This window comes from Melanostigma gelatinosum, assembly GCF_949748355.1.
Source record: "Melanostigma gelatinosum genome assembly, chromosome: 12".
In the NCBI taxonomy this organism is placed as follows: domain Eukaryota; kingdom Metazoa; phylum Chordata; class Actinopteri; order Perciformes; family Zoarcidae; genus Melanostigma; species Melanostigma gelatinosum.
Window position 1 is genome coordinate 22,357,015 of NC_136645.1, and position 72,089 is coordinate 22,429,103.

At 45.0% G+C, this 72,089-nt stretch overlaps 3 protein-coding genes across 3 annotated transcripts in view; 2 read left to right on the forward strand and 1 right to left on the reverse strand.

The window, feature by feature from the left end:
- The first annotated feature begins 37,058 nt into the window (after positions 1–37,058).
- On the forward strand, positions 37,059–40,838 carry calm2a (calmodulin 2a (phosphorylase kinase, delta)). The gene is made up of 6 exons (XM_079279633.1): positions 37,059–37,182; positions 38,110–38,140; positions 39,545–39,688; positions 39,792–39,898; positions 39,982–40,117; positions 40,212–40,838. Exons 1-6 carry the CDS (start codon positions 37,180–37,182, stop codon positions 40,238–40,240), a joined length of 450 nt encoding a protein of 149 aa, XP_079135759.1. The 5' UTR covers positions 37,059–37,179; the 3' UTR covers positions 40,241–40,838.
- Positions 40,839–45,731: 4,893 nt separating this feature from the next.
- Positions 45,732–53,064, forward strand: stpg4 (sperm-tail PG-rich repeat containing 4; the record flags this gene model as incomplete). Its single annotated transcript, XM_079280655.1, is given in 8 exon segments — positions 45,732–45,821; positions 45,979–46,035; positions 47,008–47,178; positions 47,182–47,232; positions 48,793–48,857; positions 49,194–49,239; positions 52,339–52,443; positions 52,957–53,064. Coding segments are annotated over 8 exon segments (693 nt in total).
- Positions 53,065–59,497: 6,433 nt separating this feature from the next.
- ttc7a (tetratricopeptide repeat domain 7A) overlaps positions 59,498–72,089 on the reverse strand; it is a gene marked incomplete at its 5' end in the record, with an annotated part of 48,896 nt that continues 36,304 nt past the window's right edge. Inside the window, one exon of the mRNA XM_079279978.1 lies at positions 59,498–60,729. Within this exon, the coding sequence (XP_079136104.1) occupies positions 60,511–60,729 (219 nt within the window). The 3' untranslated portion in view covers positions 59,498–60,510. The remainder of the gene's footprint in view (positions 60,730–72,089) is intronic.

A 72,089-nucleotide genomic window follows, 5' to 3' on the forward strand; every position in this document is an offset into this window, starting at 1 on the left:
AAGGTAAGAAACTACAGATATTGACATTGATAATAGATATTGTCACAGCCAGGCTCTTAAACTGTGACTAAAATGGGAGACACACTGGTATACCTCAATACACTGGTATACTTCAACAGATAAGATGATTTATTCACCAAAAGTAAATCGATATAAGTCAAATAAATGGGGAGGTGAAAATGTGCTGCACGAGTGTTGTGCTGTAAAGACAATGAGAATAAATCAAAAGCCACAACAAGCATATGGGGTGAGTGGAGATCTGACAACAAAAGACTTCTGCTGCTCAAGCTGACCCAGGTGTGTCCAATGCCACTGATTAATACCCAATCAGGTCCAATCAGAACCCAACATAAAGGCTGTGACAGTAGGCTCGTTAGAGATGAGCCAGTTGCTCTGACGTCATGAACACGTGGGCAACGATGGGCAACGACGCGCAAGGTGGCCGCAGTTTTTAGAGCCAGGCGTCGCAGTTGCTCTCCATCGACTGCTTGACCCAGGACGTGATAGGAAACGCCTGGCTGGCGCCTGATGAAAGAGCTGATTGGCTCTTTGATTTAACAACAAACACCAAGTTTTGTATAAAATCACATTTTTCTGTCTAATTGAAGTATTGAATGCTAGATTGTTGGCGATTCGTGTCATGTTATGCAATGTAGGTTTAATCTAAAAACATATCTTGTGTGGTTGATAATAATAAAGCTTATTTATACAACACGTATCAAAACCAGCAGCAAAGTGTTTCACAGGCAGACATAAAAAGAACAAAAGATAGAATACAATGCAGATACACGCACATTTCCACATCAATCTATATTTAACACACATGCATAAATCCGAACGAGGTCTGAAAACTACAAGTAGCCTACAGATCAGATCTAACAGGATGTCACTGTTTCTGTGACTTCCTGTTTATTCTTTGAAGGCGGCTGAAAACTGTCCGACTTGACCACAGTTGTCTGTCACCGCCCCCTGCTGCTCCCGCCTGCTCTCTGCTTACCCGGCGAGGCGCAGTTCATCTCGAACGAGCCTAATGTCGGCAAGAAACTTCCTCAGTGAAATATTAAGACAATTATCTTTGGTAGTACATGAAGCATTACCGAATGCTAACGTTTGGTGAATTTAGAAGAAATCTGCTGACTCAAATAGACAAATTGTAAAAACACCTAAAAGTGTGTTGGATGGATGTAAAGTGGATGTTTTCTTTACACTAGTCTGAATGAAGACATGTTATTGAAGCAAAATAGCACCAAAATTTCAACATTTACCAATGCATGAAAAACGCTGTTCTATTTCATCCTTACTGACCGCCAGAGGCAGTGCTTAACACTGAATGTATTCCGTCTCGCGCATGCGCAGGTCGAATATTTATATCAACAAAGTCACGTGTGACCTCGGATGACCACCGTCATCTATAAGTTCCGGTGTCATCCTGAGCTCAGTCCTTTTTTTCTTCTCGCGTCGCAGGTTAGCTACCATGGTAGCTTAAACAAGGATGTGTCTACGATCAAGACATATTAGAGCTCGTCGCTGTAGCCTTGTGACTACAGGTCGGAGTTGCGGTTCTCTCGCCCTCCAAAGGCTGCGACGAGCTGTCCCTCTTCGGAGGGAACGGTGTGTTCGCCGTTCGGACATCGAGCCCCGGACTGGTGGACGCCCCTATCATCGGTCGTCACCAGTCTGATAAGGGTCAGCTAAGTCGTGATGACAGCAATCGGTAAGATCGATTAACATTGTTTTCTATAACAGTTGTTTGTTCCACGGTTGGCAGAGCGCTTCCGCTCTAGTAATCGAGTGGCGCGCTAACGAGAGCGTAGAATTACGCTGTCGGCCCGCCCTTCACAGTGTTACGGCTATCACAGTTAGCAGAGTGTTCCTGCTCAGGCAAACTTTGTGAGACACTAGTCCGCATTGGCGTTGTGTACATGGAGATTTAATCTTTACATCTGACGTAATTCGCAGTTAGCAGTGTCTTCACTCAGGCTAACTTGGATGCTAGCTGGGACTGCGTCCATCAACTTTGTAAACCTTACGGCTGTCACAGTTAACAGAGCGTCCCCGCTCAGGTTAACTCAGTGGGAAACTAGCTAAACAAAGCTGATACTGGGACTGCGTCCATCAACTTTGTATCCTTACGGCTGTCACAGTTAACAGAGCTGTCACAGTTAACAGAGCGTCCCCGCTCAGGTTAACTCAGTGGGAAACTAGCTAAACAATGTTGATACTGGGGCTGTAGCCATCAACTTTGTATCCTTACGGCTGTCACAGTTAACAGAGCGTCCCCGCTCAGGTTAACTCAGTGGGAAACTAGCTAAACAAAGCTGATACTGGGACTGCGTCCATCAACTTTGTATCCTTACGGCTGTCACAGTTAACAGAGCTGTCACAGTTAACAGAGCGTCCTCGCTCAGGTTAACTCAGTGGGAAACTAGCTAAACAAAGCTGATACTGGGGCTGTAGCCATCAACTTTGTATCCTTACAGCTGTCACAGTTAACAGAGCGTCCCCGCTCAGGTTAACTCAGTGGGAAACTAGCTAAACAATATTGATACTGGGGCTGTAGCCATCAACTTTGTATCCTTACGGCTGTCACAGTTAACAGAGCGTCCCCGCTCAGGTTAACTCAGTGGGAAACTAGCTAAACAAAGCTGATACTGGGACTGCGTCCATCAACTTTGTATCCTTACGGCTGTCACAGTTAACAGAGCTGTCACAGTTAACAGAGCGTCCTCGCTCAGGTTAACTCAGTGGGAAACTAGCTAAACAAAGCTGATACTGGGGCTGTAGCCATCAACTTTGTATCCTTACAGCTGTCACAGTTAACAGAGCGTCCCCGCTCAGGTTACCTCAGTGGAAAACTAGCTAAACAAAGCTGATACTGGGGCTGTAGCCATCAACTTTGTATCCTTACAGCTGTCACAGTTAACAGAGCGTCCTCGCTCAGGTTAACTCAGTGGGAAACTAGCTAAACAAAAGCTGATACTGGGACTGCGTCCATCAACTTTGTATTGGCCATCAACTTTGTAGCATTACAACGATCACAGTTAGCGGAATGTGCTCGCTCAGGCTAACTCGGTGAATGCGAGTTATACTAAATCAACATTGAGGTTGTGCCCATTGATGGTTTTTACGCATTACGGCTGTCGAGTTCGCTCCGGCTAACTAGACTAAGCTAATACTCGGTGGGTCCATTGATTGTTGTAAACATTATGGACATATCGGTAGCAGATATCAGTTAGCAGAGTGCCCTCGCTCAGGCTAACTGGTAGCACACCAAGAGTTACAGCACCTGTCCAAGTGGAGAGTGTCCTCGCACTGTAAGGACTGTGGGGTTTTTTTGTCCGTTTTCACAGTAGCAGAGTGCTCTCGCTCAAGCTAACTGGTGGGGCACCAATATCTGCAGCAACTATCCGAGTGAAGAGTGTCCTCGCTCCCCTCTCACTATGAGGACTGTTTTCCTGACCTGTTCCACAGTGGCAGAGTGCTCTCGCTCAAGCTAACTGGTGGGACACCAATATCTGCAGCAGCTGTCTTAGTGAAGAGTGTCCTCGCTCCCCTCTCACTGTACGGACTGTGTTCTTTTTGTCAGTTTTTCACAGTAGCAGAGTGCTCTCGCTCAAGCTAACTGGTGGGACACCAATATCTGCAGCAACTAGCTTAGTGAAGAGTGTCCTCGCTCCCCTCTCACTATAAGGACTTGCCTGGCCTGTTTCCACAGTGGCAGAGTGCTCTCGCTCAAGCTAACTGGTGGGACACCAATATCTGCAGCAATTAGTTTAGTGAAGAGTGTCCTCGCCCCTCTCACTATAAGGACTTTGCCTGACCTGTTTCCACAGTGGCAGAGTGCTCTCGCTCAAGCTAACTGGTGGGACACCAATATCGGCAGCAACTATCTTAGTGAAGAGTGGCCTCGCTCCCCTCTCACTGTACGGACTGTGTTCTGTTTTGTCCGTTTTTTACGGTAACAGAGTGCTCTCGCTCGAGCTAACTGGGGGGACACTAATATCTGCAGCAACTATCTTAGTGAAGAGAGTGGGCTTAGAGAGTGCCCTCGCCCCTCTCACTATAAGGACTTTGCCTGACCTGTTTCCACAGTTGCAGAGTGCTCTCGCTCAGGCTAACTGGTGGGTCACCAATATTCGCAGCGGCTGGCTAAGGGAAGAGTGTCCGAAGGATCACTCGCCACTGACTGCCCCCTGCCTGTTCTCTTAACATTCAGCAGAGCGCTCCCGCTCGGACTGATTTGGAATTCCGCATAAACTAGTGGGACAAGGGTTCCACCAGAATCGCGGCCATGTTAAACTCTCCCGGCTGTAGGACCTATATAGCTCCTCTTCAGCCGGAGGACGGCCCTGACCTCTTGCCCTGGCAGGGAGAACCCAGGCAGGACCTGCGGCACCACGCCTTGAGCAGTAAGGTCTGCTAGGCTGGCCGAAGTGGAACACCTGATGCGGGAGGGCTACCTCCCCCTGTCAGGGCAGCTGAATCCGGACCAACCTACCCTGGTCATTTGTATGGCGCTTGCACGCCGGGCATACACAGCAGCTGGAACATCCACCTGTGAGTGCCTTCTTCAGGCACCTTCCCGCCCTCACCACCTTTTCTTCCTCCCTCCGAGGAATATCTGAGGGAGTTGCGTGCATGGTGGAGACACCAGGGCTCTCTCCCGCCTTACATCAGACCATGCAGGAGGTGGCAAATCTGGCCTTGCACGTATGCCAGCCAGTTAGACGACTATGGCGTCCATCAGTTTCCCCTGAGGAGACTCTGAGGCCCGATGCCAGGTGCCCTCGACCCAATGTCGGGTCAAAGATGACCTGCTATCCAGGGCTTAGGACACAGCAGCGCTGTGCACCGTATCGACAACTCCCTCTCCCACCTCATGCTTTCCCTCGCAGATTCTCTGCAGCGGGCTACTTCGACGCTTCTGCTCAGTGATGCTTCATTGCAGGCGTTTGCGCTCATATCGAGGGAACGTGGATGTATGATGTCCACCCTGGTTCAGACTCGCCGCCAGGTTTGGCTGGCGCAGTCACCCCTATCTGAGACATGTAGGAGGACCCTCCATACTGTCCCAGTGGAGCCTGGTGAGCTGTTCGAGTCAGCTGCTGTACAGGCGCTTCAGCGGACTGTTAGAGCTAGCCAGACCTGGCAGCAGTTCTCTGGTCTTTGCAGGGACATGCCTGCACCCCCAGACCTAGGGGTCCCATTTTTGGCCCACAAGGCCATTTCTCAGCCTCCAGCTTACCCTAGTAGCGCAACAGGCCTCGGCGTCCTGCTGAAAGGCCGGACCGCTACCTATACAACCCTACTTACGTCCCCGTCCCCCCCGGCAGGGGTGCCAGGAGATGTCTCCAGGCCGGCTGTCAGGGTTCTTTCTCCCATCAGCGGATTTCCAAGGGAGAGTGGTTCACGTCTATCGACGCCTGTTCCCATGGTGCGTCACCACAACTTTCAGTCCTGGGTGCTTCCATTCGGACTCTCCCATCTCCCCATGGGTGTCCACAGTGTGTTACTGCTGTCCTTTCCCCCTGCAATCGCAGGGCGTGAACATACTGCCGTACTTAGACGACTGGCTGACCTAGGCGCCGTCCCGGCTTCAGGCGCCACAGGACACTGCTCGCCTTCTCTCACGTGGCCCGGTAGGCCTCAAGGTGAACATGGAGAGGAGCTACCTGAGCCCTTCTCAGAGCATAACCTTCATTAGGGTGGCCCTATGAGGGCCTGTCTGTCGCCCCAGTGCGGATGGCTGAACAGCCTTCACTTGGATGCCAAGTGGCACAGATACAGGGCAATAATATTATCGAAACAGTGTCTATTCATCTATTCACTATCCCCATGGAGGGAGTGCATATCTGGCGAACAGTGTCCCAGGAACCGAGCCCCAGGGGCTCGGTTCCATTCCACCAGGAGATTGTCACAACAGTTACCTGCCTCTCAAGGCGGGTGCAGGGTGACAGAACGGGACAGCCTGGGGGCAGTTGTCTGCTGAAAGACCGCAGGTCCAGGTTCTAGAGCTAGCGCTCGAGCACTTCCTTCCATGTTGAAGGGAAAGCATGTGCTTGTCCGGTGGACAGCACCTCTGCTGTGATTTCCCATGAACTATCGATGGGGCACCCGATCTGCAGAAGTTGCTACGGGGATCACCGTGGCCTTCTGACTTGGGAGGCCCCTCGCCTGACCAGCCTGTGGGCAATGTACCCACCAGGAGAATGGAACAAGGTTGTGGTTTTCCTGTTCCGTTACAAGCCTCCACCGGGAGAGTGGCGGCTGCATCCAGACGTGTCGACCCACTGCCCCCACTGGGTCTCCCTGACGGAGAGGACCAGCCCTCTGGGTCCAGATGCCCTGGCTCACACGTGGCCAGAGGATCTTCTTTATGCCTTTCCACCAGTCCCTCTGCTTTTGCTATAAGCTTGTCAGAGTTCTTCCCCGACAGGAGGGATCTCCTGTCGCAACTAGAGGGTCGGATTTGGCATTCCAATCCCTGCCGCCTTCAATTAGGGGTCACGGGAGGGCCCGACCGGATGCTGAGTGGCTGCATAGAACCAGTCTGACGGACTATTCTGAATGCCAGTGCGCGGTCTACCTGCCTGCAGTACAAGAAACAGGTGGAAGCTGTTCTCCGACTAGTGTGCGGCTCAGAACAAGGTCCCAGTACAGCGCCCCGTGCCTGCTGTACTGAGTTTCTACAGTCTCTCCTGGATAAGGGCCGGTCTCCCCTGCATGGGACCTACCCTTGGTACTGGACAGCTTATGCTTGTCCTTTTGAACCCCTGGCACAGGCGGAGCCTAGATGGCTATCAGCAAGACGGTTTTCTCCTTGCTGTCAATTCAGCTCAATGTGGGGGCGAGCTGCATGCCCTATCAGTGGAAGAATCATGTCTGAGGTGGAACTCAGATGGCTTGGGTGTCACTTTCTGGCCTAAGGCAGTGTTTCTCCCAAGGGGGTGGATACGTTCACATATAAACCGGCCTATCCAGCTGGCAAAGTTGACCCCCCCCCCTCCCCCATCGAGAGAGGAGAGGTCAAGGCTGCTGTGCCCAGTGTGGGCCCTCAGAGCTTATATGGAAGCCACCGCCTGCATAGTCAGTTATGGTGAGCCTAAGAAGGGCTGTGCTCCTTTTTAAGGGAAAAAAGGAAAAACGGCACCTGTCCCACTGGATAGTGGAGGCCATTGCCGATACATACAAGGCGAGCGGCTGCGCTCGGCCATCCGGGGTGAAGGGTCACTACCAAGAGTGTCTCCACACCGAGGGCAAGCCTGAGTGGTGTGCCTGTGGGGGATACATGTGCGGCGGCCTCATGGGCATCACCGAGCACATTCACCAAACACTACAGAGTTAACGTTGCCGGCCCTCACCCACTGGGGAGGGTTCTTGGCCAATTTTCTCTGCCGGAGCTATAAGGGGTAGTTACTGTGCTTCCTCGTGACTCTTTTGGTATAAGTCATCCAGTGTTAAGCACTGCCTCTGGCGGTCAGTAAGGATGAAATAGAACGAAAGTTACGAACGTAACTACGGTTCTATGAATCCTGGATGACCGCCAGAGTTCTTGGTCACTCGGAATCCCGTGAACTCGCGAGAAGATTCCATAGGACTGAGCTCAGGATGACACCGGAACTTATAGATGACGGTGGTCATCCGAGGTCACACGTGACTTTGTTGATATAAATATTCGACCTGCGCATGCGCGAGACGGAATACATTCAGTGTTAAGCACTGCCTCTGGCGGTCATCCAGGATTCATAGAACCGTAGTTACGTTCGTAACTTTCGTTTTTACCTGTCGTGTCTTCCCTTAGAAATAAAACTTTTTAGGGAATTAAAGAAAATATGCAGGTTTTACAGACTGTATTCATTGAGCCTCTATCATATTGAATGACAATGAATAACAGGTATTTAATGAATTACAAAACAATTTTAATCTCAAAACATTTTAAATATATTTTACATCAGCAAACTTCGTCTGGTACGAACAGCTTGCGATGTTGGATGAATCAGAGCAGATTGACAGTAAATGTTTCATATTTGTGAAAATTAAAGATGGTTTCGAATTTTTCAAAAACACCTTCACAGAGGTGCTGTGGCTTAGTTGGTCAAAGTGCCTGTCTAGTAAACAGGAGATCCTGGGTTCAAATCCCAGCAGTGCCTTTCCTGGGTAGTGTTGACTTCAACTTTTTGCTCACATATTTGAGAAAATTAACGACCACATAAAATTAGTTAAAAATGTTCAAATTTTTACATCAGCAAACTTCGTCTGGTACGAATAGCTTGCGATGTTGGATAAATCAGAGCAGATTGACAGTGAATGACCTCTTTGGGTGGTGAGTGAAGATCAGGGTAGGTTTATCTGTGTTACATCAACCGTGACAATCGACACCATTGTTCAGTGGGATGAAAGTAGGCTGTGCAGTAAGACAGCTGTCCTATAATTTGCATTGAGGTTGAATCAAGACTTTGCTTCCTCTTTCGGGAACAGAGCTGGATGATATTTCAGACTTCATGTGTTTAGAATTACATGCTGAGTTTTTTATTTAAAAGTGAGCGTCTTCTCTGTTCTTCACTCATATCTCTCTTGTATTTAGGAGGATCAGATAAAAATAGACCAAGTATATGGCCACTACATTTCTGAAAAACAGATAAAACATTCTCATGATTCTTCCCTTTGCCCACACAGGATTCCACTCCTGTGGCTGATAAGTCTACTTGCAGGGCTGGAATACTGCGGTGCAGGTATCTTACCGTCACTGGAACCATCTTTGCTTTCTTTACCAAACATACAGACAGCAGACATCAAATCACCTGTGCACCTGAGACATATTTGTAAAATTGAGTTGACACATAATCACATTCAGTGTTTCTCAAGCTACTATCTCTCCCTCTTGTTCTTTTCAGTTGTCGACCCGAAGGAATGTGCGGCGGCGGGCAGCAAGTGTGACCCTCAGGCTGAGTGTCTGAAGGTCAGAAACAACTTCACCTGTGTGTGCCGCAATGGCTACCAGGGCGACGGTCTGCTGTGCAACGACATCGACGAATGCCTCAGTGGCCTGCACGGCTGTGACTCGCAGGCCCGCTGCAAAAACACCCTGGGCAGCTACAGCTGTGTCTGCCTCAGTGGATATGTCGGAGACGGAATCAACTGCCAGGACATCAACGAGTGCCAAAAAGACAATGGGGGATGCCATGCCAATGCCCTCTGCACGAACTCCGAGGGTGGGCGACAGTGCCGGTGTAAAGCCGGCTTCACCGGCAACGGCTTCGAGTGTAATGATGTTAACGAATGCACCAACCTAAAGATCTGCCACTGGAACGCCACCTGCACCAACAACCCTGGGTCCTACGTGTGTACCTGTAATGCAGGCTACAAGGGCAACGGGAACTACCTGTGTCTTGACATAGATGAATGTTCAGAGACTGCTGGAGTGTGTTCTTCTTCACTTGGCTACAGAGGCTGTAAAAACCTGCCCGGCACCTACAGCTGCACGTGCAACAATGGCTTCAAAGGTAACGGGCAGAGGTGTGTGGACATCGACGAGTGTGCGATCAACCTCTGCAGTATATACGCGGACTGTATCAACACCATGGGGTCATACCGGTGTACCTGCAACAGCGGTTTTGACGGAAACGGACTGATGTGCGCAGATGTAAATGAATGCAGCCGAAACAACCAATGTGATCCCAGCGCTGCTTGTATCAACAGGCTTGGGACCTACGAGTGCTCCTGTTTGGGAGGTTTTATAGGAGACGGTCGACTGTGTGAAGACATCGATGAGTGTGCAAATCCCAACATCTGCCCTTCAACCACTATCTGCGTCAACACTGCGGGGTCGTATCACTGCGACTGTGGCACCGGCTTCATTTTCAACAACTCCAGGTGCTATGACCAGGATGAATGCATGGAGGGCCGCTGCAGCCCGTACGCAACCTGCACAAACTCACCTGGCTCTTTCTCTTGTCAGTGCACAGCCGGGTACAGGGGAGATGGCTTCACCTGCGCGGATGTGGATGAGTGCTCTCGAACTAACCAGTGCCACTCCAACGCCCTTTGCATCAACCTCCCTGGCTCCTACAACTGCACCTGTCAGGTGGGTTATTCTGGAGATGGGGTCATCCAGTGTAAAGATGTGGACGAGTGTCTGGTGGATAATGGAGGGTGCAGAAACAAAGCTTTGTGTGTGAACAACGAGGGATCCTTCTCTTGCCAGTGCCAGTCCGGCTTCATCTTGGTCAACCGGACTCTTTGTCAGGATATAAATGAATGTAAGGAGCAGAACAACCCATGTCGAGTGAATGAAGAGTGCAAGAATATCGACGGGTCATATGCGTGCCCCTGCCAGGTCGGTTACTACCGCCCAGCCAGCAACATGGACTGTGTTGATATGGACGAGTGTAAAGACAACCCGTGCCATGTCAACGCCGCATGCCTCAACACCATCGGGTCCCACACTTGCACCTGTAAGCGAGGTTTTTCAGCATTCGGCACCCAGTGTGAAGATATAAATGAGTGTTCTGTGGAAGGCACATGCCACCCTCGGGCGCTATGCACCAACTTCATTGGGGACTTCTTCTGCTCCTGTCAGCAGGGTTTCAAAGGTGATGGCTTCTCCTGTCAGGATGTAGACGAGTGCGGCCTCTCCGATACCATTTGCCCGGCCTTCTCAAAGTGTATCAACTCGCCTGGTGCTCATGTTTGTTCATGCTTGAATGGCACAGTGGCCTTCAATGGCACCTGTGTGTCACCCAGTCTGTTGTGTGACCCTGCCTGCCACAATCACGGCCTGTGCCACCGATCGCCTGCCGGATACCAGTGTGTGTGTGATCTGGGTTACGTGGGCGATGGGCTGGCTTGCTCTGACATAGATGAGTGCCAGAGGGAAAACATTTGTCCTCAAAATGCAACGGAGTGTGTGAATATCCCGGGATCGTTTTCCTGTGTCTGCAGAAAAGGCTACACTCTCAATGGAGCACTGTGTCTTGGTAAGACAGTTTTATTGTTGTTTTTTTTAAATGGTGAGTGTAAGCTTGGTTCCAGACCTCCAAATTGCTGTCCACATCTCTGATATGTTCAGCGATTAAGTCAATCATAACACGGCTATATTAAGTGAAACAAAAACGGCAATGCAGTCTGGTTCTTAGGCTATGATTAACTGTACCTATTTAAAAGAATAGTTCATAAGCTGCACTGAATGTACGAAATACGACTGATCTTTTCTCTAAAAACATTATCTTGTCTTTTATTGTTTTCACTTTTCTAATCCATATCAATCAAATAGCAGACAATGAAGATAAACAGAAGACAGATTAAGGAATTTGTTGGCTCAATTAAGATGAGGTTTGTCCCAAAACCACATTTTCCGACTACAGTACATCTTTCTGTAGTATCAGGACGTTATCCCTAATCCTTGTAACATTTAGTGGGAATACTCATTCTAGTTTTGAACAAAAAGCAAGTTTAGGGCTTGCAAAGAAAACAATTGAAAATGCTGCATTAAAAGTTACATAATTCATGAAGCAATGAATGGTCCTCACCATTAAATTAAATCCAATATTGTAATAGCACATTTTGGTATTGTTAAAAAAAATTCTTCACACCACAACTCGAATAAAATGGGACATCGTGTTTACATCTGTTGCAAATAATCATAATAATGAACAATAGTCACCTCAGTTTCCACACATTTCAATTTGACATGACAGAATCTGAATAATGAGTTGTAACTCTTTTTCTTAAACTATGATATATTTTACTTTTGGTATGTAGCCGCCGAACTAAGCCATTTTTTTGTACCTCACTTCTAATTAAAAGTGCGTGTGTAAACAACACACAAACATCCATCACTCTAATAATGGATTGTCCTCTAAAGGGATGCTGTTAAGCTAAATGGTCCCCCTCTTGTTCTCCCTACTCCCCTTCCCCAGATGTGAACGAGTGTGAGACCGGGCAGCAGGAGTGCAGTGAGTTTGCACGGTGTGTCAACACAATGGGCAACCATTTGTGCTTCTGTCTCAGCGGCTTCACAGGTGACGGGAAGAACTGCTCTGGTAAGAATCAATTCTTTATTAATTAATATTGATTGCACCAGATGTTTCTTTTGCCCCCATAAGTGGAATCCCTCTTAGCACCATTTGGGCCTGTTTCCCTGACACTGTCCCATTTTGGATAAATTATAGACTTTGATGAGTGCCAAGTCCAAAATGGAGGATGCCATCCAGTTGCCGGCTGCAATAACACACCTGGATCTTTCTACTGTGCCTGCCCACCTGGCATGGCGGGCAATGGCTTTGACTGCCAGGACGTGAATGAATGCGAGCAGAACTCCACCCTGCCACACAACTGCAGCGCCCAGGCTTTGTGCCGCAACACAAACGGGTCCTACATCTGCCAGTGCCTGGATGGATACCAGGGTGACGGCTTTGTTTGTGAGGATGCGGACGAATGTCAGCAGGCCACGGCTTGTAGAGGGAACATGACCTGCAACAATGCTCCTGGTTCCTACACATGTCAGTGTACCTTGGGCTTGGTGTACGACGAGGGCACATGCGTGAGTGAAGACACCTGCCTGAATGCTAGTAGCGTCTGTCACCCGCTCGCAGAGTGTCACCAACACCAGGGGTCCTTATACTGCCAGTGCAAAGATGGTTTTAAAGGAAATGGCACCGAATGCTGGGATGTGGACGAATGCGACGAATCGCAAGATCAAGTCTGCCCTTCCTCCTCCTACTGCCTCAACACTTTTGGCTCCTACATCTGTGACTGCTGGGAAGGCTTTCAGGACAATGGGACACATTGTAAGGACATGAATGAATGTGTGACGAGGAACTTCACCTGTCCTGACAACAGCACTTGTACTAACATAGAGGGGAGCTACAAATGTACCTGTGACCCAGGCTTCTCAGGCAACGACTCCCTGTGTTTGGACATAGATGAGTGCTCCCTTGGCTTCATCCAGTGCCCTAAATTCTCCAACTGCCTAAACACAGCTGGATCTTTGGTCTGTGAGTGCTGGGAAGGTTACCAAGGCAATAACACTGGGTGCGAGGATATAGATGAGTGCCGAGACAACTCTACCTGCCCTGAGCATAGCACATGCATCAACACCAACGGAAGCCACCTGTGTCGTTGTGAGGCCGGATTTTCCCACGTGGATGACTTGTGTGTGGACATCGATGAATGTAATGACACGGAGCTGGTGGAGCTTTGCACCAATGGCACGTCTATGAATGCTAGCGGCTCATATTACTGTGAATGCATCAAAGAATTCTGCAGTAATGGGACGGAGTGCGTGGATGTGGATGAATGCTCAGATTCCCGCAACTCTTTGGTGTGTCGGCATCATTCAACATGCGTCAACATCCCTGGGTCTTACCGTTGCCCCTGTAATCAGGGATTTGTTCTGAATGGCACGGAGTGTCAGGATGTGGATGAGTGTAACGCCACTGATGGCAGCCCTTGCCCGGAGCACTCATTATGCAACAACACAGAAGGGTCCTTCTTCTGCCTGTGTTCTCCTGGGTACAAACCTATCAGAGCGGGCTGTGAGGATATTGACGAATGCAAGGACAACACCACCTGCCGCTTTGACCAGGTGTGCACCAATGTCCCCGGTGCGTACAACTGCTCTTGTCTGTTGGGGTATCAAGAGGAGAAACAGGCATGTGTTGACACCAACGAATGTGAGAATTCACCGTGCCACCCCTTGGCGCGATGCTGGAACACCCTTGGCTCCTTTTCATGCCACTGCTCTCTAGGCTTTGCTGGAAATGGCTCCTGGTGCAAAGACGTGGATGAGTGCGTCGCCCTGACCAAACCGTGCCACCCCCTGGCTCGCTGTCACAACACCCCAGGGTCATTTGTATGTGTGTGTAGGCCCGGCTTTGTGAGTATCGGGCCACTGTGTGTCGACTTTGAAGAGTGCCAACAGACTAATGGGCAGTGCCACCCTGCGGCAACCTGCTCCAACCATGCAGGAGGGTTCAAATGCTCTTGCAGTCAGGGCTGGAATGCTACCAAAGACAACGGTCAAGGAAAAAATGGATGTGTGGACTTCGATGAGTGTGTGTCACCCATGGCATGTCCTGGGCAAATGACTTGCACCAACCTGCCAGGGTCTTACAGCTGTTCCTGTCCAAAAAACAACATAGTTTGCAGAATGATGACTCAGAAGGGTTGGTTATGCCTTTGTTTCATACTTTTTTTAAATTCATCAGATGTTTTATTTATTACTTTTCTTTGACTGTCAACATTTTTGGGCATTCTTGACATGTCACATCATTAAGTGAAAACCTTGTATCTCAAAAATGTCAGTGTCTAATGGCCTACAAATGGCCTTGGATTTAAGTAGAAAAGCCATTTGGGGGGTTTATCCCATTTGTAGTTCATGTAAAATATTTACATTTCATCAAAACATAAAAACTATAATTATAACAGCAACAATTAGCAACTCCCATTTATCCAACACCTATGTAGTTTGAAGCTAGCAACTAGCATTTGAACTCTCGCTTTTTTTCAAAACATAAACTTGGAGTGAACATGTAATTAGATTAAATTCATTTAAAAGACAACCAACGTAATCAAACTACATTTAAGAGTTGATGTTCCGTTCACTCACGGTTTCTCTGCTGCCTCACTGAGTGACAACAACATTACTCTAAGAGAGTTTACAATGCTAACAACTTGACCTCCATCCATAATATTTCCATTTATGGTGTAAAAACCCAAATTCTTCCACACGTTACTTCTCAGGTTATTGGTGTCATTGCTATCCAGCCTTCAGCACAGCTTGCTGGTTTTCTCCATGTTGCATTAGCGAAGAGGAGAGCAATAGCCTATAGCACAAACAGCTACAAGGCATGCCTATAGTTCGAGTGACAGGGCTTTACTTTGCTTCAAACGACCCACACTGAATTTCAAGGCGTGGCCTATTGAGCCTCATTCATTTTTAATTCAAACTAATTACTACAGATCAAATATGAAAAAAAGGTCAAAAGTTTAAAGTTTTTTCCATACTTTTCAAATAAGAAGTGACAGCTTCAACATTGAGGTCAAATGCTGGTAATAAGTGAGCTGATGAGTTTGGTTGATGACAATATAATGTAGCTATAGTTTAACTGTCTGTTTCTCCCCAATAGAGAGCGGCCTGTACCCCTTTGGAGCAGAGGTTGGAGATGAAGGATTAAGAATGGACACTGAAGATGGAAATTCCCCATACATCACTCCACCAATGGGTTTCCCATTCATGGGACAATTGTATGACAGGGTTTATGTGAGTTTCTAAGTGCATCTATCTACAACCAGTGGCAGCGCCAGACCATTTCAAATGGAGGGGGTCAGGCTTGGGCTACATTCAATTTTAGGTACCAAATATGATAACGAAGCAGTGGGGGATCTATTGGCCGAAATGGGTATATAATGTTCTCAACTATGTTTTCATTGCTGTATAATCACCTGAAACTAGGAATCAAAGTGTTTTCGCTAGCTTAGAATTCGTTCTTCATATCTATATGGGGAGCCGCGGCTCATGTTACCACAGTCTTGGAAAGGGAAAGAATACTCATTCAGTGCTGACATACATTTTATTCATCACTGGCCATGAATAAATTACAACTTTGACAAAGTGAGGGGGTCCAGGCATAATATATTGTGGGGGCACTGCCGCCGCCCCCTCCCGCCCCTTCTTAGAACCACCATTTTCCACAACACAAGAAAATTGCACATCTCTGTCAAAATGTGTATAATCCTCTAAAACTGTTGAGAAACTATTTGACAAAATTGTATTCTAACTTTCCAACAAAACAGTCTTTCAAATATTACAACGTAGGTAACAGTAATGCTCAGTGAAATATAACAGCATAACCTTCATGAGTGGGATATTTGATAGCAGAACATTTACTGTATATCACATGGCTGATTACCTTTTACAGTGTGTAGATGGCAGCATAACATCACCCACACTAAATGTGATCCCTGTGGGGCCTACATGTTTTGCTTCTGAGTTTCTCGTGAAATAGTGCGGCAATAATTCACACAGCTCTCATGATGAATTCAGGACAGAATAAATGACAAAATGAAATGAAAACTAGAGCAAAGGGACATGTTGTTAGGTTTTTTCAATATCTGTCTGATATCATGTCTGTGTCTTCCTCTCCTTTCTCAGTGTTCTGACAACGGCCTTGTCCAGTTTCAATCTGCCAGTAAGAATGAGCAGTACCTGCTCCCGGCCCCTTTCGCCACCGGTTTCCCCGACAACATGAATGTGTCTCTGTTGGCGGCGTTTTGGGATGATGCTGACCTCACCCATGGGGACGGACGGCTGCTCTATCAGGTTCGATGTCATCCGGTGTCACGGTCCGGCCGGAGTTTGCTTTTATTCTTTTGTTCAGTTGTAAGAATTAAGTAAAGAAAGTCTAAGAACGGCTTAGTCTTTGTTTGATAGAGATGCAGATTACAAAACAAGCTTTATTTTGCAACATGTGTTTTATATTACTCCTTCTTATCTTTTTTTTTGATCTCCCAGGAATACCATGAGCTGGATATGTCGGATGTCTACTCCCAGATAGTGTTCAACCGTACGGCAGACGAGGTGTCAAAGTTTGAGGAGGGGAGAAATAATCCCGCCTTCACCCCTGCCTGGATCCTCAAGATCACCTGGGACCATGTGATCCCCGTCTCCTTCCAGATGATCAACTACTCAGAGGTTCAAATCTTTCTTCTTCTTTTTACCTCCGAGCCGCATTTAAATACCAAAAATGATGCAACATATGTTCATCAATGTGATGCCTAACAGGCATGCTTATTGCACTGGTTTGGTTTTCTGACTACAGTGTGAGATTTACTGTATCACCAACTGTTTTATTTGTGCAATCCTGGTACATATTGAGGATGAATTGGTGAGAACAAAGTAGTTTACTAAATATCATACATGGAATAACTCATATTTCCAGTCTCAATAGGATAAACCCATGGACTGTATATAAGAAGGATAAAACACACCATTAAGAACATCATCATTTCTATCAAACTCTGACTGACTGAAGCTCTACCTATCCCTTAAATCTCTACGTAGCAGCCTCAGTGGAAGGTGTGATAGGGCCGGGAGTGTTGCTGTGTGCTTGCATGCTTGTCCTACTTTATGTGCTTTTTGTTATGTGCAATGTGAACCCTTGACCCGCTAGCTCACAAAGAGCAGAATTCATAATTCCTGGAGCAGTGGTGCTTTTCTGTTTATCTCTGGTGCCACCTTGGGGCTGTTTCACCTCCAGGGTTTGAGTGTATCTGCAGCCACATGTCTATTGTATGTCCTCTTGCAATGTCAGTTGTATTGCATTGTATGTGAGGTCCTGTTATACACTGAGGATTAATTATATCCAATTATGACTCTTATTAAACCCTTTCAAAAGTTGTTTGAATTCATGAAAGAATAATGTAAAGATTTATTTAAAGAGAGGTTATGTGGGCTTTCACAGTACTTGATCATTTTCAGACCAACACTTTCCAGTGTATCCTGACCACGGATGGAGCACGCGCCTTTGCCCTCCTGCTATACGGGGAGATGCTCTGGGGTCCAGGCCAGAGGCCACACCACGACGCTCTCATCGGCTACACAGACGGGAAGTCCTCCCACAGGGAGCCCACGGTGCCCCCAGGAAACCTTTTCGGGCCTGGGGGCAGATACAGACCCCAGCAGGTGAAAGGGGCCATGGGGAAGCCAGGTCAGCTGGTGTACGACTTGACGGGACGGGCGGGGACGGATGTGGATCCGCGCATCAGGTGCCAGGCGTGGGCAACCAAGGAGCCGGACCCCGCTGAGTGGACAAAGGAGCTGTCTCCGTGTCCCTGCACCCGCATCCAGGCTGAGAAGGACCTGTCGTTCCTGCAGGACACTACCGATCCGGGTTCCAGGGTGAGGACGCTGAGGGGTCAGCGGTGGGGGGGCGCGGGGGGACACGTCGTCCGGTCCATCCTGTCCAGCAGACGTGGTTCAGGGAAGAGGTGCGTGTACGAACCGGATGGTCCCTTGCTGGCGGGGTACAGCGAACGCTACTTCTCTGGAAACAGCATGCAGAAGCATATCGGTAATACACGTGGTTTTCTACTTTTGGTCAAATCCAACATGAAAAAAAAGTCTAAACACAAATGTATCGAATAGAGCTTTGTACTGTACCCGTCATCATATTAGTGATTGATGCATGGGAAGTCAGTAATACGGCCACACAACTACGAGAAGAAGTTCCTATTAATTGTTTTAAATATTTTCAACACACCAATAGGCCGAAAAAAGTTTGCGCCTTGCTCAAGGACAAAGTAAGACACACGTCAAAGCAACCTTTGCTCACAGGGCAGTGTCTGACTACTAATCCGTGCCTTCCAGTGTCAATATTTAATCAAAGCTCTCTCCCCAGATGAAGATCTCCTGCCATTCCAGTGGTGTTGTGTTGAGTCTCCTCTCTGCCACCTTTACCTCAACAAGAGACCACTGGACCGCTGCCAGGGTTACAGCTGGGACCGTCCTTACGGCTACAGTCAGGGCATGAAGGCGACGCAGGGTGTCGGTGAGGGGACGCACAGCAAGTTGAAACCAGCAGAAACTCACAGACTGTACAGTAATCAGTGGAAACTGGTGTTATACTGGTGTCTGCCCATTCCCAGAAAACCTTTAATCAAAGGACTACACTAGGATGAATTTACCAGAAAGCCTCTCTTATCCACGTTTCCTTTGCAGGGATGGTGTACGGCAGCCTCCATTTCATCACCTTCGACGGCACCGAGTACTCCTTCAAGGCCCTGGGAGAGTTTGTGATAGTGCGCCTGTCCTCCGCCACCGGCTCTAATATCTTCACCCTGCAAGGACAGACCGACAAGCTCCACGCAGACGCAAAGGGGATCATTGAGGTCCCAGTGGTGGTGCGCATGGCCGCCTTCCACCAGGGCATTGGCAAGGTCAGGTTGTGTGTGTGTGTGTGTGTGTGCAGAGGGGAGACAGTGTAACTGTGTGTATTTCACAGAGAGAGAGAGAGAGAGAGAGAGAGAGAGAGAGAGAGCACTGTAAAACATTTCAAGTCAGTTAAACTTGCAAATGAAAGTTCACCTGCTGCCTTGAAAATGCATGTTAACTCAACTTGAACACTGCCTTTGATTCTTTGAATTCTTAAATTCTTAAATTCTTTGAAATTAAAGTTCATTAAGTTGATTTGACTGCAATGTTCTAGTTGTCTCAACATTACTGTTTAAGTTGTCAGAGTTGATTGAACTTGTTTTCACTTGTTTGTACTTGGTACGGCGGGTTAAAACAAAGCATTTCTTTAATTATCAGGTCAATAAAACGTTCCTTACCGAGTCAAACCATTTTGGAAAATTAGCCTATTCCCTTTCTTCTTGAGAGGTAAAGGAGGAGATCGTGGAAGCCCTGAAAGGCAAGTGAGAAAAACAAATTAGGTGATCCTTTCCTAAGTCGAGGCACATCAAGGTAACTTGATGAAAAGGTGAAAGAACGCTTTGCTCCGTAAACATTTTGTTTTGCCAGGTGGATTTTTTTAAGTTACTTTTTTTCCCATTTGTGAAAACAGGTGGGGAAAATATTGTTGTCTCGATTATTTACCTAACTTACTAACACACAATATACTTGTGTTTAGAGTGCATGAAGAAATCAGATAATTAATTCAGCCTCTTGTGGCCGAAGTTAGAAGTACAATAACAAAGTGTTCCTGAAACCCCCAAAATAAAAATGTTCCCCCTTCCAAGTGTTTTCACAGATGGAAACACCTTAGAAAATGGATCACCAGAATTTCTAACCTTCCTAACGTGCCTCCCAGGGCTTCCGTGGTAGATTAATGGCACTCTCATGTTTGTAAATTAAGTCTAAGCCTAGCTTAGCATAAAGAAGCAGGGGGAAACAGCGAGGCTGATTCTGTCCAAAGACACACAACAATCTTGTTTTATACATAAACAAACAGAAATAAAAGCAGCTACTTGTGGTTTTAGGGGGAGTTTATGCTAAGCTAAGCTAAGCTCATCGCCTCCCACTTTAAATCAATCTTCCCACCTAACTCTGGGAAAGAGATTAGGTTAATTAGAGATTAAGAGATTAATTAGTGCATCAATAATCGTATGTATTTTTGTGACGGGGGAATAAGAGAGCTGTAAGGAAAATTGACCATTGACTCATCTGACCTCAAATCATTTCCCAAATATTTTGGACGATTACTTTCAACCTTTTTTTGAGTACACAATGTGTTGGCAGTGACACAGGTACAGAAACTTAAAGACAATCACAGATCTCCATCCAGTTGTTAAAAACAGGCTGAATAGAATATATAAATATAAATATCAGATAATATGTATAAATCCTTCTTTAACCGAACTCTAATATTCATGTTTTATTTTCAGATTGAATGGAGATGTGTGGAGAACGGAGACGGACTGCAGGTCTTTGTGGACAATGTGGAGGTCCCAGTCACAGTTGGTAATGATCACCGCACACATTTGACAATCAATTAAAAAAGAACTGTATGAGACTACATAGTGCACAGATTAAACAAAAGCATGTATTTCAGATCTAAAAGCTGTAGGAGACAAAAGCATCGCTGTCCTTTCAGGTGTCGTGCACATGGGGAAGGACTTTGCAGTGCACTGTATGTCAGTGAATCGCTGCACGGGGGTGTACGCCGGTGGTCTCCATGTGGTGGCGTGGCGGGTCGGCCACAATCAGCTGGCGGCCATGGTGGAGGTTCCGCAGGCCTTCTACAACCGCACTGTGGGCCTCATGGGTCTCTGGAGCTCCAAGCGCTCCGACGATTTCCTCATGTCCGACGGCAGGCTCCTCCGCTCAGCGGACCTCAACCCCCCCTCAGAGGAGACACTGCACACCTTTGGCCTGTCCTGTGAGTGGACTTTAGTCCGTTAGTTAGCTGGAGAGGTTCTGGAGTCTTCTCGCCACGCTTTCGGTCAGCTTTTTAGGATGCTATAATCAATATTTCTTTTGTTGACAGTGGATCAACAGACTTTGTTTAAAAGTGTGAGTTTCATTGGCCATGACAGGACAATGTTTAACATTTAGTTGTCAACTTAAAGATGCAGTATATAGGATTTAGCGACATCTAGCGGCAGGGTTGCAGATTGCAACCAACTGAAACTCCCAGGTGCCAAGAACATAGATGAGATACAATGGCTGGCGCGAAAACACAAAAACAGGAATGTCCCTATCTAGAACCAGAGTTTAGTTTGTCCTTTCTGGGCTTCTGTAGAACCATAGCGGCCGGCTACGTGAGTAGGACCCGCTCCGTATGCAGATATAAACCATCAAAAACACAACAACTCTTATTTTCAGGTGATTATACACCAAATACTTAATAATTCTATATTCCATTTCTGCCAATAGATTATCTTAAATGCCACACACTGTACCTTTAATACCAAACAATTTGTGAGTCAGGCCTTCCTGAGTCCAGTCCAAGTCTTGGTGATTTTGAGGTGTTTTGCACAGCTGCACCTGTCCCTATCCTCATCTCTGTACCTGTGTCTGTATGTTTCTAGGGGCAGTTCCCGTCCCAGAGAGCCTGTTGTTCTCTCCACCTCCACTGGTTCCACTGGAGCTGGTCCCCGTTGAGCGCCTGTTGGGCCGCGTCAGTCCTGCTGAGTTGGAGGATCTGAGGAGAACCTGTAAAGGCAGCATGCAGTGCGTCCACGACACCGTAGCCAGCGGCAGCTCCGACCTGGGCCTGCAGACTCTGGAGGCCAAGAAGCAATATCAGAATCTGACTCGGATCTATGGTAAGATGGCTATTTTGTCGTTGGAAAGTTTTTGTGTTGCATGTTTTCACCATTGACTTGTATTGATTTGATGTGGTCTACTAGGTAACACGCCTCCCATAGTGACAGAGCCCACAGTGATCCGCTGCAAGGTCAACTCGACTGTCAAAATCCAGATTGTCACTCAGGACCCAAATGGAGACCCCGTCACCTACTCACTGCTCCACCCCAGGCCTGCACGGACCTCCATAGGCAGTGGTGAGACACTTGTACACTTTTCTCTAAAATCTCTTTGGTCTGAAGAGTTGTTTTTTAAAATGTAACTTAAACCAAAGGAAGACGGTACGGCCTCTTAAGCATCCGTCACCGTACTGAGATTTGACCCTTTCTGTCCCAGGTGACGGTTTTCTGACGTGGACGCCCCTGACCACGCAGCCTGTCCAGCTGACCATCAGGGTCAGGGACGAGCTCTCCAGCTCCCTGTTCACCCCCATCCTGCGCGTCTGCAACTGCCTCAACGGAGGCTCCTGCCAGTACGACAGCATCACCGAAAACCACCAGCAGGGAAGGTTCCAGGTGCGTTTTGTTGTTGTTGTCGCCCCTAATCACTGCAACAATTTCCCTCTCTATTCATCACTGGAGTGGATGAAGCAGACAAAAGTTGTTTTTTTATTTTTTTATTTGTTTTATCTTGTCCCTCTTCCATTCTGTTCATCATCTGTAACTCGCAGGTGGTGGCGTGCCTGTGCCAGAAAGGATTCAGTGGAAAGTTCTGTGGCGACACCGCAGACGTGTGTCGAGGCAACCCCTGTTTCCGGGGGGTGCGCTGCCAGTCGGAGTCCGAGCCCGGCCGCTTCACCTGTGGGGAGTGTCCCGATAACGCCGCCTCTGGCTCTGGGGGAAAGCGGGGATACAAGTGCTTTGAGCACGGTCCGTAGCGCTTTGTGCGGTCCTGTTATCAGGTATGGATTGAAAAAAAAATCCACCACCACGCAATCTAATTGATCTCCTTCTTCTCTCAGACATGTGCATCCCTCCTTTCCCCTTCCCCTGCCACAAAGACGCAGACTGCCTCAGCACGAGACAAAACTTCACCTGCACGTGTAAAACAGGCTACATGGGGGACGGACGCAACTGCACAGGTGCTGAACACACAAGACTTCAATGGGAATGACGGCACGTTTCATTCGCAATGTTTGAAAGGTCCTTGTCTGTATTGTAGATATAGACGAGTGTGCAGAGCTCACAACCTGCCCCAATGCCAAGTTTGAGTGTAAGAACAGGCCCGGCTCCGTCGACTGCTTCTGCAGATACAAGAAGACCAAGGACACGGACGGATGTGGTATGTGCACAATCATACGTGTTCACTATCATACATATTCTATCAGTTACACTCACAGAAGTCCAAGTGACACAGAATATATTCCAAAGATATTGAGATTTTTTGTTCAATTGATTTACTTTAGACGCTAGAATCTACCCATCTAAAGCTCTGTGGGTCTAAAATGTACTGGACGAAGCGCATTCACGTACAGTGTCAGACTCCATGTCATTGGGGAACTTAAAATGATTGCATGAATTGGTCTTTTTTTTTCTTTTTGAAACTGGGAAGTTTAACCTCAGATCAGGACTGATGTTGGTTAAAAGATTTGTGGAAAACAACATTTATATGTAGTATTTTTGTAGCAGTTGGTAGTTTTCACAAAAAAATGTAAATGCTTAAAAATAAATGTTGCTCATCATTGACGTATCCCAGACTGTGAATCCCTGGAAGCATTAAGTGTCATGAAAGTCATTCATTCTTTCTGCTTTCCTTTACATTGCACCAGTTTAAAGGGTCAAAATTCTAACATTATATTTCATAGTTATAATAAGGACTGCAGTTGGAATTCTGATCTCTAATTTAACTGGAATGTGAAAAAACAATATTGATGTATCATTTTATGGCAGTTCTTGGACGCAGAAACGTTTTTGTCCTTTTAAGGACAACAAAGGAACCTTTTTTAAAAAGTGAGGCCTCCATGTTTGTTCGGTCTTCAGGTACTTTAAATGACGTGAACAGTGCAACAGTACAGTAAAAACTGTTACTTGCTGTTATCTCACCACACTGTACAGACTGCACTTTATTGGCATCTGGACAGGTGTCCTAATTAGCTTTTTTAAGGTGCGACCAATTGCTGTGTTTGGATTTCGGAGTTGTAACGTTGACTCCTCTTATAGATGAAAGCATAAGAGGGTTTACTATTCCCCTGTCTCTCATACATAAAGTAGCTTGATGGTAATCAGCGAGTGTACACCTATATTGAACATAATACACACGCGTGTCCAGTGTGTCACCCATGTATTTGATGCAGCTCTGAATGACGTCTTTCTCTGCAGGTGACTCTGGCAATCCTCCAGGTAAGACCTTCCACACGGCTCCCTCTTTGGCTACACTAGCTTTTATCAAAGCTTTGCACTTCCTCTGGTGGTCGCATGATGAACCTGCCCATATATGGTAATGAGAGGTCACCACACAGCTGTTGCTGCTGTTCTGCTCCCCAGGGTTAAACGTGTTCAACGTCTCTGTGGGCTGGACGAAGAGCAGATCCGATGGACTCAAACAGGTGTGTGGGAGTGTGTGGGTATGCCGGCGATGGCTGGTAGCACACATGTAACAGTAACAATGTAATTAAACATATAAAAACAAATGTGTCCTACTGCATTATGATAATCCGTTTTACCTTCTCTCTCAGCTGGTGGACATTCTGTCGATGGGCTTCCAGAACAAATTCTACAGCGCCAGCAAGAAGAATGGCGCTCAGGGCTCCAGTCCAGGTGTGACAGAGTATCGCGTCAACGTGTCCAGCGACACACCCCACTGGTACATCAGAGACTACCTGGCCAGAGTCAGCAGCTTCTACTCCATCCGCACTGCAGAAGTTGACGGTAAACTACCACTACCTTTCACTTTTGTTCAACTTCAGCATATTGACTAACTCATGTAATGTACTGCAACGTTTCAGTTTGCTATCAAATGCTTGTTGGTAAGACTACTTCTCTCTCCCACGTGGCTGTCCACACCTACAGATCTGGATGAGTGTAAGGCCAAGGAGGCGGTGTGTGTCCATCCTGCCCTCTGCGCCAACACTTACGGAGGCTACAGGTGTGTTTGCGACGGCACAACTGACGTGGATAAAACCCAGTCCTGCATACTAGGTGAGGATCTGAGCGTCACTTTACATCCATCCTGCAGGAAAACAAATGTAATCAAATGAAGGCCATGTGGGCCGTGTCATTGTATACATTTTCTCACTGTAAAACATCTTGTGACTGGGTTTGACTTGACTCTTTGCAGACAGAGACCAGGTGCATGATATGGAACTAGACCTTGTTCTGGGCCTGGTGCTGGGCATCGGCATCCCTCTGCTTTTGCTGCTGCTCCTGGCTGTACTGGCCTGCTTCTGCTGCTGCAAGAAGACTGTCACTGGAGAGTGAGTTAAACCACGGGCACATTAAGTGTTTCCCTTAATGCACCACCACCACATGGATGGCTGACTGAATTGTAAAGATTAGCTGGATTTAAAAAAATACCAGAAACGGCAAGACTGCAAAGGCTTTATCTATCAACATGGATTTATTTTCTTTTGGCACCACCCGCCTGCCATTCTTCGTGTTTTTTTGTCTCGCAAGAGGGCGGGATCTAAAAACAGCAGTGTTGGCTCTTCATTTTTCATCCATACAACTATCGTACATAGTTTTCCTGGGATGTAATGAGCAATGCGGCCTCACCACAGCGTTTGTGGCCATTGTGGTGCATTAAATCTCTAAAAAGGTGGGTCAGCAGCTCCATTATGTGGGGTGAGGCTAGGATTATTTCAGGTCACCACAAAATGTACTGCTGCAGAGGATGAACAGACCACACACACACACAGTTACACACTCAGTGTTTCAAGGCACAGTAGTCCATTAGGTCTGCCCAGAGACAGGAACTTGAAGGCTTTACATCTTCTCCGTACTGCTGCTGCAGCACTGCCTTCTTGTATTTAACTTCTCAGTTGGGGGACGGACTGCCCACTCTCTTACTATATTAAACAAAAACACTTCCTACTAACAGCTTTGGTCCGAGTTATGAAACTGCACTCGGGTAACACCGAGGAATGTTTGCAGATAGAATAAACAGTAAACCAAAGTAATGATGAGGGTAACGCATCCACAGATTAGAGGTGTTGTTTGCTGACAGGAAAAAAATATATAATTACTGGCTCAAGCTTGTATGCCTCCTTGTATGGCATACAAGCTCCTTGTATGAGTAAAGTTGCAGTCGACATCCAAGTCTGTCCAAAATGTCATCACTTCATTTGATCCTATTAGACATTTGTGTGAAATTGCCATAATTAGCATATTGATTCTTGGGCTTTTGACTTTTGACCACCAAATTCTAATCTGTTTATCCTTGACTCCAAGTGGATGTTTGTGCCAAATTTTAAGAGATTCCCCCAGACATTCCCGGGATATTACGTTCACAAGAATGGGACGGATGTGATGTCACAGTGACCTTGATCTTTGACCTTTGAAATCCAAAATCGAATCAGTTCATCATTGAGTCCAGGTCCAAATTTATAGAAATTCCCTCCAGGGGTTCCTGAGATATTACAGGCTATGGCTATCGCCGGCGCGGAGGCATAAAAAAAGGCTATTAAATCATCCAATGAAATTTCTTAAATCGAAAAATATCAGATCATAGTAGGATTTTAATACAAAGCTGAATGTGCCATTTTGAATGAAGTAGATCTCGTATCCTTGGCCCCCCAGCATGTGTGTACAGATGCATGGCATCTGGGGCAGGTGTTAGTGGGCCATAGAGACACATAATCCCCCTGATGACTGGCCTGCTTTTTCTGCTATCACTAAATTAGACCCTATGGATATAATGGCCATAGTTGGGCGCCAGCATTGTGGGATTATGTTGTTGGATTATGAGGTATGATATAATAATACTTACGGTGCCAGATGTTTGGGATTTGATGGAGCAGTAGTGGTTTGATTTACCATTTCCAATGTCCCTTTTGAACTTCCCACTAGGTACCATCAACTGTAGGTTTTCATATGCTTTACAGCATTGTATCTATAGAATAGTATTAAAACAGGATGATATATATAAATTGCTGGACCTTGACTTTAATTTGGACTAAGCTTCAGTGAGTTTGAAAACAGCATTTCCCAACATTAAAGAAACCAGCGCGTATCCAACCAAAAACCCAGCCTGGTCTCACTCACAGGGCAACAATAATCATCAACAATAATCATCACCAACCTAGTGTTACAACATTAAGCGTCACCATGTCACAACGTTAACTTAGTGTTACAATGTTAACCGTCACCATGTCATAACGTTAACCTAGTGTTACAACGGTAACCGTCACCATGTCACAACATGAACCTAGTGTTACAACGTTAACCGTCACCATGTCATAACGTTAACCTAGTGTTACAATGTTAACTGTCACCATGTCATAATGTTAACCTAGTGTTACAACGTTAACCGTGACCATGTCACAACATTATCCTGGTGTTACAATGTTAGCTGTCACCATGTCACAACATTAACCTAGTGTTACAACGTTAACCGTTACCATGTCATAACGTCAACCTAGTGTTACAGCGTTAACCGTCACCATGTCACAACATGAACCTAGTGTTACAACATTAACCGTCACCATGTCATAACGTTAACCTCGTGTTCCAACATTAACCGTCACCATGTCATAACGTTAACCTAGTGTTACAACGTTAACCATCACCATGTCATAACGTTAACCTGGTGTTACAACGTTAACCGTCACCATGTCACAACATTAACCTAGTGTTACAACGTTAACCGTCACCATGTCATAACGTTAACCTAGTGTTACAACGTTAACCATCACCATGTCATAACGTTAACCTAGTGTTACAACGTTAACCGTCACCATGTCACAACATTAACCTAGTGTTACAACGTTAACTGTCACCATGTCACAACATTAACCTAGTGTTCCAACATTAACGTCACCATGTCATAACGTTAACCTAGTGTTACAACGTTAACCATCACCATGTCATAACGTTAACCTAGTGTTACAACGTTAACCGTCACCATGTCACAACATTAACCTGGTGTTACAACGTTAACCGTGACCATGTCACAACATTAACCTAGTGTTACAACATTAACTGTCACCATGTCATAACGATAACCTAGTGTTACAACGTTAACCATCACCATGTCATAACGTTAACCTAGTGTTCCAACATTAACCGTCACCATGTCATAACGTTAACCTAGTGTTACAACGTTAACCATCACCATGTCATAACGTTAACCTAGTGTTACAACGTTAACCGTCACCATGTCACAACATTAACCTAGTGTTACAACATTAACCGTCACCATGTCATAACGTTAACCTAGTGTTACAACGTTAACCATCACCAAGTCATAACGTTAACCTAGTGTTCCAACATTAACCGTCACCATGTCATAACGTTAACTTAGTGTTACAACGTTAACCATCACCATGTCATAACGTTAACCTAGTGTTACAACGTTAACCGTCACCATGTCACAACATTAACCTAGTGTTACAACGTTAACCGTCACCATGTCATAACGTTAACCTAGTGTTACAATGTTAACCATCACCATGTCACAACATTAACCTAGTGTTACAACGTTAACCGTCACCATGTCATAACGTTAACCTAGTGTTACAACGTTAACCATCACCATGTCATAACGTTAACCTAGTGTTACAATGTTAACCGTCACCATGTAACAACATTAACCTAGTGTTACAATGTTAACCGTCACCATGTCACAACATTAACCTTGTGTTGCAATGTTAACCGTCACCATGTCATAACGTTAACCTAGTGTTACAACGTTAACCATCACCATGTGATAACGTTAACCTAGTGTTACAACGTTAACCGTCACCATGTCACAACATTAACCTAGTGTTACAACATTAACCGTCACCATGTCATAACGTTAACCTAGTGTTACAACGTTAACCGTCACCATGTCACAATGCTATCCTAGTGTTACAACGTTAACCGTCACCATGTCACAACATTAACCTAGTGTTACAACATTAACTGTCACCATGTCATAACGTTAACCTAGTGTTACAACGTTAACCGTTACCATGTCACAACATTAACCTAGTGTTACAACGTTAACTGTCACCATGTCACAACGTTAACCTAGTGTTACAATGTTAGCTGTCACCATGTCACAACGTTAACTTAGTGTTACAACGTTAACCGTCACCATGTCATAACGTTAACCTTGTGTTACAATGTTAGCTGTCACCATGTCGCAACATTAATCTAGTGTTACAACGTCAGCAAGTCTGGAGAAGTATTAGGGATGTGTGTTTCCTGTTTTTAATCAGCTTTAGCTTCCAGATTTCAGCATCTTTCAACACTCTGAACATCTAGGCTAGAGCTGACATGAATATTCATGAGTCACTGAGTACTCCACAACAACTGCTGCCCATCCAAACATTTCCATAAATCGCCTGAAATGATTGTCCACTGGACGGAGATTGGCAGACAGCACTAATCAGAGACAGGGATTCACTGCAGAAGGTACAAAATGGGCAGTAATGTAACTCCTGGCATTGATGGAGATAAATCACCACCAGTCACAGTTTTACATAATGATCCACACGGTGCAGGCTAAAGACAGTAACTCCTGTGCCAGAGTGTGTGTGTGAAAGAGATGTGGACACCACTCTACATGTTTGCCACTTAACAGCATCTTCAAAAGGTAGACTGCGGGGATTTCTCGTTCACTGCTGCATTCTGATTGGCTCATGTGTTTTCTTACAGCCTCCCCCAGGCGCAGGCGCATCCAAACTACATCCAGGAGCAGTACAACCCTCAGCCCTTCAACTACTCCGACCCGGCCCTGCACTACGTGACCCACTGCAGCCCACGGATCCTAGACAGCTACATACCCAGGCAACGCCACAGATAGTACATACTAAAGGTGCAAATAACTTAAAGAGTAACTTTCGGTGTTTTGCGAGCCATTATTCCCATGTTTATGTGTCTAACTGAGCAAACAGGACAACGTTCTTTAACAATTGGTCCAATGAGTGAGAAGGCTGCATCGGGCTGCAATGTGAATGCCCACGAAAAGTGCTTTCGCCACTGACAGGCTGAGCTTGTTGTTATTGTGTCTGACTACATTATGGAAAGGACTCTCCAGAGAAATAAACCGTTTTCTTTACCTTTTCGCATGAGAAGTCTCGTTCTGAAATCGTCGTCCGTCAACGACTCAAATGACACAACAACAAACAGAAAGCAAAAGGTAAAAAAATGATTTTTTTCTCTGTCGGGTCCTCTCCATAATGTAGTCAGACACTTGAAATAACAATCTGAGCCTCGCAGTGGCAAAAACAAGCACTTTTAGTGGACGCACATTGAAGGTGAGGAGTTGCCCTGAGCGATCACATTGCAGCCCTTTTAGTGGCTGCCCTCTGCAGCGTTCGTCCTCAGAGCCGGACCAATTTACAAAACTGTTGTCCACATTATTCCCTTAAACACAATATCTTGGTAAAGGATGAAAAATGCAGAAGTAACCCTTTAAACAGAAACAAAAAGCACCCACTTGCACACAGAAATGCAGGATGAATAACTCTTATTTATATCGTAAAAAGAAAAAAAACACACCGACAAGTAATTAATCCTGAGTGACTTTTATCGTCAATTATTTCCAATCGTCTCTGCGGAGCAATGGACCTGCCAAGTTTGAGCTACAAGTTGTTGTTTTTTTCGCCAGGACAACAGTTTACAGTCAAGAGTCTGACCCAGCAGAACTCAACAATCTGATGAAAAGCAAACCACTGCACTGCTCTTCAGTTTCCAGCTGATGCCAGGCCAACAGCTTCCTTGATAGCAACATTAGCACCTGCCAGAATATGTGGCGTCGGGCTCCTGCCATGGAGTTTGTTGTGGTTCTAGTCCAAAATGTGCAGTTATGCATCCGTATATGTTTCCCTCAAAATCATCAACAATAATGTAAATCATTAAACATGGCACTTTAGCAACGCTTTGCTGTGGTGATATTATTTCAAGAACATTAGCATCTTTGATGTTAGCAATGTGTCTCTTTACTAGTGTGTGTGTGTGGGGGGGGGGGGGGGGGGGATTTAAGATATCCTGTAACAAGATGGTCCAACTCAGCCTTCTTGGGCTGTCATCTTCCCTGCAACCTGATACGTGTTGAGCTGTTGATAGTTGAGCTCGATATATCGTGGCATTTTCAAATGTTATTCTTGGCGGTGTGGAAAAGCGTAAAAACTTTATTGTGATCTTGTTTTCCGTTGACAGTCGGGGGCAGTGTTGATTTTAAAATCGACGGATTCATCTTTTATCCAATCAGTTCTGGAAGAAGTACTCGGTCACATTACTCAAGGGAAGGTCAAAATCCCACAGTGTACAACAAATACTCTCTTCTACTGCTGTGGGATATTTCAACCTATAAAAACGCTTTTTCAGTTTTCAAAGTAAAGTATTGTTAAAAAGAAGTATTCAGATTGTTTACTTGAGTAAAAGAAGTATCACCCCATGTGAATGTCTGTAAAAATACTCAACTAGAATCTTTTACTCACAGTAAAAGTTCAGAAGTATTATCAGCAAAAACGAATCTTTGAGGATCAAAAGAAATCCCGATGCAGAACGGCCCCTTCCAGAGTCTCATTATTAAACATATATCACTGATTACTGTTGATGCAATAACATGTAAGCCACATTTTAATAGTGCAGCTTGTAGAGGTGGACCTAATTCTACTACTTGATATGCTATTGCATGGTTTAATCTATAAAGACGCACAGTACTGTATGTGTTGATCAAATGTTTTGCATCGTTTTGCACCTGTAAAGTAACTGTGGCTGTGCAGATAATTGCAGTGGGGTAGAAGTATAAAGTCCAGTGGAAATACTTACGACTATCTCAGATTACTTTGAAGTACTTTAAAGGACTAAATGTACTTAGTCATTGTCCACCAGGACATCCAAGGTGATGAGCGTTCCTTTTAGCACACCATTCCAGTTCTACTGTTCTGAAAGCTCCCTGCAGTTTCTTCTCCGGCCACCAGGTGTCACCGCTGAGTCCCCCGCACAAAGAGCCAGACCCATCACATTTGTTTATGAGCAGAGTTTAGGCAGAAACACAGCACTCACAGCCCCGATCTCACACACACACACACACACACACACACACACACACACACACACACACACACACACACACACACACACACACACACACACACACACACACACACACACACACACACACACACACACACACACACACACGTGCACAGACGACCAGGCACCTTAGTCTGGAAGCGGCCGCGGCGTGCGGTGGATCCCGCTGCCCCCCCCCCCCCTGCAGAATGAGATCATCTGGGGGGGGGGGGGCGGAGAGAGGCAACTCCTGCATGTCCCCGCCACTGCAGAGACAGACCTGGCCGACGCTACAGCCTGGGGGGGTCAAGGACGGTGCTCCGCTGAAACACACCGTCACTTCCTTATTGCGGTTACGCACTAAAGCACGGACGTGGCCCTGCATTGCCCTCTGCGGCGCTTCTCCATTCCACCGGTTTCACTTTCCGCAGGGTTTGACCGGGGAGTGTATGTGTAAACTGAGAACACGCCGCAAACACTGCGTGCGGGACTTGTGGAGGGAAACTACTGGAGAGAATAAAACAAAAAATATTTGAGCAAGCACAGAGCTCCCTACACCTGTTCTAGACAAAGGCAGGATAAAGTCAACTTGCCTTTGTAGGGACACACTGTCTGGAAGGTTCCAAGTAGCACGGTTTCATGTGCTGCTGAAGGCTGAGGCGTTTGAACTCCAGCTACATGCTGACTGCAGCAGACAAGCTGGAGGCCAGCCAGTGAGGGACAGGAAGGGAGAGAGTTAGATGGAGTCAGAAAGAGAGAGAGGGGGAGAGAGAGAGAGAACATCAACAGCAGGCATTCTATTTCAATTCAATTTATTTTTGTATAGCCCAAAATCACAAATTACAAATTTGCCTCAGAGGGCTTTACAATATGTACACATTTGAGATCCTCTTGTCCCGGAACCCTCACATCAGAACAGGAAAAACTCCCCAGAAAACCCCTTTAACGGGGAGGAAAGAGGAAGAAACCTGTGGGAGAGCAATAGAGGAGGGATCCCTCTCCCCGGATGGACAGAAGTGCAATGATGTCATGTGTAGAACAGGATACTGAATTACAACACATTCAATGTATGACCAGGGGAAGGAAGGACCAGGGTCCAGATGAAACCATACTCCATGGAAACCTGTGAGGAGAGGAAGCACAAAGACTCCGGGGAAGAGACAAAATCAGTTTAGCAAGCTGGTTGGTTTCGTCTGGTTTGATCGATATATATAATTGAGTATCATCTGCATAACAATGAAAGGTTATAGAGTGTTTTCTGATAATATTGCCTAAAGGAAGCATATATAAGGTGAACAAGATTGGTCCAAGCACAGAACCTTGTGGAACTCCATAACTGACATTGGTCTTCATCGAGGCTTCATCATTTACATAAACAAACTGAGATCGATCCGATAAATAGGATCCAAACCAGTTCAGTGCGGTTCCTTTGATGCCAATATAATGTTCCAGTCTCTGCAACAGGATGTAGTGGTCTATAGTGTCGAACGCAGCACTAAGGTCTAACAGGACAAGAACAGAGACGAGTCCTTTGTCTGATGCGATTAGAAGGTCATTAGTTATTTTTACCAGAGCTGTCTCTGTGCTATGATGCTTTCTAAATCCTGACTGAAAATCCTCAAATAAACTATTGTTACACAGAAAGTCACACAACTGATTTGCAACTGCTTTCTCAAGGATCTTAGAGGAAGGGAAGGTTAGAGATCGGTCTATAGTTGGCCAACACCTCTGGATCCAGAGTGGGCTTCTTAAGAAGAGGTTTAATCACAGCTACTTTAAAGGACTGTGGTACATGACCTGTTACTAAAGACAGGTTGATGATATCTAATAAAGTTGTGCTAATTAATGGTAGCACTTCTTTAAGCAGCCTACTTTGACAGCCAGTAAGCGGTTTTGTCCCTCAGATCCCCTCAAATAAAACAACTGGCGTGCATGTTTTTTGGAGATGCTTGGTGATCCGGGTGCCTGCGGACGGCGGGCATGAAACCCGTCTGGAGGGGCGGCAAACTAAAGTGCATGCTGAACACTATGTCCATTTCATCATGGCATGATTGAAACAGGCTGGGAATAGCGGGGCCCGACCAAATCCTCTTATCCGATTTGAGGCCATTAATCATTTCTGCCTCATGATGTAATTTTGGCGAAACATGTCATTTTCTCAGGCACAGGTAGGCCAGAATGGGATTGGCTCCCTGAGTGGCTAGCCTGTCGCTGGCCCTCTATATGAGGCCTATGCCCTTGTCGCACGGCCGTAAGAATGCTCACTAGGAGTGGTTCGCAGTTGGACGTCAACTTTTGTGCAGACCTTTGGCCGGTGCCTGCTGGGAGGCGTTAATCGGGAAGTAAGATGCAGCCCTGAAGTCATAAAACATACATATGCGCACGAACACACACCCCTTCCCCCCATGTTGTGTTTCCCGTCAGTGCAGAGTATGCGGATGCATTAGCAAAGAGGCACAGGCTTATCTCACACACACACACAAAAGCAATCAGGCCTCCTTTTCACTCACACCTGGCCTCGACGGCCACGGCACACAAACAAGCTGCCGTCCTCTCCCATGAAAGGCGATCCACTCCGTTGGCAGGGGACCAGCAGGTGCATTCCAAAAGCCTCATTCATTAGTGATGGCGTCCACGTCTTTCAGTTACAACGGGTGAACATCTTTTCATATTTGTCACCGGCGCCCCGTCCCTTTAAAGGTCCCCCCAAGCTACCACTCAGGCAACACAAATGAGCCTTCTTCTCCCGAAGCTTATTTTCTTTTTGCTTGGAAGCGGCTTTATTTATATTGCAGGATTGCGCGGTACCGTCACACACTGTTTTGACTCATGTGCCGTTGTGCCAACCCCCCCCCCCAACTGCCAAACATTGAACTGACCCACACGACAGTTTTTTTTACCGAGAAAGTGAACAATGCTCGCCGCTATCAGAGGGGAGTGATGTTACAGGCCATTGGGAGGCGACGTTTATGAAGACGGAGGGTTGACTTCATCGGCTCTGCTGAACTATGGTGACCTTTAACCCCCCCCCCCCCCTTCTTCTTATAAAGAGCGCTCTGGGGTTGGGCTGTTTGTCCGATAAGGACTCATTACGTGAGGCAGTTACACATTCACAGAGCTGATAAAGACGAGATGAGCGTGGCGCACATGTGCACGCACACGCATGGTTTAGTCTGAGTAAAAAAACGAAAAAGTAATAATTTGTTAACATGACACCTAACATCCATAATGCAAAAAAACAAACAAACACTGTAAGGCATACTGTACTCTGCTCCACGTTGAGTCTAACGTCATGGAGTTTGGTTTCAGGGTTTTATAGACCATTAAGTCACGTCTTCTGGGCTCCAATATTCCCTATCCGTATTAACCTCCAACCTAAAATCACCTTTGACCTGGAGCAGGTCCTCCGAGACCTGGGGATCACTGAAGGGCATGCCTTCAACCGAACAAACAGCGGACTATGTAAATTGGGTGGAAGTAGAAGGGTCCTCTGATTTAGAAGTGTTTACGGGCCAACAGTGAACCGTTGTCCCTCAACAACCGTTTTATTGGAGCAATTGGCCCTGGAGGCTCTGTGACAAAGTCCAAAACGTTTCAAATACCAGAAAGAAATGCGGTTAAGCGCTCATGGCGACTACGTTTTACTGTGTTTGCCAAGTATTTTCTGAAAGGCAAAAAGGCGAACAAACACACCTCAAAATGCCTGCCGTTGACACATGCTTATCGGGTTACTTGTGACGGGCCTTTGGCGTTGCATAATCTACGCAGAGACAAAAACCCTGTAGCAGAAAAACTGATTTAAATGAAAGGAAACCAATGTGCTCCAAATCAGGTTGGGGGGGGGGGGGGGGGGGGGGCTGGCTGATTCTAAAGCTGCTCAGCAGATCACATGGCACAGGCAGCATCACCTCTGCAAACAGCCCAGATGGAAGTGGGAACCACTTTGGATCCTCATTTCTTACATCTTAAGTGTGAGATGTTGAGCTTCTCACAATCCCGGCTCTCTACTTCACAGCGTGACATCCGCGGCTAACAATAAGGGAGGCAGTGGAATTTGGGAGGAAAAGATTTGTGGGGGGTGGGGTTCGGTACACGGAGATTCTAGTGCATTCGCTCGAGTGTTTCTTCAAGTCCTAGCGCATCCCTCCTCCTCCTCCACGGCATCTCCCATGGGATCGGGCCAGACAGTTGGTCACTGGGAGATCGGTCAGGCATAAGCAATCAGGCCATCAGATCGTCACCATCCACAGCAGCAGCACAATTAGACCCAAGAGTACCACAATCACCTGACAAGCAACACCCGCTGCAGACCCAATCACATATCACACATCTCATGCACACACTGCTCCTTATCACCAACTATTACGCTCAAGCACTTTGGCCCTGACACCGCATCTCATTATGCACATTGAAAGTGACGAAGACTCGGAAGGAAAAGTCAAGAGCCACACCGAACTCTGTAACAGTCTGTGGTAACCTTGTAACAGCAATTTGAAGAAAAATAAATAAATGTGCTCATGGAAAACACAAGTATTGTAATAAAAAATGAGAGAACTGCAGCAACAGGAAATGCAGAAAGTCATGTAAGCACAAACTGGGTCAGTAATATAGCGGTTACAAGTAACAAAATAAGCTCATTGTAGCTAATAACCTATCAAAACTAGCTTACTGGGTGTCCCTAAAGATGATACACACACTGTGCAACAAGCTTGTCTGCGATGCCTGTGGCACTGACTGGGATGTCTATGGACAAGATGCAGCGGCAGCGCAGACCATGGGAGTGACGCATTGCAGGTACAAACACACCAATCAGAGAGCGCGATTTCTTTCAGCTACGTCTTGTGCCCCATCACAGAGTAGCAGAAAGTATTCATACTCCGTTATGTAGACCCCCAGTAATACGCACTATAGATTCTAATATCGACGTCAAAACATTCGCAGCAGTCACAAGTGGGTGTTACAGATGTTTCTTGTTTTTCTTATCTAGCTATTCATTTATTTAAAGGCGTTTTGGATTCATTTGATAACTGAGGAAAAGGGAAGTCGGCGGAGTGATATTGGAAAGAGGAGGAGTTTAGGATAGCCGTTAAAGGCTAGTCCAGTTGCCTCTTCCTCACTGTGTTCATAGAGATTGTCAGTCCGCTCAGGCTTTGTGTTGGCTTTAGTTTGTTACGGATTTTCTCGTGAACCAGCCGCTCCATCTACATCGAAATGGTAAGCAAAAAAGCATATATTTTTTTTCTCCAGTCTTGAATTGGCCGACAGTCTCATAGTATTTGTTTTTATTGTGCGGCATGAATGTCAATCCAATGTAACGTCACCAGTGGCTGAACTGAGTCCCCGTTAGTTACCGCAGTGCTGGCAGAATAAATGACAGCTAGTGGCTAGATAATGCTAGCGTGTTAGACAAAGCTAACGTTAGCTAAAGATGCGTTGGTCTGAACAAATCTGAGTTGCTAGCGTTAACGCAGTCACACTTTAAACTATGCAGCATAGCTAATGTTAGTTACGTACCGTACAATGTTTCTTTTATGCCGCTCTATCTGCGTTCTTTTTATCGTTCATCTTTGCGTCGCTAAATTGTGACTGTGACCGAAAATATGTCCGCGATGTCAGATATGTATCCCTCTTAATGATAAACACTGTAGGTGCCGTTGAAGTGACTATTTGCTACAACCGATGCTTTGCTTGTGACGACTGCTGAATTAGTCATTTTGCTTTAAGTGTTGGTTTATGGTCTGTAACTGTGAGCTGGTATATAAGGGTAGCTAGCTAACTTTAGCGCGTCCTAGCTAACATTACCGCCAAATTGTAAGTCGTCCATTGTCGCTGTCATCGAGCAGTCATATAAGTAGATCTAACGTGTGATGGGCACGTCTTACAATTTTCTTTCGCTATTTTTGCTATCTCCCAAATTGGGTAACGAGTGTTCTTGCTCACCGACACGAAAACGCCTCTTTTCTATTATGTTAATTGTAGTGTTTAATTTGCTGACTGCTATTACAAACTCCAGAATGATTACCAACGTAGAAAGATGTGTTTGCAACATATTTAAATAATTGGGCGGCTATAACTTTGAGACAAGGTTGTTCTCAGATTGAAAAGCTAATTCTTGATATTTTTGCCTCATGTATTTTACAGGCTGATCAGCTTACAGAAGAGCAGATTGCTGGTAAGACATCACTGCATCTTTCCTCATACCCTGCAGAATGGCCTGCGTTATGGATCCTTGTATCCCCTGCAGTGGATTTATACTTTTTTCCTTTTAAGGCGTTCCACAGGGCAGCCTACTGGTCATAAAACAGGAATGAATGAAACTGCTGTTGCTTGCTGGCTCTGAAGTGCAGAAGGACTCTCTCATGGAAAACTTTGCATTTTCATGGTTTCCATGTAATATATGATGTAATCTGGAAGCACAGTGTACTCTGTTGAGGTGTTGGCACTCACCTTTTTTACATGCTGTTCATGATGTGTCCTTTGCCCTGGGTGTGTTTTTATTAGACGGAATGTTCCAGGGCCAATTGTAATTTGGACTTAGTATACTGATAGAAGATGAGACCTAGATGCTGTAATCTAAATCATGCAGAGGGTGTGTGTGTGTGTATGCACTCAGGGACACTTGCTGTAATGTATGCGGTGCATGTATAAAATGTGGCACAGTTGTAGCGGGTTCCCTGATTATATCTTCCAGCGTCCGTTTACTTGAATCAGCTTAGGTCTCAGGTTTCACAATGTGCTGATCGTACTCTCGCTGTATTAAATGGCCTCCGCTTTTAGTTGCTTGCTGTTTTGCTGACGTGTGCCAGTGTTTAGATTGTCAGTTAGTACTAACAGCATGACATGACCGTGCCCTAACATGGTCTGCTGACATGGGGAAATTTTAATTTTAAGCGCAGTGAGCGACTGCAGTCATGGCCCATATCAGAGGATTTAGGAACCCCCCCCCCCCCCCCCCCCCATTTCCTGCAGTTGATGCCGACAGCAGGCTTTTCCTCATAACAAAAAAGGGTGTTGGCCTGTGTGTTTGACCCTCCAAGTGGTAGGGCAGGTTGTAGTTTTATGATACTGATGAGCTGCCGCATGATTCTACACATTGCCCATTGGCCTCATCACTCTTGCTGAGTGTCATCGTTGCTCGTCCCTCACGGCTCCACCAAACAACACAGGATGTCGTTTGCTGCTGATGTAGCCTGACCTCATGGTCGCTGCCCTTGTTTAGCCAAAAACTACTGCAGTTGGAACTCAAAACAGAAGGGCTCGTCAGCATGCTGTAGTTAGTTTATAACTGAAACAAAAGTGATGTAATGCCCTTTGAGTCTTGAGCCAAATTCAGGGTGTGGGTCTATGTGATTCGCAGACTTGAGGAAAAGAGAAGTTTGTTATGCAATTTGGGCTGACAGCATTTACATGGCTTTTTAATCTATGCTTGTCATAGATTCAGCCTTCTGCAGTGTTTTTATTTTTATTTTTATTGCCACCGTTATGCAAGTCTGTTTATCTAGCTATAGGTGCATCACCTCTGCCTAACTGAAGAAGCCCCTCTACTTTTTTTTTTTTTTTTTTTTTAATAAATCAGAGTTCAAGGAGGCATTTTCGCTCTTTGACAAGGATGGAGATGGCACCATCACCACCAAAGAGCTGGGCACAGTCATGCGCTCTCTGGGCCAGAACCCCACAGAGGCAGAGCTGCAGGACATGATCAATGAAGTGGATGCTGATGGTGAGAACCTGGTCGGCCTTAAAAAAAAAAATTGCTAACCACACATGGTATTGATGATATAGATAGAAAGTCTACATCAGTTTTTTTTTTTTTCCGTCTACAGGAAATGGAACGATAGACTTCCCAGAGTTCCTGACCATGATGGCCAGGAAGATGAAGGACACAGACAGCGAGGAGGAGATCAGAGAAGCATTCCGTGTCTTTGACAAGGTAAATGCTGTCTGCACTCCCATGCAGGTTTTATTTTTATTTTTTAAATATTATTATTTTAATGTGTTTACTGTCGTTTTCAGGATGGCAATGGATACATCAGTGCTGCTGAGCTGCGCCATGTGATGACGAACCTTGGCGAGAAACTGACTGACGAAGAGGTGGACGAGATGATCAGAGAAGCAGACATTGACGGAGATGGACAGGTCAACTATGAAGGTTGGTAGCTGTTTGATTGCTCCATATTTTTGAGTGTGTTTGGATCACTCGTCCGGTACTGAGTCGCAACATTTTTCTTTTCTCGCCCCTGCAGAGTTCGTACAAATGATGACGGCGAAGTGAAGGCCTTGTAGAGATTTCGTATATAAATAATTTGCCTTTTTTTTTCTTTGTGTAATTTATCTGTAAAATCTTAATAGCCCCCCTTCGTCCCTGCCCCCTCTGCTGTCCAAAGGAACTGCATGTAAACTGCATAGGCTCTTGTCCCTTTCTTTTGCTGTCATGGTGTTTTGGAGTGACGGAATGGTCATACAACCAGATGCCTGTGGAGGCCCCTGGGAGCTGGAGAACTTCGAATCTTCCCGTCTTGTGTGCTCGGGGCCCCTCCACGTATGGCGACATTGGAAACCTGTCAACTGGTTGTCACTTGGCAACACTGTTGGCATGGAAACAATGTAGAGGAGTTTAAACTCTGCATGGACTATGGACAAAGTATAAATGGAAATCTCTCAGCATTGCACGACTGCAAAAAAATGACACGGGTGTATCTTCTGGGTACTCGTACAAACTCTTTTGTATCTGCTGTTCTATATACCAGAAAATGACTAATCTTATCATGCTTTTTAATGTTTTACTCAGTACTTTTACTTTTTTTTTTTTTTGCCTCAAATAATCCATTCCAAGTTGTATATTTTTGTTTTCCAATAAAAATTACACTCTACCCGGTTTTGAAAATTGTCTTTCCTCAGTTACGGATCCTTGAGTTTGTATACCCTGTAATAATTCCCAATTTTGTATTGAGGACAAGATGCTCTGTTTATTTTGATAGGATCTCTCTCTTTTTTTTTTTTTTTTTTTTTTTTTTTTTTTTTTCTCCCTTGTTACTTAGAATACATATGAAATGTTTACCAATTTAAATTGCCCCCTGTTAATTTCCAAAAGCACTGAGGAGCATCAGCCAATGCCTCTTAATGTTCAGATAAGCTCATATCAAACCTGTATTGTCATTAAAATAAAAGCACTGAGTGGGATCAAAGGCTTCTGTTTTGAAGTGCACACAATGGTACTCTACATCGGATTAGCCTTGTACTGTCCAGGTCCCTTACTGACTGCATGGGCCATGTGTTGTCTGCTACGTTTAGCGCAGCACCATGTAGACTCTGTCTGCCTCATGTCTTACTTGGCATTTCCCCCAATCGCGAGGTGCAGGTGATTGAGCGTACATCAGAAACCATGGTGTAAATAGAGGTACCGTTTTGATTAAAAACATATTTTTTTGTTAATTTCTGATTATTGAGTTTGTTTCAGAGATACTAAGTTTGTTATTTTGATGAATGACAAAATAAAGCTCTGTTGTGGACCTCAGCACTGCCTCCTGTGTGAATTTTATGCCAGCTGCTTTTTAGTTTGTGTTGTGCTGATCCGAAGCAGCGGTTGGATGATCCCTTTCGTAATGTTAACCTAGAAAGAAGCCAGACATGGTTTAATTTAGTACTCTAAAGATGTGTGATGGGTCTGTCTGTTGGGAGTAGTAAGTGCTGCGGTTGTTTGTGGCTTGCTCAGTCATGCATATTCAGCGGTCCCTGTAGATGCACATTTAAGGCATTACAAAATGCACTTAACAGCTTGTAGACCCAAAAGGGCCATTTCAGCATTCCAACTATTCTTCGACTCTTTATTCAACTTCTATTTCTTCCGTCCCACCTCTTCATCTGTTAAGCTCCAGAAACCGTTCAACTATTAAAATGTTCAGCTCTTTCACCAGAGGGGTGCTGTGACTTCATATTTCTAACCTTTAAACTTTTTGAATTGTTAAGCTTTTTGCAATTTTTATTTTCAATGGGATCTATGGAGAATATTTTCAAATCCTCTTAAACTTCTTCAACTTTCAAATCCTTCAACTTCCTCATACTTTCAGCTACAGACACCATTTCAACTTTCAAATGTTGAGAAAACCCTCAACTATTGCCAACATGATTCAGCTTTTTGATATCTTTTAAACTTTTTGAACTGCAGCAATTTAACGTTTATGATTTTTCAGCCCTTTCTGACTTTATAATGTGTGTGTATTGCGCAGCTTAGAGTGCGTGATGTCACCGCTAGAGTGAAGAGCAGCTTGAGATTCTTGTGAAAAAAACATTTGTATTTTGCCACTGTGTCCACAATCTTCACTCTTCATGGATCATTTCTGGATGTAGAAGTAGCTAATATTGTCCTTGTCGTAGAAAAATGACTGTGGAATCCCACAGATTTCCACATTTGACACAGAAGCCGTTAATTGAGAGGAAAACCAACTTTCTGCTCCATAGAGACCAATGTTAAATTTTGCTTCAAAAACATCTTCCACAGAACACGGTACCCCATTTCTAGATCGCCAGTTAAGCCACATTTTTTACACTACAGACACCATTTTTACAGGATCTGTTTCACAAGTCATCCTTCCTCTCAATTATTAATATCGGAGCAATAGGAGGTACGGTTATGGGAGTTTTGATGATTTGTTTAAGCCACAGAAACTGTTGGAATATCAAAATGTTCAGCTCTTTCAGGAGAGGGGTGATATGACTTTTCACAGTTGGAATCGTTAAACATTTTGAATTATTAAGCTTTTTGCAATTAAAAAAAAATTGGATATCTATTTTCAGCAATGATCAGAATGAACGATACGGCCAGCGATCCCCATTATCACTACAATGCGGACCGCACGCAGAAGTTTGATTCATGACCCCCATGTTTTTGCAATTCATTTCAAATTTCAGCATTCCAACGCATTTTCAGCAGGAAATGCATTTTCTAGTTTACTTAAGTAGCCTTTTATTATATTTTTCTTTCATCTTGTGTGTAGTTAAACAAATATCCCTTTCACAGACTGCACAGGAAGGGCTTCATTTTGAGGTGCGAATCGATGATACAAGCGGTCCTCTTGTCAAAAACAATTAGAGTTTCTCGGGGTAAGTATCGCACTTAAAAACCTCCAGAGTTCCTTAATTGCCTCATTTCAAGAACCCACTCTTCAGCTGGTTAGTTGGCTTGCTTGCTGATTCCACCATGCTTTAATGCTACACTGGTTACAGAACATGCGTCTCTCTTCCGGCAATAGCAATGTGCATTCTTAATGGGAAGAAGCGGATGTACAAAGTTGCATAATCAGAATTTTCCTCATTTTATTGGACCCCAGGTGTCCCTAGTTTCGGACACCAGTGCCGATAAACAGCCTGGCCCCTTCCAGATATTTGATAGAACTAACATGTATTCCAATTGGCAGTGTAATGACAACGTTTAATCTTTATATCCTAACACTCAAACCTTGCTATCGCCGGAAGAGAGACGGCTTTTATTTGGCTCATTTTCTGTAACCAGTGTAGCATTAAAGCATGGTGGAATCATGCTTTTTATCATATCACAGTATCCCTCCACGAAGATAATGAGAAGTATGTAGTGTTGGGGTCTGACCATATGGCTTCAACATGTGCTGTGGACAAAGAGAATCAGGCCTTCACTTTGTCAAGCAAAGGTTTCATCCTGATTTGTAGTTTGATAAGAGCAAGCCTCCTCTGGTGGAATTTCACCCTAGGGTGTAAATTCCCCCCCCCCCCCCAAAAAACCATGGTCACCTGAATGCACCGCTGCAATCTCATTGGCCGAGAGCCAAGAGACCCCAGGACCCCTGTGGTTCGACCACTGTTCTACAAAACTGCCTGCAGATCACACCTCAATGCTTTTTCCCTTCGACCTCGGTTGAGACAGGGAGCACACAACGCCCTCTTCGCCCGGACCCCCGTCCAGGCCACAGACGATCCAGCTTCCCCGCCAGCACGACGCTGGCCACAAGGAAGCAACGGCCCTTCTCCCCTCCTCAAACCCTGTCAGGTCACGAGCCATTTCGCTGGACGAAACAGCCGTGTTCCACGCTGAGTAAAGGCCCACTCCGCCCGCGATAACGAATCCGCTTCAGCGATCCGTTCTCCGCTTTTTGCTTCTTTTTCTTTTTGTGCACACATTCCGGCGAAGGAAAGACGACCAAGCCTCCCTCCTTCACCGACGATTCCCGGTAAGACGCACGGACCACGCCGTCAGCCGAAGTTAGATCACCCTCCCTGCAGCGAGGATAGATCACGTCTGCGTTTCGCTCCAGAGCGAGCCACGCCACGATGGCCCAATGCCGGCTCAAACGCCGCGCCGACCCGCAAGCTCCCCCTGTCCCCCTTCCTGACGAGGAAACGGACCACTTTGCCACGAACACACTTCAACGTTGCAACGACGCATCGACAAGTAAGATTCTTGGCATCTGGGCATAGCTTAGCTTAAATTAACGTAAGTTTAATTCAGGTCATTCATTTATACGTTGATATTCCCGTGTTTTTGTGTGTTTAAGTTACTGTCGCGTGATATTGAGATATTGCGCAACTCATTACGGAGCAGAGAAGCTCCGCTGTATTTGTGTATTAACTATGACTGTTTGCTTGGGATTTATTTGTTTTATTTTCATTTGTTTTATTACACTTCGTGTGGTATTCTCTCCTCATTAAATCAGCTCTGTGAGTGAAGTGTGGAATCTCGGCTATCGTACATAACTGCTGGCAGTTCTACCGACAGCGGCACGTTGTGTACGATACGGCCAGCGATCCCCATTATCACTACAATGCGGACCGCACGCAGAAGTTTGATTCATGACCCCCACCTTTGCTCTCTTTCTTATCTCTGCCCCTGGGGAAACCCCGTTCAAACGATCGCCTCACATCACGAGCTGCCCAGGCACACGTGATTACGTACAGCAGTCTCACCGCCATTTTGTCCGAGTCACTCGACTCCGCCATCTGGTGGTAGTTTAGCTGTAGTATCTTAAGGCCCCTCCCCTTTTGGCCCGCGTCACTCGACGCCGCCATCTTTGTAGTCTTTAGCGGTAGCTGTAAGACTCTCCTTCCTTTTCATCCACAGACCCACACACACACATACACACACACACACAGACATACACCCTCATCCATTTTATTCATTCTTTAGTTTAGGCATATAAAATTGTATGATAACGTTTGTTGGTTGCAATATTAATTGATTTGATCATTTATTATTTTGATTTAATAAACTCTGTTATACTTTAAGGAGCAGTCGGCTGTGATTACTTGTGCATATGTATTTGATAAGACTGTATGTAGTAGCCTGTGCTCGAACTTAAAACCTTCACTGTCACTGAATGTGTAGTCATACGCAGACTATTGACATTATGAGTGACTACTAATTATGAGACTTAGTTTTATCGTTTGGTTATTGGTCCCTGTTCGCAGGGTGGTGCCCCGTTTTTATTAATAATCATTAATAATTGTTACATACATCAATAATTCTATTGATGTCAAGAATTCAGTTTCTTAAATGCTGATAACCCAAACACGCTCCTTTAGATCCCAACAGTAGCATGTGCCGTGTGCAGCCTGGTGCTGGCTTGCCATTGTGTCTTACTACCAGTCTAATTGGTCGGCGAGTCTAAATTTAGCCCTCCACCAGGCCAGCTTGTTGAAAAATTGATCGATAGCGGAGTCGCTGCTATAGTAACAGTTGCAGTTTTAATAGTGGTCAGGTGTCACTGGATTTCCAGTGGAGCGCATAGCGAGCGACAATGAGTACGGTGCAGGATGGGGCCACCAGGAAAAACCAAGCCGTCCCTAAAGTCAGGGATGTGTCCAGGGGTGGCGATAGAAGAGATAAGGTAAGGCTCTTTAAAGCCCCCACGGCTCTGTGTGCCTAATGAGGACGAGCTGCACTGATAAAGCACCGGATGAAACACCTGGAGATGCATCAACACATTGTTGTCACGGCGATGTCATCGTAGCAGAAACAAGCTTCTGTTTTTTTGACAAAAAAAGATAGATGACAAGTTGGACCTGTATGGCCGGGGGAGCTGGTGGCTGGGAACACTGAAAGTAGGTGTCATGTCACGCTGCTACGTTGGCGTCTGTGTACGCCTGAACAACTGGCAGTAGCTCACATGTGTGTGTGTGTGTGTGTGTGTGTGTGTGTGTGTAGTAGACTTTCAGTTCATGTCTTTTATTGCACAGCACTATCCCATTGTCTGTGTCCAAAGTGCGCTGTCTGCCAGAAATAAATTCAAACACTTACACTACAGTGAATCCAGTCCCTAAGTGCCTCGGTGCATTGGTGGTAATAATGCATACTATACCTAATTAAATATCAGTAGATCATAATGAGATCCCAGCTCTCAGGCTACTCAGCTGGCTAACAATAGGCCACGTGGCTTGAAAATTATTCTTTGTGAATTAACTGAAATGATTGCTTGTTTGCTGTACATTTGCAGTACAGTACATTTATGCAATACATATTAGCCCAGCTTACAGAAAGAGAAGTTTAGAAAGATCGTACACTTATCTGCCATCACCAAATTATTGCTGGTTGGTACTCAGAATTCAGTTGCAGTCTAAAATAATGATTGATAATAACTATTGTATTGTAACTATTGTATTGTAATGCAATTTAAAAAATAGTTACACCCTCATTAAAAGAGTGTAACAACCTATGTTAGCTTTCCATTGACTGGGAAAAAGACAAATCTACAAGCTCATGTTTGATTTGCTGTCGTCAAGCTACAACATCCGGTGCTGATAAATGGAGCCAACTAGGAAGTGCCAAGAACTGCAGTACCTCACATGGCCACTTGTTAAAATGCCCAACTTTACAGCATAATTAAACATGTTTACAGCCTGATCGAACATGAACTCAGAGGTTTCAAACTAATTCGCATTTGCGATATGGTCTGGCAATGTCAAGCTAAGTGTTACAATTGCTAGAGCAGAATTTGGCAATACAGTGTGTCTATCCGAGCACCAGGCCATGTGATAACACATTCCCTAAACTTCTCTCCTCTCACCTTCGACCAGGACACACCCAGCCCAGGTGTCTATCACATCCGCAACTTCATCGAAGAAGCTGAACTGAACCCGGTGAGGAAGACCTATGGCTTCAAAGATGTGGGCAGAAAAGCCCCCATTCTGGGCGTACGTAAGGAGGATTTGCTTTTCCCTGGGGCATGCGACTACACCGACTCCACCTAGGAGGTCCTGAAGCACCCGGCGTTTTGCTCAGACACGACCTTCACTGATCCTGTTGGCACATGCGATTGACCAAATAGTTTGCCATTTTGTGAATTACACTTCATTTCTTTCTTTCTGAGAGTTAAATAGGAAGTTTGCTAGCGCTCTCATGTCTGTGTTAAAGGTACCCTGTGGAGTTTTGAATACTAATAGCAGATTTTACAAGTGGGTCCCAGTTTTGTAAGTACCTCTTGCACATGCATGAGGACGTACATGGACGTGATACTGTACATGCCCAATGTTTCATGCTGTCCCAGTGATTGCGAGGTGTTTGGTTGATAATGTAGCACTAAACCAGCACAGATGAAGAAGGAGACTAATAGCTAGCAAGAAGGGATGCAAACGATGCAGATTTTGAAATATGTTTCAGGTTTCCAACTGCTCTTGTCTTTATTCTGAGCGAGCAGATATTCCCATTCAAATCAATAAAGCAGGATGGTCAGAGCGCTGGCCATTTTTGTTATTTTTGAATGTGTACCGTTGCCATTGCGATCGTTGTAGTGGGCTTACTTCCATATAAATTAAACCGACTTACACGAAGTCGCGGACTCCCTGGGTTGAGGTTTTGCAGTAACAACTAAAACGAGCCGTGGAGTATTACGTTATGAAGCACAGGGGGCCACAGTAAATGAGTACAATTTAACAACTTCCTCACCGGAGACTGATGGCTGGCCAGTTAGCTGGGTAGCTTGTCTTTCTCCATGGCGTTGGGGAGAGGAGCAGACCCGGTGCTGCCTGGTGTAATGGTCCCTCCGCTTCATGGTGCATGGTGAAATTAGCAAGCTATCTAGCTAACTACCGGACTGCTGGCTAGTTAGCTTGCTTGCGAACCACCACCATGCTTTAATGCTACACTGTTATAGCAAATGAGCTGAACAGCGGGCTGGTGGCCAGCGGCAGCTCTGGGTCTAGCGGTCCCTCCGCCTCACTCTCAAGAAGGATAAGCTACCTAGCTACCTAGCTTCTCCGGAGCTTCTGCTCTCTTTCCGGCGAGCTGCAACACTTACTCGTGTTATCGTCATTGCAACTAACAACCATCACCATTTTCTTTTCTACCAGTAAAATGACAACGGAAAACACTTCCACATCTGCTCCTGTTCTATTTCTATGATTGAAGTATTCCTTAAACCTAACATCCAGGATGGAGAATCCTATAATGTCATAAAAGTTTGTGTAATAAGCCCATCATTTTAAGCCTGAATTCAAACATTTGCTCCGTTCGTATGTTGTTGCTACTTGTAGTTGGAGCCTGCCCAAAAAAGGGGTGCAGTCTGCATTGGACTAACCAAATTACTACCCGCATGGGCTGTTAACTCATAGCCCTCCACACCGCCTCGATTCACTTTGATCCACAGCTTAGGGTGTTTTTACTTCGACACATCATCACAGCAGAGTAGATGCTCTTCAAAATGCACGTGCAGCGGACTAACTGAAAACAGCATGTGTTGGAAACACAAGCCAGCTGTTGACGGTGTAACACAGCCGCCGAGAAAAAACACAAACAAAACAAACTCATGCTGATATGCTGTCATAGCTATTTAAACACCTCTTTATCTTTATTCCTTGTGCCAGCATATAAACACTTCACCGTGCGACTACGACGTGACAGTGAAGCCGGTGGAGAAGATTCCCTGCAAGTAAGCACTCGACAAACAGCCTCTCTTTAACTCTCAGATCACAGTGGAGCAGACAACCCATGAATCATCCCTTGATCGCTGAATCCTTCCCACCCCCCCCCCCCCTCGTAACTACTTCTCCTTCCCTCTCTCATCTCCTCGTGGAACAAAGATGGAGGAGCAATCACCAACCTGCTCTCTCATTTTCTCTGCCTCTGATCACGCATGGCCTTATTCTTCTCATGTGAATAAACTTGCCTTGCCTTGCCTTCTCTCACTGTTCTCCTCTCTTTTTTATTTTTTTGATTGCCCCCCCCTCCGCCCCCTCCCTCTCTCACTTCTCTCCTCTTCTGGCAGGCATGTGATGTTTCGGTCGACCGTGCAGCGGATCACCTTTCCTCCTGTAAGTATCTCGTCACAGAGACTAGTTATTAGCCCCGTTAGCCCACAAAAAGGCTTCATTACAGTACACTTTCAATAGGTTTTAGTTACAAGCTGTGACCCTAATGTGTACGTGGTGCTGAACACGAGCTAGTTATGACAACCACAAGGGTCAAAGAAAACCGATCCCGCAGACTGTCCGATTGTATCATTTGCCCCATTCGGAGGCCTGTTATGGCACTGCTGACCAGTCAGCTTTGGTTCATATTGCAGCGTTGTAGCCTCGGCCGTGTGTCCGTGCTGGTAGCTGATGGATATTTGAGCCGTGCTGGCAGCTGCTGAGTGTTGACAGAGAAGGAAAGGCGCTAAGAAATCCCGGGGGTGTTATTACTGCGGAGTTGGGAGCAGTTTTTCTGCTGTTCGTGGTGTCACAGCGACTCTAAGACAAGGTTATTGTCAAAGGTTAAGCACCTACCACAAATCCCGCAGCGAAGTCAACCGAAAGACCAGATCACTCGGACATCTGACTTGGCGTGGGCGGGCAGACGTTAGCCGATCAAAATGGTAGTGGAAATGGAACCAATGGTTTGCACCGGGAACCTTTGGTCCACCCGGAGACCGGAAACAAGAATTTCAGATTTGAGCTTCGCCTCTTAAAATGATTCCCACACATCCTAAAAAATAAGAATTAATAATTCCAGTGAGCAGAAGATGTTTGGAGAACACAACAAAAAAGGTGTATGTATTCTGTTTTTCTGATGTGACTTAATTCCTCCATCCCGGGGCCCTCGGGTGTCCTAGATTTACACGGTTTGCTTTTTTGCAATATCGACTGCACGTGCTGCTCGGAAGGAACAAATCCCCTCTTGAGATTCAAGCCTGTTTGAATAAAAGTCATAATCCCAGACATTTTCATATGAATAAATGCCCTCCTATCTGTTGCTGTAGCACAGAAGGGATTCAACCTTTAACTATGCTGCGTGAAAACTCGCCTATCTGAACACCTGCTGTTTGGTCGTTTCTATTTGCAACACTATAGAAACTGTTGGTCGGTAAGGACTTTGGTCCTTTACAGGATTTACCAGGATTTTTCCTCTACACCACTACCATGAGGTTAACGTTTGTATTTTTGAGTGAAACATGTCAAGAATTATTGGATCGATTCCCTCATGTTATTGAAAGAAAAATGCAGTTGATTTAAGGGGGACTGTAATGCAATGTTGTGGATGCACCAATCAAAAACAGGTCAAAGTTTTAAAGTTTCACAGACATTCACAGCATGTGCCAGTTACCTCTGCTCCGCCGCCGCACAGGAGAACATTTCTAATGTGCTGCGCGCCACATTGGGAAAGTAGGCCAGGTGCTTTGGCTCCAACTCACACACACATACACACACACATTCACACTCGTGTGTGTAAGAGAGTTTTACTATCCCGTGAAATACACCTGCATTAGCACCTCTGGGAGCATCAGGCTAGCGCGCCGGGGCCCAGCAGGCCAGTTTGCCGAGGATCGAGGGAACTGGCGACCGGGATCAAATGGCATGGAACGGTAGCAGCCATCCCTCCGAGGAGCAGAGGAGAGGGAAAAGACACCTTCCTGCCTCCCTCTGTCAGAATCAGAGAGCAGCTAAAAATGAAAAAGGCTGGTGCTGTGTTCAGGGACAGGGAGACAGTTTTATGTCTGTGGAGGAGGGTAGAAGGAGGGGTGATGCTATTTCTGCGTGGCACGCCGCTGGTGATGACCAGTATGTGTGTTAGTGGGTAAGAGGAAAGGAGAAGTGAAAGGCAAGGAGAGAGAGAGAGCGAGGGAGACGTTCGACAGAGACCAGCCCTTAAACACAGATCACATGGGCAGAGCCCGTAAAGATGAACGATATGTCATAGGTCAACATGGTTATGGGTTTCTGAAAATAGATCTGGTGTATATTGTCAGTGTGTCTTTCACATGACTTGGATATCAGTGAATCAATAGGTTTATATGAGCTTATAGGTCCATAGGTGAAAGAATGCAACTCTCATTCGGCTTTAAAAACGTTAGAGGTCACACTGTACAGCAGGTGATGCTTACACCATCGGGTTTGTTCTGATTGGACTCTGTACTTTCAGTCATAGAATAAACTTTATTGTCTGGCCGAGGCAGGAAAATTGTCTTTGGTCTCAACCAGGAAAGTATAAACGCACAGCATGTCCAAAAGATAAAAGCATCACAAAAACAGAATAACGAGCTCTCAATAGTACAACAGTCCATGCATTAATATGCATTTAATAAGGTTCTCTTCTGCTCGCTGTTTCTCCATGTGTTCTTCACTAAATTACTGAGAGTGCACACAAGTTAATTGGGTTTAGTTCAGTCACAGGGACTGGGAAGCCGTTTAAAAAAAAAAAGTCAACCTAAAGCTTATGAACAAGCTAATTACTACAAGCGATTGACATTTTCAATAAAGATAATGTTGAGAAAACAAATGGAGGGGAGAAAACAATTTACTCATGTTCAAATGGCCAAAATAGAAAGAAAACATTTCCTATACAAGTTTCTTACCTGACCAAAGGGAGGAAAGCACATTTGTGATCACGTGCTAATGTCTACATGCTAGCCTTGGCCTGCAAGATATTGAGGGTGAGGTCTATCACGTTCAGCTAACGTTATGTGGACTACAATCCACTTGTTTTTCACCGGCTGCATCGCCTCTCTATCTATCTCTGTCCAACAAACAAGCTACTTGCTAACATCTACTGCTAACTGCGGTTTTCAATAAAGATAATGCTGAAAAAGAAACAAGCCAGCTACTTATGCTCAACGGCTAAAATACATGAAGCTAGTGCATGCTAAGCTTGGTCTGCAACACATTGAGGTTGAGGCAGGCCTATAGCATGCTTAGGTTATGTTTTATCAAGTTCAATAACCAAAGTACTTGCTACATGCTACTGTTAATTGACATTTTCAATAAAGATAATTTTGTTAAAAAAAGATAATTGAAGAAAAAAACAACAACTACAAAACACACCCTGCTCACATGCTAATGATTACATGCTAGCCTGGATATACCGCATATTGAGGCTAGATCACAAAATCGATCAATCTGTCAATCAATAATAACTCCTATCTCTGACCTCTTTAGAAGGAGGGACCTGCTCCATGCCACTATAATCCACAGACCAGACCAGGAAAAGGCATCACTTCCTGCTTCAAGTCCACCTTGCCGCGGCTCCACTGTGTGCAGTCCGTGAGTCCGGTGCTCCTGTAGATGCACACAGGTCGAACATGTCCAACGCTACATGACAAGTAGCGAGGCTCGTTAGTCTGTCTGTCACTAGCATAAGACGATGAATTTATACGTTCTTAACAGTTTTATACCTCTCAGCTGCAGTATGGCAGTACAATTCTCGATGAGCGAGTACAAATGCAAATACACTGATGTTTTGATTGCATTCAGCAATGACGTTATTGCGGTTTTGAATGGAAGTTTAAAGAGGTAAGTTAGGATTTTATTAGATCCTATAAGGAAAACGGAATATTACACAATGAATTACATAACAGAATGCATCAAAGAAAACATACCTAACACAGATAAGTACAGCACTTCAGATCATGTGAATAGCCTATATTGGATTACATTAAGTGAAGAAAATACCACATTTCTCTTTTGGCTAATGGTCTGCCTTTTTTTCAAAGTGATACTACAATGAAAAAAATAATTTGTATGTTGTGTGCATTGTATTTTATGTTTATTCCACAGAAGACCCCAGGCCCAGGGGCCTACGAACCTCGCTGGAAGTTGGGCGACCGTCTGAACGCGGAGGCCATAGACCCGTCATTTAGCTTCTTCTTCCGCGACATTCTCTAGTGTGGACCTCAAATCCCACGATGCCTTGATTCCACTACCGTCCTGTCAGCCCCGAATTGCAGATCACACACGGTGATCCTGCCTTATTTAAAAAAAGTAAAATGTACAAAAGAAAGCAATATCCCAGTCTCTTATTACTTGGACCAATGTTTATCTGTATGTCAGCGAGGGATTTTGCGGTCTGCCAATGACATAATAAGCCACATTCGTTGTGCTCAAATGGCTTTAGTGACACCGGCCAGGGAAGCAGAATGATCTTATCTGCAACAAAGGGTACTTCATTCCACTTAACTACATGTTCCCGGTACTGCTCTCTCCCTTCATCTCTCCTCTCTCCCATCTCTGTCGGCAGTCGGGCTGCTTTGCCTTCCCACTATCTCTGCCCTGCGATGCACTCAGGAGGAGGAATGCTGCTCAGCCATGCGTCACATGCACATAGCTTAGTGTGGCATGCTGCACCCTCAGATAACACATTCAGCATTAGGGGCCGAGGCAGTGCAACACAATAAAAACAGCTATTCTTATCGCCACCAACTCTTTCTTTTTCTTTTGACGAAACAAACAAACGCGGTCAGTAATGTCGGGGACACAAGAGAGCAGCAGCGATAGGAATCACCATCCGCGTTGAACATAACGGCAGTGTAGATTACAGCGCGACAGGATGGGTGCAAAAAAAACTAAAATTGCAGATTTGTTGTTGGTGTGATCCTGGGCAATGTTTATCATTTATTTACTCGGAGAGGGGTTTTCACTGAGCATGCATGCACTTTGTCAGCACTGCCACATATTCATAGACTCACGCCTAAGAGCAGCAGAATTTTGCGCCACAGCCAATTAGACAGCTGCTGAGGGAGTGGACTCATTTTCATCCGTTCTGCCCACCCAGATTCTGTTATCAGATCCAAGGATGAAAACGTGTACAGTGATAAGTAGAGCCCAATTTCTGCAACAGATAATACAGCAAGGAGTCGTCAGGGTGCCACTAACAAATTGTGATCTGGTTATTTCATTGATTGACTATCACATCTGTGATATTAACAGCGGATCAAATGCCTGTAATGTGAAAGGTGTGATGAACCTACAGTCTGCAGTTTCCTTCAGCTCATTGTCTTGGTTTTACCGCTCACAAGCGCTCTCATCGGCCTTTGTTTCACGCCACAGCATGCAGCTTCTTTTTGATGCAAAGAAATCTGATTAAACCCAGAGTATGTTGACTGCCCAGCACCGAACAGGAGGTGTGTGTGTGTGTGTGTGTGTGTGTGTGTGTGATGAGCAGCCATTCTGCCTGTGGGCAAGGCACCAAGCCCCCAGTAATCTCTGTCTCTCTCGTCCTCCATTCTCATCGCAGTGATCTGCACGGTCCAGCACTGATCTCTGACATATGCCTCATACTGACGACTTAACACCCTCCGTCTCCCACAGCGTGCCTCGACCACAGGCACGGCTAGGCACCCGCTCACACATATTTGCTTCAGAAGAATACGCACACATCCGCACAATGCGATGAATGCGTATCTGTGATACTTCTGCATTTTCTTTAAAACCCTCTTGCAAACTGATGCACGAAACCTGCAAACACGTGCGCACACACGGTACACCCACATCTATGGGCTAGTACTGCACAACTACTACTTGCTTTTTGATATATAAAAAGTAGTAAATAAAACCTCGGCTGAAAGATGAAAGCGGATCATCTCTCTGCGGAAAGAAATGATCAGGATGGCACTGCAGAAAGCCTACCACACACACAATATCCTTTCATCTGTGGTAGTGTTCCCCGTGGCGAGAAGGGCGTTTCAGTGCGATTTAAGATGCTGGCACAGTGCAATTACATCATTCAAAGGTCACGAGAACATCTGGTGTCGGGGCAGCTCGCACCGGCAGCCTCGAATATCAACTTCAGTTTTTTGGGCACGGCTTAATTAGATCCAGTCGGTGTTCAGGAAGCAGTGTTTTGCACATCAGTGCGGTCTGGAGTAAATCTGTGTTTCTGGCAGCTTACAACAGGAGGTGACCCTGCTACTCAGTGGTGCAGCTGGAGCCGCAGTCGAGAGGACGTCAAATTAACAGCTAACTCGGGGCAACATGCTGAGAAAATGTGACCCTGCTCAGTGGAGTGATGACGAAAGGCAGACCGCAGAAATTTCCTAAAGAATGTGATGTTGCACAACATCCCATAATCCAATACTGGTGTTGGACAAATGCCATTATCAGTTGATGAGTCCCAGCTAAAGGTCGCCAAACAAATAAGCAAACAGAGAAGCCATTGTCTGCCGCTGACATTGTGCTGAACTAAAATGGCCTCCCAGTGTCACAGGCTGTCCCGTTCGTCCCTCGCCGTATATCTTGAGCACCTTGAGAGACTGAGCAGCAGAGAGAGGGTCAGACAGAGAGGTGGCAGGTTCAGAGGTGCTGCTCCCCTCGTGTCCCCTTTAAGTCCAGGTCATATTCACTCTCGTCACCACATCCCACACTAAGGGGCGATGACTAGGCAGCTGGGGAATTTAGTGGGCAGAGTGACACACCGGGAGGGTGACCAGGTATCCTTTTACCCCCCCCCCCCCCTCAACCCCCTCAGGCTGCTGACGGACGCATGGAGCAACATTACCCTTCCGTTAAATGGCATTTTAAAAGTTTAATCAGCTGCAATGGGCGACTGTCAGCGAACAAGGGGGCCATTGTTTAAGCGGTGCTGGCACCGCTGCGGTGTGTGTGTGTGTGTGTGTGGAAGTGGACCAAGAGCGCTGGAGGCCGATCAGGTGGGGAGGTCGGAGCGGTTGATGGAAGAGAACGCACTGCGGGCCAAGCTGCCGTTCACCGCGGAGTTATTAGGCATGGCGCTAATAAGGTGGTGTGCCAACAATGTGAGAATAATTCAACAATTGGTTGTCAGCTGCATGTGACTTGCAAAGCAAATGCCTGCATTGTGTGTTTGAAAACGTGACCTTTTGCCCTAATTTCCGAGCTGAGCATTAAGACTCGAAAACAGGGAAACTAGCCTAGCCTCTAGCCAAAGGAAAAACAACAGCACCTCTTGAGCTCACTCATGTTATAAATCTGTTGTGTTTAAATCTGTACAAATACTGATGTGTTAAACCAAGAAGTTTTGGTTTGGTGGAGGGTTATGTGAGTCAGCCTTTGGAGTGCTGGTAGGCAGATTTAGTTCTCTTTGGGTAGAGCCAAGCTAGCTGACTTTCTGTTTCTGTTAGGCTAAGCTAAGCTAACTGGCTGTAACTTCATAGTTAGTGAAAAATGATTTCCCAAAAAGTCAAACTGTACTTAACCATTCCCACCAGGAGACATTGTTTTATTTCATTGTATTATTTGACAGGGACAGGGCACAACAAGCTAATTTACATCTGAAGTCCCTGGGCAGGATTTTATGAAGATGCATTGTATTACAGCCTGTATCGATTCAGGGAGATGAAATGTTGTAGCCATAAACATCGGCTATGAACAGCAGCTATAACTTGAAATTATAGCAGAAACATTTGTTGAAGGTTTTTACTGTAAAATCTTTGGAAAGTGCTCAAGTCATGTCAGCATACAAAGCTTTGTTTTCCAAAGTATTTCTGAGAATATACGCTATTTACTACCTTAAAGCCATTCTCGCAGCATTTTGAATGCATTCCTTTGTCAACATGTGCTTTGAACTCTGCTGGAACACATTTGCCCTCAGGGGATGAACTATGTGTAAGTTTCTCGTACCAGTCATTTTATTTATAAATGAGATTATGGAAGCACATCTGATCCTCATAACCTCCATCACACCCCTCACCCATCCATGACTCCCTGGCCTTCTTTGGACATCACAATGATGGTTTATGGTTTCCTTCTTGGCGCCCTGCACCGACGACACCCAGCCTGTGCCCTCCATATGGCCCTGTCGGATTGGCATCCATGCACACACACCACCGTGACCTGAATACCAAGCCCTCCCTATATATACACACATACACACACACACACACACACACACACACACACACACACACACACACACACACACACACACACATTCAACATGGCCACTACCTTTGATTGGCAGTTATTTGTTCATCATTGATCTCTGTTCTATCCAATATGGCAGCAACTTCTGTTACAATGCTGAGGAGGTTGTGTGTCTGTCTAAGGGCGGGTTCACACCTAAAGGTTCGGTTCCTGAATCTAACCAATGCGGGGATGATACATTGGTTTCATTTTCCAGGCTGGTGGTCACTGGGTCAAAACAATATGTATGTCACTCCCCTAGACTACGCAGCTGCTGACCGCTCTCCTTTCAGCAGTGAAACAAAGCGACAGCGAGTTGCGCTAGCTAGCTAGTTATTGTCTCATTTGAGGTCTGATAAACTGTAAATTCATCAAATTCAGTGGTAGAAAATGTGCAAATAGGCTACTAGTTCACCAGTCACCGAAACGAGAAATGCAAACTTTTTGAAACCAGAGAAACAAGACATAAACGGTACGCGTCCTGTCATTGGTTCGAATGGTGTTCACACCAGAAAAGAACTGCTCCAGAATGAACTTGACAGAGACTACCCCTTCGAGGCAGACCAGAGAGCGGTTGTTGGTCCGCACCAAAGTTCGTGTCTGATGCCGTCGCCATCTTGGAATATGGCCCTCGCCATGTTGTTGTTTTTGCAACCGATAAACGGAAGTTACCATATTTGGACTGCTGAGGAGTAACACCATATACGACTCTGGTAGAGACCTGTCAATCACAGTAAGCCCGCCCTAAAGCATACTCTGCTTTATGGTCTATTTGTCTCTAATAATATTCTAATCATATTGTATTGGAGATTTCAAACTAGAGAATGAGAACATAAACTCATGTTTACAATGTTTACTGAGGTAATAAATCAAGTTAGAAGTAGAGTCATTTTCTCATAGACCTCGATACAATCAGACTTCTTTTTGCAACCAGAGGAGTCGCCCCCTGCTGGTCAGTGGAGAGAATGCACTTCCGCATTGGCTTCATTCGGCAGAACCGGAGGTTGCCGCCAAACGAACCGCACCAAGAGAGGTGAACGCTCTGGGGTTCAGTTCAACCGAGGCTGGTGTGTACCCTCCAAGGCACCCGTAAATGTACAGCGAGTGTACCTGAACACTTGATAGCAGTTGCTCCACCACGCTCACATCACACACAAACAGTTTTGTGATGCTCAGTCGTAACCAGAGCGACACGCCTGGGTGCTCTGACATCACAATTCACAATAAGATCTGCTCATTGAACCCAGGTGTATACTGTTTATTTTTACGTGTGTGTGGTGACACTCGTTCCAGTGAATAGAGCTTCCTTTGCCCGTCGTCATTCTGAGAGGCTTTGCAGCAGGCCGCTTCCTCCATTAATCCGTCCCCATTTACCAGAGCTGTGAAGTCCATGTGTGCGTGTACGTAAGCATGTACCACACAATGTGTTCATGGTGCCTCTCATTGTCAGTGTGTGTGTGTGTGTGTGTGTGTGTTTGTGCAGGTGCGAGCACACCATGTAATATTTCAGTCTTTACCCACAGGGATTAGACCATCCATCTCCCGAAGCCCCTGTGTAGGTGTCACACACAGCGCTAATGAGGAGAGGACGGAACAAGGGAGAGCCGGCGAGCGAGGAGGGAAAAAGTAAAAATAGATTCTCTTTTTTCTGGGTGGCAGAAAAGAGACGACAGAGATCGATAATCTCCCACGCGGAAATCAAAGTATTGATGTAGGGGGGGGGGGTTTAATGCCGGTGGGAACGACGGGAGCGTGGGCGATTGTGGAGTTTTAGGACAAGACAAAGAAGGCAGGGATTTGTGCTTGTTGCCCTGCAGGAAGGGAAACAGTTAAGAAATGCTGAGACCAAAGGCAGTGACTCTTCCCATAGCACAAATCAATTTACACCATCCTGAGACATTGATTATAGCTGGCTCATACCTCAGATGGTAACAGCAGACATCAAACAGACACTGTCAAGCCTGTAAAACCACACAACGGGTGCATTATCTGCCGCTGTGTGTGTGTGTGTGTGTGTGTGTGTGCGTCAAGTGTGTGTGTGTGTGTGTGTGTTGTTCAACAGACCAGATATCTCTCCGCTTCCCCAGTTACTCAAACAAGGGGATGGCTGCTAGGCAACCAAGCCACATGACATCAGGCAAGCCAGCGGGGGGGTGGGGGGTGGGGGGGGGGGGGGGGGGAGGAGAGAGAGAGCGAGAGATAGGAGGAGGCAGAAAACTGTGCTGGCAGAATAACATAAGCTGGCAGCCCGGTCCCACTGCTCACATTAATGTGGTTAGGCACTCGGAAGTGATGTCCATCAGTCACAAGTGACAAGACAGGTGAAGACGCAGCACCAAGCAGTGATTTTTAAAAGCCGTTGTAGTTTATATTGGAGAGCATTACGAGCAGATGAGTAACAAAACGACAGCAAAAAACAAATACCAAAAAAAAACAACAGACACGTTATGAGCGGATGAGTCGCCTACTGGCCTGTACAGACAGAACAAACCGAACAGCGACTGATAACACCCCAGCAGGACGGCTTAAAAAACAAACACGCATGCATGAAGGTACATAATATAAAGACAAGCCGCATTGGAAACACACATAATAAAGACATATGGAATGAGACGCGATTGTCCCAGTTTTGAAAATGGATGCGCTCTCGTTTGAGGTTTGTCGAATTGACTCATTCGTCAATAATTGCAAAAGTGATGGGAGATGTACATTGTCACAGAACGTACATTATAACATTCTATTTGTATATACTGCTCTGTTGTGTTGCAAAAATCAGAATGCCTCTGTTGCTTTTTTCTACATGAACAGCATTGATATCCTATATTAACGTCACTGTTTTCACGTAAATATGCAACAGTATGTTTTTTTTTTTGTAGCTGATAACTTATAAAGAACGTAGCAGCGCTCATATTTCAGGGGGGGGGGGGGTTGAAAATGAAAGTCATTGATACTTTTTAAGGGAATATTTTTGGGAAATACATTTAAAACATTTGGTTTCTAGCTGTTTGATAAGAGCATTGCTGCAACATTCATATCTGCTAGTGAGATACAAAGCTACATCCTGGAGTTAGCTAGCTTAGCCTAGCATATAGACTGGAAACAGGGAGAAACAGCTAGCCTGGCTCTGTCCAAGGGTAACAAAATATCTGCCTACTGGAACTTAATTAAGTTCACGAATCACATTGTTGTTTGTTAAATTCATTGTTGTTTGTTAAACAACTGCCGGTTGTGGTTTTACAGGGGTTTATGCTAAGCTAATCGTCTCCTGTCTGTAGCTTCATGTTCAATAGACAGACATGAGTGGTATCAATCTTCTCATCAAGCTGTAGGCAAGAAAGTGAAACAGGCCTATTTCCAAAAATATTGTCAAACTTTCCATTTAAGATACGTGTTTTCCAACTGTATCTGCATCACAAGTTATTGTAACCCAAACCCCCAACCCCAGCCCAGGCCCTTTCAAAGTTCCCTGGGGATGATGGTGAAGGGCCGGATGGGGCAGGAGGCCTCCAGCTCCAGGGCTGTCAGAAAGCAATCGGGGGCCTGGCTGGAGCCTCGAGACTGCAGGGCCTCTCCCAGACCGCTCCACGCCTCGTGAGAGGTGCTGTGGACCTGAACTGCATCACGCAGAACCTTCTCCCCGAGGTGGGTGCGCTCGGTTTTCACCAGCAGACGGCCCTGGATGGACAGATGGATAAAAGAGAGGGGACATTAGGTTTGCATATAGACTACGCAGGTCATGAACAGTATTCCTATAGAAAATAAAGTGTTATTTAATTGTTTATTTTAACAGAAAATCCACTTAAAAATCCACTTCTGAGGTAAGTTACAGGCAAAAAGTTGAACAATGGCGTGCTCTCATTCTCACAACACAGAATGGTGAAATTACATTTAACCCCAGTAGCTCGTCCTAAATTGTCTCCCTAAATATCTACCATTAAAACAATTCATCATGACATGATAAGATCAAGTCAGCAGATGGTGGCTTTTTACAAAATAAAATCCAAATCTTGGATTATAATGGCAGCTGTCCTGTGGACTAGTTTAGTACGACAAAAAAAGAACAGCAACAAAAACCAACTGTACTCCACGAGAGTGCTACTGAAGGGAGAAAATCAACAAATAGCGAGATTAGGAGCAGTCCTCTGGAAAAACGACGCTGTATGTTAAGAGACGCAGTGTAAGAAATTTGAGCAAAGAACTGTGTGTTCAGTAGATATAATAAAAGTGTTTAATAATTCATAATTAAGAATTCATAATTAGTCATAAACATAAGTGTTTTGGAAATGCATAATTAAGAAAAGCATAAAGTGTTTTAGGATAAGCAGCTAGAAGTAGAATTTGAGACATGAAGCTTTTGCCAAAGTTGCAGAAGTTTAACGTTTATACTGAAGGATTATTATAGAAGGGATTAAGCAATAACTGACAGTCTTTGAATGTGTTAGGAGCTCAGGGAAAGAGAGTCATGAAGACAGGCATTTACAGAAGTGCACAGGGAAGTTAGCTAATAGAAGTTGAGATAGACGGAAGGGGAGGAGTTGCGAACGGATATGAGGGCGGGAGATAGAAAGAGTTTTTCTCTTCCGTTAGTTAGGATCCAGGACAGACGTGTGTCCTGGGACCAGAGGTAGTTTTTTCCAAAGTGGCTTAATATTGTAATATTTCATAGGAGTAATGTACTCCATTGTATAACTGTAATTGCATCAACAGGATTAAAATCCTTATAACGGTAAACCAGTTTCGGTAACGTTTTTAGCGCAGTGTGACTGTGAAGCTAACAGTCCACGTGTGCTGGCCTCCTCCCGATGGGGTGAGATTCAGCCCCCACAACAGTAATAAGTAAAGTAAAGTTGATGCTGTGTTTAACCTGCTTGTGTCGGAGGTGAGACTGCTGGTTAAAGGGATCACATTGGTGCAATCGAGTTGCGGTCTCTTTGGCTGTTGCAGGACTTGTAATAAGCCTGGATCAATGATCAACTCATTACTCGTCACCGCTGTCTTACACCAGCAGCTAGCTTAACAGCTATGAGTACTAACAATAGCCATGTTTGTTGTTTACGTTTATTATGAAATGAATAATGATAATTTTGGAGGATGGCTTGAAGGGATGGGCTGTCTGTGTAGCCGACTTGGCGACTTTCTTGCTAGATTTAGCACCTTTTGGAGCTAATGCTGCTCGCTACTTTTGTTTGAGAAGAGTACGCAACACTTGGCTGTCTTTTTGAGATGGATAATTGTTTTAACCTAGCATACTCTTGCTAGTTTTTCAAGAATACCAACCTTAGCTTTAACAATTATTGAAAAGTACCATCAAAAGTGCTTTGCGGCAACTCTAAAGCTTTAGCACCCACTCGTCACATATTGAGTATTTAGAAAAAAGAAGACTTTGTGGTATAACAAGCAGCCAGCCAATTTGATGACCATCAGTAGTTAGCTCAACATCAGCCACAGGGACCGCACACAGCCCCACAGGCCTACAGTGAAGACGTAAATGTAGGCGTACTAGTGGCTAACGTTAGCAAGCTAGCTCAGACAACATGTAAATAATGCAACTTTGTAGTCACTGCATTTTGCACATAGCTAACCAACATCTGTCCAACGCACAGAAACCAAACTAATATTAAAGGAATTGAGCTCTATTGGAAGTCAGAAAAACGTACAAAAAATTATATTAAACTGATTGGTAGCCTACTAACAAGTTTACACAGTTTGTGCCAAAGTGCCAAAACATTCAAAGACTTGAGTATGTTCCTTTACAGAACATGTTAGTCCAAAGTCCTCATTTGCAGTGGCGTGCTGGATGGATACTGCCCAGGGCTCTGCCAAGAAGAGCGGTGGTAATGCATGCAATCTCCACACTCACTGGTTTCACACTGTATGAAGGTATATACTGTAGATGTATGTGCCTGTGTGTGGCATAAAAAGCTGAGTGAAAAAAGGAACAAGAAGTATGTAACTGGCATTTCGCGTAAACTGTATGAATTGAATAAATGGTCGTTTGGGCTGTCAGGTTGTGGTTTTGTAAAAAGTAGGCTATTTATGGGAGACAGAGAAGGATATTATGGATGATATCTGTCGTCACCATGTAAAGGGCATGCAGAACTTTGTGTGACTGTGTGTGTTGTGTCTCTTTTTCGGAGGTCAGCTCAGTTGGGGGTGCAGTGCGTTTGAGAGACCGGCAGAAAAGGCTGTCACGCAACTTACCAACAGCATGGAGTCAAATCTGTCTCACACACAAACAAACCGCCCGCACGCATGCACACACACACACACACATGCGCGCACACACACACACACACACACACAAGCAACATTGTCATATGCACACTCAAGGTGACAACAGGCAGCCTCTCTCGCACAATATCATCCCCTACCTTACTTTGACTATCTGTTACAAACACACACACACACACACACACACACACACACACATACGCACACGCTGAGCTGGCCTGAGATCAGACAGACGAGTCTTGTTATGCAGTCTCTGCTCACAAGCTCCAGATTAATTGGGCTGAAATTCACATAGCTGTCTCGGGGCTCTGATGCAACTTTCAATAAAAGCACACACACACACACACGCTCCCTCTCTCTCCCTCTTTTCCTCCCTTCCTCCGTTCTCCTTTTCCTCACTGCTGCTGTGAGGAAAACACAGAGGAAGATCGAAACTCTTGGGTACGGAGAAAACCTGTCACAGGATGTGCAAACAGGGCTTGTGTGTGTGTGAGTGTGTGCGAGTGTGTGCATACATGCACGTCAGTGTGTGGGTGTATGCTTGAGGTGTATGATGTATTCTTTGCCGCTGGTTTGGCCACCAGCATCCACCTCTTACTGTCTGTGCTCTTGTCTCCAGACTCACAGTGGTTACATTGTTCCGATATTTCGAGCATAAACAAGCCGGCTACCGGGATAAAACACACACACACACACCAACAATCACACCCTTCCATCTGTGCCACATGTCAGTTATGCTGGTAACCACGGAACAGTTGATCCTTCTTCGGCCAGCTGCTGAATCAAATGAACACTAGCCCGCTGTATATGCTTTGGTCTGATACAAACACAAGAGAGGCTGAAGAAGACGAGCTGACAGGAAAGAACAGACACCACAATACACACACAGTTGTCTAAGCTTACTGTCAAGAAAGAGGTCAGTGTTTTCTGAGATGAGAAGAACAATAGCAATCTCACGTCTGAGCATTGAGTACAGATGGCTACGAGACTTGGTTAGCCTAGCTTAGCACGAGGAAACAGCTAGTCTGACTCTTTTTTTTTAATTACGCAATTTTATTTAGTTGGTTTCATCTTTAAATGTGATTTCGGGGAACTTGTGCTGAAGCTATTTTATTGACAAACACTTTATCCATCTGCCCAGAAGACTAATCTTGAGCAGTGTCCCTGGCTATAGTGTGTTGCCATTCAGTATGCAGGTTGAGGATGATTAGCTTTCACTATTAGTCTCTGTAGGCATGATGGTATCAAACCTAACAACTCATAAGACCTGGTCACACCAGCATTTACGTCTACATTTATTACACAATTCCAATGGAACAGAGCGCTGTATTGTCCAAAACGGAGAAAGCTATTGTAGCTTACTAGCTGTGTTGCACCATCCAGTTTTATTTAACGTCCTCTGTCAAAGTATAAACTTCACAAAAGAGAACAGACAGACATGAAACAGGTGTCGATTGTACAATATTGGCAGCGCAGATTTGTTTCTTGTCGCACCATTAAAGCACTACTCAACTGAGCCGAGCCAAACCGAACGAGTGGGCAGTGGTGTTTTCATCCATCTTTCAAGCTAAATTCAGGCAAACTTTTGGTACGCTGCAAACAGCACACAACGTTTAATTAAGCGTATTCCCATCGGCTAGATTGAAGAGACAGAGAGTCTTCCTAAATGTCACAAACAAACACACCCAACAGAGATTTGATTGTGGAATTGATTAGCATTGGGGAAATTAGTTTTTGTCAGCTGATGTTATTCACATTTCAGACTGCAACAACAAAAAGAGTACTTTGTAATATTCTAACGTACCGTCTACAGCCAAGCAGTCGCCACTGAGATTTATTTGTGGGAATAATATTTATTGGATAACTTCTTTATTTCCAAAAACTTTTTCCACCTCAAGCAAAGCATAGAAATTGCTATCAATACGAGAATGCAAATTGTATGTGTAAAGCCACAATCTGATTTAAGCTACAGTATCGGCTTTAAACATCTGATTGGTTATGGATCCAAACTGAACTAACCAGACGGCCGTTTATCTGAAATCAATCAGTGACAAAATGCTCATATGGATCAGTTCCCAGAAATGAATGTCTTCTAGACAGTGTAGAGACAGCTGAACTCTAAATTTAGACTTGCAATCTGCTGTTGTCAGCCATGCTGCCTACATAGCTAAAGAGCTGCAAGTGACCAGTCAAACCAGAAAATATGACTTAAGTTATAGTTAAGTTTGAATTGTTATGCAGTTTTAGTCTAGAGACGGTCAAGTGCGGGCATAGCATGCATGGTTCAGTTCCATAAGGTCCATAATCATGTAATATGGCAGCCAGAGGGCGTGTTGCGTCATCCAAGAGCCGTCTGTTGAACCCCTGAAGGCTAACATCTACTACACACATACGCACAATGTCCCCCAGTGGACCAATGCCCTACCACTGAACCAGGACGAGAGCTTTTACCTGAACCTTTAATCCCATCAGTGGTTAAGTCTGACCTGTCTAGGGGAGGCGAGTCAAGGCTGCTGCGTTTACCTTGGTCATGATGGCTGGACTTTGCCTACTTATTAACTCCTTGATACAATTCCCCTTTTTAATTTCCCTTTTGGGACGTATGCTAATTCCCATTGTTGCTGCAAAGAGATAAGAAGATTGACGTCACCGACATTTACTTAAGTAAAGTATCTACAGTCAGCAGCTGATTAGCTTAGCTTAGCATAAAGCCTGGAAACGGGGGAACCAGCTGGTCCGGCACAAGATAGAATGTGGTGATTTGAGATCTTTAGATGTGTTGGTCGTCGTATTGAGCAGGACTGATCCAAGCTAAGACCCACTTCCTGGTCCTAATGCTAAGCTAACCTAGCTGTCTTCTGGCTGTAGTTTAATTTTCAGCATCCAGACACGAGAGTGGTATCGATCATCTCAGCTGACACTCTGTAAGAAAGAGATTAAGCAACTTCTCCCAAACTATTGTTGTCTGTTTTTGCTTTACCCAATGCTTCATTGAAGCTACATGACGTCGAAGCAAAATATTCAAACCCCGGACTCCATGCTTTTTCATGGCTGCATCGTTCCATCAAATGGAAACAGATTGTGGATGCTCTGTGCATTAATAACATACATAGAATTGAGCCTGACGTATTGAAATCTTTAGGACCTCCACTGGAATTCAAAATGAAGTTGTTAGAACAACATTTAACTGAACATCATGAGAGTGTAATGACCGACCCACATGTCATAGTGGGAATTGAGAAGGTCAAACCTCTTAGCACTTTCACAGAGCCAACTGTGTACTACAGTATGTTTTGTTTTTGTCAGCACGATATATATTGACCATGCTGACCTTTACATGTTGAGCTTCTCCAGCGCTGTAGTGCACCTGGATGGAATGGCAAAGAAACCTACTGCATATACTGTGCATCGAGAATAAATTCCTGCATTGCAAAGTGCATTCTCACCTCTCTACAGATTAGAGCAGATATATGAATGCACAACAGCATGAAAGTCAACGTAGCGCACACACACATACACACATACACACACACACACACACACACACACACACACACACACATGCATGTGCACACTCACGAGGGAATACAGCAACAGGAAGGGAGAAGGAATGGAAGAAAGAGGTGATGCAGGAGCCACAGAGAAAGGGAAGAGGAAGGAAGAAAGAGAGTGTGAGCAAGTGAGAAAGAGCTAAACTGGGAACAATGAATAGAGAGCGAAAGAGGGGGATGAAGAGAGAGCAAAAAAGAGAGGCGTCAAAGAAAACAGAAAAAATAAGTGAGCCCAGATGAGCCATACATAGCAACGGAGGCAACAGCCAACTCCCAATCGTCTCTCTGTTTGCCCGCCCGATTTTGTTCTTCCTCTTCCTCTCTCTCTCTCTCTCTCTCTCTCTCTCTCTCTCTCTATCTCTCTGTGGTTATCAGAGGTCTTGCTCAATATATTTCCGTGGTTGCTAGGCAATCCCATAAAGCAGTGAGAACGTGCAAAGTGTTATAAATAATGTATTTGCATTATCTAATCAGCTGACAACCACCCCCCATCCACACAGAGAGGAGAGAGAGCGAGAGAGAGCTAAAGAGAGAGAGAGAAAGGGAGAGAGAGCGAGAGAGAAAGAAAGAGAGAGAGAGAAAGGGAGAGAGAGAGAGATGGGGGGCATTTGATAATTGGAACGCGATTAATTCAATGAGCACAATTCCTCGTCCTTGAGAGTATACGTGCATATGTGAAGCAGTGTATGAATATTCTGTTGGAATGGAGGAAACGTAAAGAGTGTGTGCGTTAACGCTGTGTGTGTGTGTGTGTGTGTGTGTGTGTGTGTGTGTGTGTGTGTGTGTGTGTGTGTGTGTGTCTGACTCAGAGCAGGCTCCACTACCGAACAGGAGGGATGAGATGTGGAGGATGTTGGGAGTGGGTCAGATTAATTTCATACAACCGCCGGAAGCAAGGCTGGGCCGCGTTTCAGGATTAGCCACCCAACGAAACACACACGTGCACCACATGCCACACATACACACACGTTAACCAAAACACTTACCGTAATGAGGTGAACAGCACAGACAGACAAATGTGTAAAAGGCTGACACTGCTAATGCCATGATGGATGAAATGAAATAGTAGCTTGGATTGTTGCCTGTGGACTGTAACAGCCGAGAAATTAAACTATAAATCTGTCGCTAACCGTTGGCACACGTATACGCTGACACACACACACACACACACACACAGCATGCCAAAGTCCTATCGTGTACTGGTTTGCCTAACTACCACACCCTCTCCCATCCAAAAATACTCTGAAACCAGCAGCTGACCAGAACTGTGAGTCACTGTCTGATCACTGTTTCTCTCTCTGTCTCTCACACACTCACACACACACACACACCATGTGGACACGATTGAGGATAATAAGTAGAGGTGGAGTGAGTAAAGTGGTGTGCGATGAATAAGGGAAGATGGTGGTGTGTGTTATGATGAAGCACACAGCAGGGGCTGCTGGGCTTCTGTGCTGTATGGCATCTCGTTATGAGTTTCCTGACTCACATTTCCCTTTTTCCTCATCTGCTGCGGCTACTGTGGAGGGAATTACGACTTCACTCCACTCTGGTTGGCTCGGGGCGAAGCTATGCAATACTGTCTTGAACCTCGGAAAAACAAAAAAGTCCCTTTGCTCCACTGCCTGTTCTGCTTTTATAAGAGTAAATTCAATAGCCAATGTCAGTCAAAATGCTCCTCAAATCTACAAAAATAGAAAGTATAAACACAGTATTAAAAAAGAAAAGCTACAGCCAGCAGAGTTAGCTTAGCAAGAGCGAAAGCAAGGGAAAACAGCTAGCCTGGTCCTTTTCAAAGTTCAAAGCCCCACCCTGCTAACGCCTCAAAAGTTCATGAACTAACATTCTATATTGTTGGTTTGATGAGTGTACAAATGTTAAAATGACAGTCTATGGTTTTAGAGGGAGCCCCGGGGTCTGTCTATTTCTTGAATGACATTTTCATCTCCAAATGGTCACAGTACGTAACTCCAAGTAAAACAACAAATTGCTAGGCCAGCTGTTTCACACTGCTTTCAAGCTAAGCTAATTAGCTTCCGGCGGTAGCTTAGCACACTGACATAGTGTCATGGATCTTTCCTTCCAACTTGTAGCGAGTGAGCTAATAAGCGTTTTCCCCCAAAATGTCAAGCTAGTCCTGTAAGAGAAAATTAGATTTTTCAAGTGGAAAATCATCTCTTGCAGGGGAGGCATTAAAAAATAATGTTCAGTGTTGTAGTGCTGTGGTTTCATGGCCAAGCAGCTCTGACTGATGTAATGCCTTTACAATGGCTTCAAAAAACGAGAGAAAGAGAAAGAAAATACGAGATAGAAAAGTAAAAGTACAAAAATTAAGCACAAAGCATTTCAGTTATTGTGTGATCAGTGATAAAATATTAAAATAATTGTTGCATTCAGATCCCTGTAAAAATGGCATTAATGGTAATGACCGCGATGACCCCAATTTGATTCTCCGTACGCTGTAAACTGTCCGATAAAGGCAAAATGTCTCCGTCTCATAATGGTAATTTGTGTCCATAACAAAAATTGAAAAATCTGCTTCCATTTCATTGTCAAGCCGCAATTGGAGTACATCTTCTTTTATGTGTATCCCTTATAACTTCAAATAAAGATCTTAAGGACATTCATGGAAAGTACAGTATGTACTTTTGCAGATTAATTGCTCAAGTGTAAGAATATCAACTAAGAATATCATCATAATACCCCCTTAGGCAGAGCTCAATAAATGGGCCACTGGCACACAAAGTGTCCACAGCAGATACAGTACAAAAATAAACGCATGAATCCAGAGAGCCACAGAGTAGCAGCAACTGTAGGTTGTATTCTGGCAGGCTGATGCAAGCCAGAAACTGAAAATGGGTAGCGCTCCAAATACAATGTCCCACACACTGTCCCACTTAGGCTCCATCACAATGCAAAGATGCAAGTATTTTACCACACAGCTCCATTAGCATGTCTAATATATAATTCACCACATATAGTACTCCAGATAGCAGCGTTTTTGTATTTGGGTCTATTAGTGCCTACTTCAACATGTGCCTTAATACATGCACACGAAAAAAATGGTCCAAATAGTCCACATGTGTGCCAAATCCATGGAGGAAGGCACAAACACAACACATGCACACGCACGCTCGCACTTTCAGACTGGGAACACATCTGCCCTGTAAGAGACCCAGAGTAGGACACTGCCAGCTGGATTGGTTCTCCCACAGGCTAAATATGGAAGAGACGCGTACCTCTGTCTACCCCAGTGGGACTGCGCTTCTACACACTCACATACACACACACACAGATACACACACTAAAGTGCACAGCAGGAGCAAAAGCATCAGCCTTATGTGGTCACAAGGTGGCCAGTACTTATGTCAAAGCGATATCAACCTGCACATCTATGGTCACTATGGAGACCACGGACATATTGTGTGAGTGTGTGTGTGTGTGTGTGTGTGTGTGTGTGAGTGTGTGTATGTGTGAGCGCGTGTCTGGTGGTGCGAGTCATTGATTCAGGAATATCCCTTTCTGGTCCTTTCACCATGACAACAGAGAAAGTTCAAAGGGCAGAGCAGCCTCGGTTAATCCAGTGGATCATCTGGAACTGGGAAGCTGGGAGAGAGTGGGTGGAAGTAGGCGAGAGTGGATCTTTCTACTGCAGGAGTGTGACTGAGAGAGAGAGAGAGAGAGAGAGAGAGAGAGAGAGAGAGAGAGAGAGAGAGAGAGAGAGAGAGAGAGAGAGAGAGAGAGAGAGAAGGAGAGAAGGAGAGAGAGAGAGAGAGAGAGAGAGAGAGAGGATCTGCTCAAATGAAAGAAATGTGGGGGAGTGATCAGGAGAGAGGAAGCGAGTCTTTGAACAGTATTTGTCATGTGTTGGCTGTGGACCAAAGTTTTGTTTGTTTCTATTTTCTGAAATTTGCCCGCAACAAATCAACACATCCCAAAATATGACTGAGCCATAATGTGACAATTAATCATTATGAACACGATTGTGACACTGACACAGTACAACAATGCACAGGGGAGGAAAAAGGACTCATGAACATAAGCAGCTGCCAATTTGAGAGAGCTAATATTAGCAGCTAACAGCAAGCTAGCCTAATATTTTCTGCTGAATTACATATTTTATTTGATAACATTTCTGTTTCTTCTAAGAGAGGAACTAAACTTAACCTACTTCATTAGTATCAGTAGAAATAGTATCGTTGAGTATATGATGCTGAAATTGTCTTTTCGTTGGCCTTTTGAAAAAACAGAAGAGAGTTGTTCATTTCCAAAAGAGTAATATGTTCAGCTGCTATTGCTACTGCCAGGTAGCACGCTAATATTAGCAGCTAATAGCAAGCTAGCCTCATCATTTCTGTTTCATTACAAATCAAAAACACAAACGTCATCAGCTAACATTGCTGTCCTCCAAGTCCTCAAAACTTGCATACAGCTACATACAGTATAGTTGAGTATATGAGGCTAACATACCCTCTATAGCCTTATTTCAGCAGCTAATAGCCACGTAGCCTCATCATTTCTGTTTAATTACAAATCAAAAACACAAACGTCATCAGCTAACGTTGCTGTCCTCCAAGTCATCTCAGTCCTCAACACTTGCATACAGCTACATACAGTATAGTTGAGTATATGAGGCTAACATACCCTCTATAGCCTTATTTTAGCAGCTAATAGCCACGTAGCCTCATCATTTCTGTTTAATTACAAATCAAAAACACAAATGTCATCAGCTAATGTTGCTGTCTTCTCAGAATGGGTACTTGCATACAGCTTCATACAGTATAGTTGAATTATGAGGCAAACCTAGTGCACAGGAAAATCAATAGGAGGCATCTGCTCTACCAGCACACCTGATTCAGCCTAATGAGCTGTTGATTAGATATTGATTAAACATGCTGGGATTACATTACTGCTGTGATGAAAAATCACGGATATTCCACCTGATCTTCATTGTTGAATCCTTCAATAAAAGCACAGACGTTGCTATCGTCATGATTTATTCATGAACTTGATTAGTTTGTATTACTCTGTTGAAAACGTGGTGAGTATTTTGGTATTCTCAAGAACTGTCCTTGTCGGCAAATGAATATTCTGACCAAATATTTAAATTAGGAAACTAAACTCAGATACAACACTCTCTCTCTTCCATCTCAAGGAAAGACTGGTGCAGTAGACCAATTCTGTCTTTCTTTAATTATATTTTTATGCAACATTATAGATTTTATTAACAGTGGGATGTCATCGATTTCTTAA

What these genes read in the sequence shown, in the direction of transcription:
- calm2a (XM_079279633.1), top strand. An exon ending in CAATGAAGTGGATGCTGATG is followed by an intron (nt 39,689 to 39,791) that starts GTGAGAACCTGG and finishes TTCCGTCTACAG; the next exon opens with GAAATGGAACGATAGACTTC. An exon ending in CATTCCGTGTCTTTGACAAG is followed by an intron (nt 39,899 to 39,981) that starts GTAAATGCTGTC and finishes TGTCGTTTTCAG; the next exon opens with GATGGCAATGGATACATCAG.